Source organism: Zalophus californianus, chromosome 6, assembly GCF_009762305.2.
Source record: "Zalophus californianus isolate mZalCal1 chromosome 6, mZalCal1.pri.v2, whole genome shotgun sequence".
Classification (NCBI taxonomy): domain Eukaryota; kingdom Metazoa; phylum Chordata; class Mammalia; order Carnivora; family Otariidae; genus Zalophus; species Zalophus californianus.
In genome coordinates, this window is record NC_045600.1 from 88,007,470 (window position 1) to 88,079,558 (window position 72,089).

Genomic DNA, 72,089 nt, shown 5'->3' on the forward strand with positions numbered 1-72,089 from the left:
AAATTTCCCTCTATAAGCCTGTGAACATGCTTAAATCCTACTTTTATTACTTAACTGGTTTAGGCTTATTTATTTATTAAAACGCATGTTCCTGAGGAGACTAATCCATGAAAGTGTAATCCATCAAAGTAACATAGTGTGAACCAGCTCGTCAGCTCTCTTCCAAAGTGACAGTTGGGAAAGAACAGGTTCATTTTCTTATGCTGTTTTGGCAATGTCATTTTTCACATCCTTTCCCACTAACCAGATTAGAACCTCTGTGCAGTGGGGAGGGCTTTGGTTTTGGCTTTTATCTGATCATTTCATGCAGACTCATTTCTCATTGGTGGGGGGCCTCATTTACTTTTCTTGGAAACCAGCTTTTTAAGTTTGTACTGCTTAAATGCAAGGACTCAATACTGAAATTGTGATCCCAGATCAAAAATAATTTGAAGACACCAGACTCAGAAGCACTCTGAAATGTAGGCAAAATACCTCCCTTGGTTTATTACTTTATGTTCATAACTCATAGAACTGTTTTTAATTAAGTTTTGTATTTACTAAAGTAATTCATTTGATATATATACAAAGTAACACAATGTTTAAAAAATAAAGTCACTCTAAAAGTTTTCTGTAAGAGTAAACAATGGTGCTTTGGCTTCCAGTGCCCTGACCTTTTTTTCCATCTTAAAGGAAAAGCATTAGATATACTGTTACTTGTAGGTTTCGCACAGATACCCTTTATCAAACTGAGAAAACAGCCTTGTTTTCCTAGTTTAGACTTATTACAAATGTATGTTGAATTTTCTCAAATTATGTTCTCCAACAATTGAGATAATTATATACTTTCTGTTTTAGTCTGTTGATACAGTGGATTACATAAGATTAAATTAGCTAAATTATTAAATTAATAAAATTAAATATTAATAACTGACTTTATGACTATTCAACTCACCTTTCTTTCCTAAGATAAACCCCACTTGGTCATGATATATTATCTTATTTTATATTACTGGTTTTGATTTGCTACTATTCCAGTTCTCCAGATTTCTTTGAATCTATTGCTACATCCAAAGCTTCTCATAGGTCAGTACAATTTTCCACAAGATGAAAACTGTCTGATAATCTTCAGCTCAATTCTCCTCAGCAGCCTCATCCGAACAATTTGGACAATTATTATCCAGGCTCACTTTCCCTAAGCCATCATTCTGAGAATATCTTTCTTCTCTCATTAATTTTGATCCTGTGTTCTCTATATCCATGCTTTCCTTTGCTTAGTTAGCATTTATTTATTTATTTTTCATGAAGAATAGCCTTCATTACTTTCCTTTGAAAAGGTAGTTTTTTGAGATGCTTTTTTATATTTTGGAAAAACTTTTATTTTACCTTCATCCATGATTGTTATTTGCTGGGCATAAAAATTTACACTCAAACATTCTCGACTTAGAATGTTATACTTTATTTTCCATTCTGTTCTGAAAAAGTCCATAGCAATTTTGAATCTTGACCCTTTGATTTTTTTGAAAAATAGTTATGTGATTAGTTGGTTGGCCTCTCTGATCTTGAGTTCTGGGAAGCTGTCTGTCCTTCAGTTCTGGAAATTTCTCTACTGAAATTTATGTTGTTTTTGTGTCAAATGAGAATCTAAATTTATTTGGGGTTAAATTCTGAAGGAGAAGATGATGGAAATATATTTACAATTCTAAAGCCAGAAGTCTGCTACTTTCCTCAGTATATAACTTTAGTTTAGCAAACATTATGCCAGAGACAAGGGACCCAAAGATAAATTAGTCCCAGTAACTGTTCTTTAATTGTTTTTTATCTACTGAGAGATAGATACAGACATGAATTCTGATAATAGCACATTAGTGTGATAAGTAGTAGATGGGGTGAATAGAGGAGGGACACTGCTCAAGTGAGTTCAAGGAATATTCCCTGGAAGATATAATACATAAGCTAAAATTTTAAAAGGCATACGAATTGATCAAATGAAGAAGTAGGTAAAGGACATTCCTGATAGAGTAACTTTCATTCATTCATTTACTCATTAATTTCTTTACTTATTAACTTATTCAATAAGCATTTATAGAATATTACCTTATTCCAAACGTAATTCTAGACATGGGGATCTATAACACATAGTATAATCAAGGAAACGAAATCACAAAATAACGTACATGTTATATCTGTGTGTACTTGTGTATCCTAGAAGCATTTTAGAACTGTTCTGGAGTGTAATATATGACAGGAGGTGTGGTGGGAAAGACGTCTGGGGACAGGTATTTTCTTAAAGTGCCTGATACGGCATAGTTAAGTAGTTTGAATTTTTCTTGAAGGTTTTTGGATGCCATTCATAAGATGCTTTATTTTATTCTTATAATAGGATCATTTTATATGTGTTACTTCTTGTAGGTGTTCTTTTAGCTTACCACCAATCATCATTTATAGGTCAGAAATTATGAATCTCTTTTCTCCTCCAAAATAGGGTGATACCACTCATGTTGTCTTTACTTTAGAACAATTATCTTTATCTATACATCTGTACCTACCTAAATTTCCTCCACACATTTTTTACTCACCTCCTCCAGAAACTAACTCTCACTTTTCTCTGCTAAGATAAACTGACATGTCTAAACAAACTGGTGTGTATTATTTTGTAATTTTATCTGTGCCAAAATAATCATGTGTAAACATACACATTTCTTTCTATTTCAACATTCATCTCTAAATTTATCAACTCATTATCTGCTTCAAGTCTGTTTGGTCATTTGAAAAAATTAGATCCTATTGTACAATTTCTCAGCTAAACATCACAGAAATACTTTCAAGTTAACTCATATAGCTTTAATTAATTATTCTTAATGGCTGCAAATATTCCACCATGAGCATGTACCATAATTTATTCAGCCATTCTTCTGTTGATGGTTATTATCTTTGTTTTCAGTTTTACATCACATGAACAATGCTAAATAAACATCCTCGTACATATATCTTGGCACATTTTTGTTTTAATTTTATAAGATAGGTCCCAGATGCAGAATTACTGGGTTGAAAGGTATTTGTATTTTCAAATTTAATAGATTTTGTTGCTAAATTACTTTCCCAAAAGACTATGTCATATATCTACCAGCAAATTAAGAGAAAGTTGTTTTCCCCATATCCCAACTAATAGGTATTATTACGCTGTTCAATGTGTGCCAATTGGACTTCATAAAATATTTCATTGTTATTATACTTTTCATTTTTCTGACTACTGGTAGGTGTGGGGATATATTTATTGGCCACTTGGACTTGCCCTTCTGTGACTTTGCTTACTGTTCATTAGCTTTTCAAATGAATTTGTAAGTGGTTTTTGTTTTTAATAGTAATAGTTTGTCTGCCATCTACAATTCAAATGTGTATAATTTAATTAATGGCTTTATATAGTATTTTTTCACATGAAAGTTTAAAACCTTTTGTAGAAAGATATATTTATAGCCTTTATAGTTTCTGGATTTCCTATCTTTATGATAAAGGTCTTCCCCACTTTTTTATTATGCATAGAGTCTTTTACAGTTTCTACTAAGTTATTTTCTCCTTTCAATTTCTCAATCCATCTGAATCTTTTTTACTTATGGTGTGAGACAGGGGTCCAACTTTCTTTTCTTTGAGATATATAGCCGATGTGTGAACATACTGAAATGAAATACTACCCTTGTCACATATTAAATTTTCATATGATCTATGGTTTGTGTCTAGATTTTCACCTACAGCCTACTGATTTCTATTTCTATATCAAATCCCATTTTACGTTACAGAACATTTATGTTTTCAATATTTATTAATGTAAGTTCTTTTTCACTATTCTTGCTTTTGCTTTTATTGATTATTTTCAGAAATTATCCTTTCTCATTAAGTACTTTTGTCAATTCCAAAAATAATTTAAAACCCTAATCTGTATGAATATTTCAATTGGACTTGAAATACATTTATTAATATTGAGAAAATTGATGCTTTTATTCTAATAATTCTTACGATCTGAGAATATGATATGCTATTTCAATTTTGTTTCTGATTTTTTTTTATTTTATTCAATATGATATGCTATTTCAATTTTGTTTCTGATTTTTTTTTATTTTATTCAATCAGTTTATCCTTTCTGCACCTTTTTTGTTAGATTTATTCCTAAGTATTATATACTTTTTTGTTAGGGTTATTAAGGAAGTATTTTCACCATTTTCATTTCTTGATGCTTATTGCTAACACAGAAAAAAAACCACAGTAGTATTTTAAACAGTACTATGATCTAATAAACAATAATTTTAAATAGAAACCTGGTGATAGGGGCACCTGGCTGGCATAGTCAGTTAAGTGTCTGACTCTTGGTTTTGGCTCAGGCCATGATCTTAGGGTCGTGAGACAGAGCCCCACATCGGGCTCTGGGCTCTGCTCAGAGTCTAAAACTCTCCCTCCCTCTGCCTTTACCCACCCCTTCTCTCAAATAAATAAATCTTAAAAAAAGAAAAAAAAAGGAAAGAAAGAAACCTGGTGATAATATGGAGAACAGATTTTCAAGAAACAAAAATGGGGACAGACAGGTCCACTTAGGAGGCCACTGCTGGAGTTCAAGTGGGAGGAAATAAATGCTTGAAGTAAGGTGTGGCTGTCAAGGTGAAGTAGATAAGGAATAAATGAATAGGACTGAGATATAATTGGCAGAACTGGGATGTCGACTTAATAAGGGACATGTGGGTATGGAAGATGTTTAGATTACTTTCAGATTTCCGGCTATTTCCTGAAATGGCTGATAAAGGAGAATGAGCAGGAAATACCTGCACTCCCATGTTCGTTGTCGCACTACTCACAATGGCCAAGCTATGGAAACAACCCAAGTCTCCATCAACAGATAAATGGAATATACGTATTTATACGCTACACAAGGGAATATTAGTAAGCCTTAAAAAAGAGGGAAATCCTGCCATTTGTGACAACATGGATGGACCTGGAGGATATGATGCTAGGTGAAATAAGCCAGTCCCAGAAGGGCAAATACTGCATGATTCCACTTATGTGAGGTATTTAGAATAGTTGAACTCATAGAAGCAGAGAATACAGTTGTGGCTCCAGGTGCTGTGGGGTGTGCGGGGTGAGGGAATTGTGGAGTTGTTATTCTAAAAGTATGAAATTTCAATTATACCAGTCCTACACATCTGCTGTACAACATGTTACCTATATTAATGATATGGTGGTATTGTGCACTTCAAAATTTTCTAAGAGGATAGATCTCATATTAAGTGTTTTTATCACACACGGACATAAAGAAACTCTGGGAAGGGTTGGATATAGCTGTTACCTTGATTATGATGATAGTATCACAAGCGTTTACATATGTCCAAATGAATTAAATTATACAATATAAATTATAAAAAAGTATACTTGTCTCTTACTGATACTCCAATAAAGCTGTTAAAATATCAATCAATAAACAAAAAGACTGATGATGAAAATAAAAGGGGAGTGAGCAGGTTAAAAAATAAATCCACTATAAATCTTTAAATCTCAACTTTGTATCATAGACCTGTGTTTTTCAAAGTTTTGACAATCCTAACCCAATTATTGGATGACCAGTGAAATTATGGTTGACACATTTTAGTTAAATAAATTTAAAATAAATATTAAAAGCTTTTAAAATAATTACTATAAAACATCATCTTTACCATGGTATATATGTGGTTAGTGTGACCAAGTGGCCAAGTTCCACATGTAGTAGGTTCTATTAAGTTAAAACATTCTGAATTTCAATTATAGATTTTGAGGAAATAGGAGCAACTATTTATGGTTTTGTAGTTAGGGACATTTATCTCAAACATGGATTCAGAAATTACAAAACTACAACTCATCTTTTTTCATTAAAGGCTATTTTCAGGCTATATCAGATATAAAATAACTATATCACACTATTAATTGTTGACTATTTCCACTTGGACACCAGGAATAATCAATCAATTCTCTAATCTACTCTGGTTGTTTCGGGTGCCAGAAATTATTTCCAACTTTAGATGAGAAATAATATACTCAGTAATTTATTATCCAGTTCTACCTCCAATAAGTGAAAGCAAATATTAAGGAAAAAGTTAAACCGTTTGTGAGGAAGTTAGTCATATCACTGTTTGGTTTTCCAAAGAAATCCTGATACTTTATCATCCATTTTTTTTTTTTTTAAAAGAGAGAGAGAGAGAGAGACCACACAAGTGGTAGTGCGGGCGCAGAGAGAGAACCTCAAGCAGACTCCACACTCAGCGCGGAGCCTGATATGGGCCTCTATCACACGACCCTGAGGTTATGACCTGAGTCCAAATCAAGAGTCAGACAATTAAACTACTGAGCACCCAGGCACCCCCCTTTATCATCAGTTTAAAACTAATAATATTTTCCCTTGAATTTTTGGGGTCAGACTATTGAAGAGATTGTGTATATCTCTGAAATGCATTAGTTGAGTAAGCCACTTAAAATCATACAAACTCTATATTATCACTGTAATAAGGAAACAGTTTTGATTTTATTAACTCATGAACTCAAATCTTTCGCATGCTGAGAGGAAGGGAGCATGTGTGGAAAAGCAGTCTCTGACCTGCAGTTCGTTCCCTCGCATGGCGTAATGAAAAGATATTCTCACCATAGCTGTGATTTCATTACATTAATATATTTACTATTTCAGGGAAATGTGTTGTCCAGAACTGTAGCCACTAGATATATGTGGATATTTAAATTTAAATGAATTAAAGGTATGTAAATTTGGAATTTATTTTCAGTAAAGTTGGAATTTACTAGCCCCATTTCAAGTGTGCTCAGTAGACATGTGTCTAGGGGATACCATATTAAATAAAGCAAATAGAAAAAATTTTCATTATTGCAGAAAGTTCTTTTGGTCAGTGTTGTTCTAGAACAATGAATTAAAGTATATTATTGACCATAATCTATTCTCTTGAATGAATACTTTTTGGATTGATTTTCATAGACAGTTTCTTTGCCTGTGTGACACACATAGCCACACATAGCCAATGCTCTTTCATCAAGTTCTAAAGGCACCTTTTCTAAGCTATATTGCAACTCACAAATAATCACTACTCCAAAAACAAACAAAAAACTCTTTTCTGCATTCCCATGAGTTTGGTGAAAAAAGTAATGAAATGTGTGTTCACCTACAGGCACTATTCCTATGTCAAAGACTAATACCCCATACACTAGTAATTCTATCCAATTGTAATAAGAAATATTTCCTGGCACACATACACACAGACACAAACATACACACACACACTCCGCGCATACACCTCAATACACACACGTTTTAATCTCTCTTTTTTCTTATGTGCTTATGATATCATTGACATCTAATAGTATCATTTCATAGATAAATTTTATTAGCAACTTATTTTTCTGGCATAATATCTGTCACTAATTTGCAGTTGGTTTTACAACATCCTCAACAGTACTATAAGGGTCATTTGTATTTGCTTTTATTTTAAGAAATATAATTTTGTCTGTTTCTGTCATTTGTGTTCTTGTCTTTAGTAGCAAAAAAATATTTTTATATTATATTTATGGTATTTTTAAAATATATTTTTATATTACACTTAAATTATATATCTATGGTAAATACTTTTAATTTTTATATTTATTTTGTTTATGGTAAATTATTATTTTATATGTATACATTTATGGTATTATTTTTTATTATATTTATGGTAAATCTTGGAATTATCTGAAAATTATGAGAAGAGTCCAATGAGTTTATGTTGTCATTTGCTAAATTTTATCAATAACTCATTGTGGACTAAAAATATTGTTCAATGGGCCTAACGGAGTCCAATTTTTAAATAATTATATATTTTATAATTCTATTTTTATTTGGCTGATTTTGTGAAATCATTACACTTAAAAATTCAATTTCCTAGAACATTTGTGTCCACATTCTATACTGCCACCAGAGTCTCACTTATTATTTCTACTAACAAGGTTACTGAGAAGGATCAGTGTTTTGTGTTCCTGTTTCTATCAAGGTTTTATGCTTCAGTAAACAATTAACAGAGCTATTGATCCATTTTTGTCAATAGGAGGTATGACAAATCAATTTAATTAAAGCAAAAATGTAAATGTGATATGTATTAAAATATAAATAGTACACCTAATACATATAAATTGAATATATACTATGGGTATATATATATATGATGTGATATATTTACAGCTGTGATAAATTACACCCTCTTAAAAATGTGCACAACCTTTTAAGAAGATGAAAAATATTAAATAAAACTGAATCACAATTAATCTCAAATTTCTAATTCTTGAAATATCTATTAAAATTATTTTTTCCGTTACCTACCTACCTCATGCGACTCCCTTATTACATAATAGGACTCTGAGAATATTATTGGGGTGAACAAGAAGGCTACCAGTGTTTCTAATCTATGTATTTTCTTTTTCATTTTTACTTCTCAGAAAGTTGTATCTAAGTCATCAAGTGTGGGGAGTCAAAGATGCAGAAGATGCCTGCATGGGGTAGTCACAGGAATCTAGAATGAAAGCTACAACATCTATTTCTAGGATTGAGGTGGTAGGTGTCTCAGAAGTGAGATAAAGTTTACTAAAGATTTAACACAGTCCACTCAGGGATGGAAGCATGGAAGAGTATGCATGAATGTATGAGGGCACATAGTAGTCAACGTACTGACATGATGTACCAGGGAAACACAGGGCTAATCGCTAGAGGGGAATGACTCTCTCCAAGACAGAGTGAAAAGTTTTCGGACCATGGAAAGCTCTAGGCAATGCAGCTGGGGACATACACTCCATGATGTGCTAGCCCCCCACAGCCACCCACACTTACCCACTACCAACAGAGGTAAATAAATGCAGATCAGTGAGTTGTTATTTGCTCAGCTTAATTAGAGAGAATATAATTATAATGTATTCACACACCTAATATATACAGTAATCCTTCATTTTCTTGGCATTGTCACAGAGGGAAATATTTTATATAAAGAGACTTTACATGTAACTAATACAAGTACAAAATCCCTTTAAAATTTAAACATGTCATTAAAAATATCTCTGTGAAATTTATTCTGCACTCCTTGACTTCCTCAAATAGAATATGCTGAATATATTTCCCCCCCTCTAATGATATTACATGAAGAGTATCTATGATTTGGCTGTGCTTTAGAAAATTGATGCCTTTGGTGACTCTTGATGCATGAGAGACTCCTTCCCTCTCCACTAAGTGGCCACAAGTAAATTCTGTTTCTGCTTTTAAGTTTTTCTGGCTCGTCCTCTGTGGACAGGCTGGCTTCAGTTGAGACTTCTCACCAGAATGACCGCTTGAAGTACTGTCTGCCCACCCTTCTTTCTTTCCCTTTCTTTCCCGTCCACCATCTCTTTTAAATTAATGTTCCTAATTTGTTTGAGGCTGGCAAACAGGTATTCACAGATATAACAGAAGTGAGCGTGTGTTAAGAGTCCAGTGGTCTCTGGGTGATGGTCAGTGTCTTTCCTGGGGAGTACAGTAGCAGATTTAAGTAGTTGGTTCCATTATAGCTGTCCCCTGGACCTCTTCTCTCTTTTCTTTCTGTGTTCTCAGCTATATTTCAGAGGATGGAAGTCACCCAACACTTGATTTCTGGTTAGATGGTATAGTTTTATAGATTACGAAATACATATTTTTGTTACTATTATATCCTTTTGTAAAATAGTAAATATAACATGAGAAATTAACACTAAGAGAAAAAGCGCGAAGCACATGCCTTTAACCATATGATTTCTGGAATTAACAATTTTCTTGGCATTTGTTCCGGTTAATGTTTCCTGTTATTGGTGTCGAAAATATTTTACTTAAGAATGCTAGGTGAGGAAAATCCTATAGTGTAAAACTCTCCTCCTTGTATTTTTATTCACCATGTATAGTATTTTTTAAATTTGAGGCATCACTGCAGCAAGTTGTAACTGATGTATGGAGTGACAAGTCTTCCCTACTGCATAAAAAGAGAAATAGCACTGAGCAGTGACTGCTGCAATGCATTGTTTTTTTTGTAATATTTCGTTTATACAAAGCTTTGGAAACCCAGCAGGCTCTGAAGCTTCTACACAGTGAGACAAGACTCAGACCAAAATGCATTTAATGTGCTCATTTCTTTTTTCTTTCTTTTCAATACATTTCCAGTTGAAAATCGGTTTCGTGCCCCAGGGTGCACTGTAGGGCTACAGCCCTAGCAATCCAAAGTGCTGGGACCAGGATTGGATCAGGAGGTGGGAGTAGGAATTGCAGCCCCTCTGGTCCCTCTCCCCAAATCACTACCACCAGCAAGTAAATTCACTCACTGGATGTGTGTTGGGGAATGGAGGAAAGGTGCACGTGCGCATGTGCATGCATTTCAGTGGAAAGAACAGTAGTTGGTCTCAATCACAAGGCCAGCCTCATCATAGGTATCCAGTCTTCTGCTGGGCATGGAGGAAATGCTCATATCCTGGATCTTTGGGCCACTCACCATGATTCTACGCCTTCTGGAACATGCTTGGAACGGGACAGGGATATTAAACATAGACAAAGGTTTGAGAACAGACATATCTACTGGGAACTTCTCCTGAGAGTAAAAGGAAATTAGGGTTTTTGTTTGTTTTTTTAGAGGTCTATTGACTTCAAACTACCAAGGGCATTTCCTTAACTTAGATATACTTACACAACTGTCTGCATTACAATTCTTTTGTAGGAAATCCCCAGGTATGAAATTTCCTGGGATATAGTTGGTGAAAAATGTCTTTTGCCTTTACTTGGTACTATGAAGCCAAGGGACTCTTTCTTGGTAAGGAGGATCAAACACAGAAACATCATCAACTCACGTATGATCTAGCAACATCTTGGGTCAGCCTCTCACAGCCTACCTCAGGTAGCTTGGCTTGGAGCTATATGTTCTTTCCTGCAGTGTTTGCCTCTTGAGCTTTGCAGACAATTTTGGAGAGGGGTGAGGTTTGGGGCATAGCTGAAGGAAAAATAAAGTTTATGTACACGACATGCTCCCATCAGACAGGAGGAAGCATTGCATGTATAAACTAGTTTTATTTGAATTTTTCTGTTTTCTATAGCTTTACCTCTTTTCCTCCCATTTATCAATGACAGACCTATATAACAGTACGATTTGAGAACCAGTGAGTTGGTAGCCATTAGTATCTTTTACCTGTTGCTCAGAGACTTAGACTTCATGGATGCAATTCTTGTGAACAATACTAATGATCACCAAAGAAATATGTGGTCACTTAGGAGAAAGTGCTGGGCATTGGATTTCTTGGCCCAGGCAATTGGACCTAGGGTGTGTTTATGTGTGTGTAAACTTCTGATCTAAACTAGGACCCGGAAAACTTAATCTAGCCTCTAAACACGTTTGAATCCAGCCCATCTTCGGGCTTTCAGCTGTTCTTTCAGGATCCAAGAATTAAAGACATAGATCTATGTTAATTAATTAAGTAGAGCTATTCCCAAAAGTAATTCACTCACATAATAGTTTAGATCTGCAAACAAATGCCTCAAAGCTTATATGTTTTCCCAGGCCCTGTCCCTGCCATCCATTTAAGCTGCTAGAGATAAATGGTGCAACCTAAGTTATAACTTAAACTCTCTAGTGGAGTTAATTTCAAAAAATCAGATTAATAATTTTCCTCCACATTAACAATTTTCCTTATTTAAACTAAATATCCATAGTCAAATATCTAAACATAAAGCTGTTTAATAATTTTATTAATATTTTCATTAATTATATATCATGTAAATTATACATAATATAGTTAATAACTGTTAACTGATATTATTAATATTTATCTATACAATGGAGAATTTTATAAGGATTTTAAAAAGCAAAAATACATGAAGCTTTTAAATTAAATTTATATCCTAATAATAAATGTCATTTCATAATAATCTTCCCTTTTTTCCTCCATTATATCAAATCCTCTAATATTTCAAGTTTGAAAGATACCAAAATTCAAGTTAACATCACTTTTTTATCTCTCTCTGTAATAGAGTGCTTTTAGGCATTTTCTTATAATTCCAGGGAATATTTCAGGTTGACATTTTAGCATCACAAATCAGCTCTCTGAATGATCAGATTTCTGGTAGCTTTCTCTTCCATAATCAGAATCAATTAAATTAAGTTAACATTTAATGTGTCATAGATACATTACCCCTGCTCTTCCATGCCTATTGTGACTGCCTTTATAATCACACATTTTTTTCCTACCTCACTGCCTCTTATTTAATTGTTCAACTTTGGTAATTTTTCTCCTTTTCTTTAAATGATCACTGATTAAACATCTCTCAGTGAGGACTAAATACTTAGGCTATCACTAAATTGTCTTTCCTTGGTTTTAAAATTTTTAGTCAATGCAACAGAAATATTGACCCAAATTAAAAAAACAAAAACAAAAACTTTTATAGGTCCACAGCCCTAATTACAACATCTGTCACCTAGATCCTGAATCCTCATGAACTACCTCTGCCCTGAGGTAGTGATGATGATGATGATGACGATGATGATGATGACTGATAATAACAAATGTGCATCTAGAGCTTACCATGTGCCAGATGCTGTTCCAAGTGCTTTATATATATTAACTTATTTAATCCTCACGGCCATCCTTTGAGAGTAGATATATTGCTATCCACATTTTATAGATGAGGAAGCTGAAGCCCAAGAGGTTTAGGTTAGCTAACGCCATCACAGTATTAAAGCCTGGAAGAGCTTCAGACTTCCTGTCTTAGCCATGCCTTGTTAATCCAGCCGTGGAGTTTTTCTGAAGTTCTCCTGAAGAATTTGTCCACAAAAATTACTAGGGAGCAATGTAGACTTTTCTGACAGTTTTGAAAGGGAGACAAAGATGGGCTTACACTATGCACCAATAGCAAACAATCTAAAAATAAAAGTTGGGTATTTATAGTCTCTGAAATCCCTTCCTGGCAATCCTATTCCCTATAGGCATTTCTCTGCGTTGGTCTCACCCCAATGCAGCTCTCATTTCTGTCAATAATCGGCAACTTTTGAGTTTCCCTGCAAACTCTGGTGCTCTCCTCAATTGTACAGAACATTCAGGTCTTCTCAGTCTTTGTTACCCCATTAGCCTACAAAAAAAATCCATGTGCTCAGTACAACCTGCCTTCCCCAGAATAAATTCCATATTCTCAGAAAATAATAATGGTATATAGTGAGGAGAATTGTGCTTCTACTAGAATTTGTTTCTATGTCGTTACATAGCTTTTGTTAATTATCATTGTGATGGCTTATTAAGTTATCTCCCGCTGATGTTCTACAATTAATAAACCATTATTTTATTGTGGAATATTTTGGTAGTTTTTAGTAGGTTTTGTGGTTGTTGTTTGTTTCTGTTTTGTTTTATATAATAATGCAATAAACATTTTTATTCATCTGGACTTGGCCTCTGTTGAACTATTACTTTAGGAAAATTCCCAGAAGAAAGATTACTGGCTCAAAGGTCCAAGTATCTTTATGTTGCATTATTTTCCAAGTAGGTTGTATCAGTTAACAGAGCTCTCACTTGGGTGTAAGTTAAAAGTCATACCAAAACATTGTCAACATTATTACTATAACATTCCTACTATGCTGAAGGATGAAAATATTTTCCTCACATATTTGTTTTCTATTTGTATTTTTTCTAGTATAAGTGCTTTATCTACACACTTGGATCGTTGCTTATATGGTGAATTTTTTTCTTTGTTATTTGTTTTGTTTTTGGGTTTCAACACCATTTGCACACAAAGACCAACAACTTTTTGTCTGCTGTACTTGATACAAGCCTTTTAACTTGCTTTACTATTTTTCACTTTAGTGAAGTTTTGCATTCTGAGTATACTTCAAACAGACTTTGAATTGGCCAGTCTTCTCCTATGTGATTGTTCTTTTTGCTTCAGAGCTAAGAAATCCATCTCGTCTAGAAATCAGATAACAATTTTATTTTCTCCTTTAAGATAATAGTTCTAGGTTCATCTCTTTCATTGACTTGAATATATTTTGGAGTCTGTTGTTGATATTTGGTGTTGAAATAGGTTTTAGTTTTTCCAAATTCTCAAAATCACTGTTTTGTAGAGGGCAAATTTTTTTTTTTTTCATGACAGGAGAAACCTGAAGGATTTGGTGATGGGAAGTGTGTGAACACTCTGGTTTCTGGGAGGGATGGAACAAAGAGTGGTAAAAAGAACAGCACAAAAGGCTCTGCTGGAAATATGGAAGGCAAAGTATCTATTTTATGTTCTGACCTTTGGTAGTCCCTGTGCTGAACTTTTCAATTAGGGCATGAGACCTTGAGTTACTACCTGTGGTAACGGAACTAGATTGATGGGTTAAGCCACTTCAGGTAGCTTAGAAAAGTAGCCTAAGGATATTTTACTCCAGTATGAAGATTTTAGATCAAAATTTGTAAGGAAAGGAAACTATTTAAACCAGGTAATTGAGCATAATTAGAGGTTTAAAGAAGAAAAGAGAACCTGAGTTTTTTCTTCTATCAACTGCAGACATAAAAACAAACCAAAAGAAAAATACTTTGTTAAAATTAGAATAAAATAAATCTTTGTTATAAATAAAAGAGCCTCAGAGTGAATTTTCTCCTACCTTTCCCTAATGACAACTTTTAAAACAAGTGTGCTCGAGTCTCACTCCCCAACATCTGCTAGGGCACAGAGTGTTAAGTCTCATGAGGCCTCTGGTTCCTCCTAGACCCAAAGGTAAGCCAGCTAATACATAGTGTCTGTGCAGAACCAGGAGTTAAAGGGTCACAACAATCAGAAGATGATAATGGTCACAAGATAAGTAGCTCTGGATTTTCCTCTTTTCTTGCCCGCCCCCCTTTTTTTCTTATGTTAGCTTCATAAGAGTATCATGCTTGGTTTTACCTAAAGCCAGAATTCCTCTGCAAGGTAAAAAATACAGTTAAGTAACTGAAGGAAGCTAAGCTCTCTCTGAGAATTCAGGTATTTTATACAGCTGTTATCCTTTAACTTCCTCTATATATCCACAAATTCACAGCATATAAATACCGAGTTAAGGCACAAATATATTTCTTTAATAGCCTGACTCCTCAGTAAAAAAGGATCCTTCTCCAATCAAAGAGTTCTTCTTTCAAAGAATTATGTCTACAGCCAGAAAGTCAGATTAACAAGTATAGCTTTCTAGTACGTAAAGTAGCCTCTTTGGCTGGGGCGTGGCAAAGGGAAACAAAGGGGAGGGACAGGAGAGACATCAGCAATCTCCTTCCTGGGGCACCGGGGTGGCTCAGTCAGTTAAGCGTTCTGACTCTTGGTTTCAGCTCAGGTGGTGATCTCCCGGTCTTGGGATCAAGTCCTGCCTGGGGCTTGGCACTGAGCAGGAGTCGGCTTCAGATTCTCTGTCCCTCTGCCCTACCCCGCTCGTGCTCTCTCCCTCTCTTTCTCTCTCTCTAAAGCAAATAAATAAATAAATAAATAAAATTTAGAAAAAAATTCTACTTCCCAAGTGTCCTCTGTACCATCACTGATATCAGAAGAAAAGTTGTCCTTCCCCCTCTACCAAAGCTAACATCTTAACCCCGCGATCCCATCCACTCCTGACTTTTCTCCATTGGCCAACCCAATTTGTTTATATCACCTCACGCTTCTTCTTTTTGTATTAAACACATGTAATGGGGTGGGAGAAACAAAAAGTGATAATAATAAATAAAGAGAGAGAACTAAGATTTATTGAGTACATGTTTGGACTAAGCAATTTATGTACATTTCCTTCTTTCAGTGTCCTTCAAAATTATAAACCATCACATCAGTGCCATGAAATACCATTTCTAATTCATTTTGCAGATTAAAAACCAGAGAATCCAGGAGTTTAGGTAACTTGGACAAGGTTACACTGCTAATATGCTGCACTGTTGGTATTTATTATTTTTCAAAAGATTTTACTTATTTATTTGACAGAGAGAGACACAGCGAGAGAGGGAACACAAGCAGGGGGAGTGGGAGAGGGAGAAGCAGGCTTCCCGGGGAGGAGGGACCCTGATGCGGGGCTCGATTCCAGGACCCTGGGATCATGACCTGAGCCGAAGGCAGACGCTTAACAACTGAGCTACCCAGGTGACCCTGCACTGTTGGTATTTAAAGTCAAATCTATTTCACTCCAGAGACTGTGCTCTGTACTACTTAGTCTTGCCAAGCTGCAAATCTCCTCTGTCATGAAACAAAACCAAAAATCTTTGAACCTGCTACCCCTTCCAGCTTCTATCTGCTTAACCCAAATGTCATCTGACAAGTCCAGATTACCCACTAGCCAGCACAGGTCCCTGCCTTCTTGCCACACCTCTAGTTTTCTGTCTATAATTCTATTATGGCCATGATTGTGCAAGCCTGTCTCCTCTTCTGGGTTCTAGCAAAACAAAGTTTTTAAGATAATGAGTTCAGATGCTAGACTCTGAATTCATATTCAGTCTTGGGCTGACTAGCTGAATGAGCCTGATAATATTACTTTTCCTCTTTTGCATTTTATCCACTGTAAAAAGATGAAAAGTAAAAATATTTATCTCATAAACTGAAATAATCTCAACTGTCATATAGTAAGAGCTCAATAAACACTGATTACTCTTTTCAGCTGATAAACTACAGGGCAGTGATTGTGTGATATTTGTGCATCTATTGCAACTAAAGTTTTGTTATATTTATTTAATAAAATTTTGAATATATTAATATAGTTAAAAGGAATCTATACTCATTGCTTTTAACTTATTTTCTTTAAACCCTTGTAATGTGGCTTTTACTACCACCAATCCACTAAAATTGTTATTTTCTTTTTTTTTTAAGATTTTATTTATTTATTTGAGAGAGAGAATGAGAGAGAGAGAGAGCATGAGAGGGGGGAGGGTCAGAGGGAGAAGTAGACTCCCTGCTGAGCAGGGAGCCTGATGTGGGACTTGACCCCTGGACTCCAGGATCATGACCTAAGCTGAAGGCAGTCGCTCAACTGACTGAGCCACCCAGATGCCCTAAAATTTTTATTTTCAAAGCCATTAGTAACATCTTAACCAGAAAACCCAATAGTTCCCTGTCCTTAATTTGTTAAATATTGGAGAGTAGTGCCAGTGCCCTACTTCCTAAAAACTTCTCCTGCTCCTTACCAACAGAATAGTATCCAAATGAATATCTATACATCTATATCTCTCTTTCATTGCCAAAACTGTTGATTTAACCTATATATCCTTCATGACCAAATCTGTTGATCTTACCTCCTACAAAATCTCTGTAGTCTACTTTCCTCTACTCATATGCGCTGCTGTGCATCTAATCCTAGTTTTTATAACCTCATACCAAGACTACAGAAATGACTCCTAATTAGTTATCTTAGAGCCACTCTTTCCCCAATCTCATCCTTGTATTACACTTAGGCTAGAATTTTCTTTTCAAAATACAAATGTGATTATACCACTCAGGCCTGAAACCCACCAATGCCTTCCCTTTGCTCTTAGAATAAGGAATAACATCCCTAATGTGGCTGGCCTGGCCAAATACAATCTGACCCTTCCCTCACCACTCCTGCTTCATAGCCAGCAGGCTTCCTTTTGCTTTCTGAGCTCCAAGCACACCAGCTTTCTTTAGGTTCACTTATAATTCTATTCTCGCCAATGGCCCCAGGGTAAGTGGAGTCCCTCTGCACAACCCCTCCCTCCCCCCAGCCTTTTAGCCATGTTTGTTCCTATTTTATCTTCTTATATTTTCCAATTTACCTTCTTTTAGTTTCCCAGGATATTCTTCCCTGGGCTCCCTGATTAGATCATTTGCCTCCATTAAACACTTTAGACAATGCCATTCCTTTCCTTCAGAGAAATTACCACAGCTCTAACTTTATATATATTTGTCAGGTTATTTGATTAATATCTGCCTAAACTATAAATTCTGGGGCACCTGGGTGGCTCAGATGGCTAAGCCTCTGACTCGGTTTTGGCTCAGGTCAAGATCTCGGGGTCATGAGATGGAGCCCCACATCGTGCTCCACATTCAGGGTGGAGTCCCTCTACCTCTGTTTCTCCTCCATTCTCTCTCTCTCTCTTAAATAAATAAAATCTTAAAAAGAAAACCTGCAAAAGAACAGTCAACAAAACCAAAAGACAACCGACAGAATGGGAGAAGATATTTGCAAATGACATATCAGATAAAGGGCTAGTATCCAAAATCTATAAAGAACTTATTAAACTCAACACCAAAAAACAAATGATCCAATCAAGAAATGGGCAGAAGACATGAACAGACATTTTTCCAAAGAAGACATCCAAATGGCCCACAGACACATGAAAAACTGCGCAACACCGCTCACCATCAGGGAAATCCAAATCAAAACCTCAGTGAGATATCACCTCACACCAGTCAGAATGGCTAAAATTAACAATTCAGGAAATGACAGATGTTGGAGGGGATGCAGAGAAAGGGGAACCCTCTTACACTGTTGGTGGGAATGCAAGCTGGTACAGCCACTCTGGAAAACAATATGGAGGTTCCTCAAAAAGTTGAAAATAGAGCTACCATACGATCCAGCAATTGCACTACTGGGTATTTACCCCAAAGGTACAAATGTAGGGATCCGAAGGGGTACGTGCACCCCGGTGTTTATAGCAGCAATGTCCACAATAGCCAAACTGTGGAAAGAGCCAAGATGTCCATCGACAGATGAATGGATAAAGAAGGTGTGGTATATATACACAATGGAATATTATGCAGCCATCAAAAGGAATGAGATCTTGCCATTTACAACGATGTGGATGGAACTGAAGGGTGTTATGCTGAGTGAAATAAGTCAATCAGAGAAAGACATGTATCATATGACCTCACTGATATGAGGAATTCTTAATCTCAGGAAACAAACTGAGGGTTGCTGGAGTGGGGGTGGGGTGGGAGGGATGGGGTGGCTGGGTGATAGACATTGGGGAGGGTATGTGCTATGGTGAGCACTGTGAATTGTGTAAGACTGTTGAATCACAGATCTGTACCTCTAAAACAAATAATACATTATATGTTAAAAAAAAAAAAGAAGATAGTAGGAAGGGAAGAATGAAGGGGGGGAATCGGAGGGGGAGAAGAACCATGAGAGACTATGGACTCTGAGAAACAAACTGAGGGTCCTAGAGGGGAGAGGAGCGGGGTCGGGGATGGGTTAGCCTGGTGATGGGTATTAAAGAGGGCACGTACTGCATGGAGCACTGGGTGTTAAATGCCAACAATGAATCATGGAACACTACATGAAAAACTAATGATGTAATGTATGGTGATTAACATAACATAATAATAAAAAAACACACACAAAAAACCCTGTAAGTGCCATGAGAGTAGTGGGATGTCTATTTCACTTTTGTACACCTAGCATTCACACAGTGCTTGGCACATTGAATGAGCTCAAAATCTTTCATTAAATGACTGAATAATCAATCAATGAGTGTACAATTTGATGTCTCCACCTTTGGGCATTCCTTCTGTCATTTTGCTATCTTTCTTTTCCTCAACACACTCCCAAATACAGGTGTTCTCTAGATTGTTTACTCAGTCATTATTTTTTATCTTTTCATAATTTCTCCCTTAGTAATACCATCTTTTCCCATAGTTTTAACCACCACACCTGTGTGATTCAAAAGATAAATAGATTAGAATCAGTAATAGGTAAATGAAAGAAGTGAGTGCAACAAAACAAGGAATCCAAGTACCATCTAACAGCAATGAGGAGGACCTTATAACTTATGCACCCCTTTAATTCATCTAGGAGATTCTACATCTATCCAGGTGAGGCAGGTACCAGTCCCCACATGTAGCTTCAAGAGGGGAGGCAGATGGATATCAGACCATGCGTAGCAATACTGATGCGTGAAGAAGCAGAACTCCCAAAGGGCAACTCTTTCCAGGGGTCAGTCCCAAAGCCCCCCCACTCAGGATTATGTGTTTAATGGTAATCACAAAAACAGGCTGCTACCTGTTTTGCAGCTTTGTTTCAGTAGGCTCATTCTTTCTAATTTCCAGGCTGTGGAATTATCCATCTAAATCTTTTTCACATAAATGCTGCTTGATGAATAAAAGTACAGTGCAGATTATGTCCCTTAATGGTACTGCTAATCTTCTGTAATAATAGTGGGTGATGATTACTGTTTATGTTATTCAAGGTAAAAATGGATTTGTATGTGTGTGTGTGATTTTGATTTGGAAGGGGAAAAAATGAAATGGGACAGCTGAGTCAGAATGCTAGATTGAAGAAATGGATTAGCACTGATTATTTCTGATTATTTCAGTCCTCTACATGAGGTAAATGCATTAGAAAACCATGTGATTTTCATATTTTAATATTTGATTTCTGAATCGCTGCAAGTGATAAGTAAACCAAAGTGCAGCAGATGTTATTTTATGTTCTGTTTATGAAGTAGAGACAAATCCAGAAAGTACAGGGATTACTGGCATAAAAGCAGAGTGTTAAGTTCCATTTTGTCTCTTCAAGGCCTCTACCTCCCACATAACAGAAACAGAATTATCATCTTCAGACATTTCCAGCCATTATCTCTGTTTGCAAAACCTAACCGTGCCCACCTAATTCCCTGCCCACTTCTGTTTCTGTTAACTTGGCTGCCAATTATAAAATCATGTGGATAGGTGAAGTCTAAACAATGGATTAATAGTTTGTAGACCAAGAACCATTGCTGTTCTTTTTTTTTTTCTTTTCTTTTCTGTTCATAACCCAGCAACCCCTGGGAAGTAGGAGTGGGAAGGATTTCTTATCTGAAGGTTCTATCCTTAAGTCCATACTGCTAAATATTCTTCTCTATCATAGTTACCCAAGTGTGGCTCATGCCAGCAGCCATTTTAAAGTGGAATTTGCTTTCTCTTTAGTAAAAACTGAGGGGGAAAGTCCATGCAGAATAGATGCAATATATATATTTTTTTAAATTTTTATGTATTCATTTATTTAGTTAGTGTCTCAGTCAGATGAGCTCAGTTAAAATCCTTGTTTATCTGTCTTTTCAAGCCTTGATTACTAACATTTTTTCATAACGCTTTTTTCCCTAACATTTAGTGTTCTTGGTCACTTCTATTTGCTAACCTACCCAAACTGGGTTTTCTTTCTGTTCCTGTTACTATTGGTTTTACATTATGACTATTTCCCTTTAAGTCATTTAAAAAGAGCATCTCACCCAAGAGATTCTATATGCTTTCTGTTAAGGCAGATTTCAGTCCTCTGATGTATCTCAAAGAGTATATGAATGTGAGTCCACAGCTGACAAAAGTAGCAAATAAAGAAAGAGGAAGAGCAGCTTCTAAAAGGTACTTCCTCTCAAGAATTGGTCTCAAAGTCCTCCTATGTAGGTGGTATTGATGATAATGCAGGAGCATGTGTGGGTGGTAATCAGAGGCACAGGCTTCGCTGAACTCTATTCCCTGACACAACCTGATTGAGCAGCTGTCCTATTCTGGGCACATGGCTTGCTTACCTATAGCCTTATATGACTGCACCTCTCCAATTATGTCTTTTGGGGGTATTGTTTCTGAAATATACCAGGCTCTTCAGTCTCTGGTTTATAGGCTACTACTGCCCTTTCTTTTCTTTCTTTCTTTCTCTTTCTTTTTCTTTCTTTCTTTCTTTCTTTCTTTTTTTTCTTTCTTTCTTTCTTTCTTTCTTTCTTTCTTTCTTTCTTTCTTTCTTTCTTTCTTTCTTTCTTTCTTTCTTTCTTTCTTTCTTTCTTTCTTTCTTTCTTTCTTTCTTTCTTCCTTCCTTCCTTCCTTCCTTCCTTCCTTCCTTCCTTCCTTCCTTTCTTCTTTCTTTCTTTCTTTCTTTCTTTCTTTCTTTCTTTCTTTCTTTCTTTCTTTCTTTCTTTCTCTTTCTTTCTTTCTATTGTTTTGTTTGTTTTTACTTCAGCCCTTTTCATTGCATGTTGCAGAATTGAGCCTGATGAATTCAAGTACTCATTTCCATAAAGCTGATGGCTGACTTACCTACCTGTGGGTGTAGACTACACCAAAGAGATGATTTTAAATCATGAAAATCCTCCAGAAGGGGGTGAAAATGTCAAAAGCCTATCATAGTCACAGTTCTTTCTTTTTTCCCTACTCTTTATCTCACTCTCCACCAAATTCAGAATGAAGGAAATACTGAAAATCCAGATACTTTGCTGGGATTATAACTCCATGGGTCCCATATCTACACGTTTCTGATTTGAGGCTCCTTAGAAGCGTTGGGATGCATGAGATCATTATCTTGCTGAGTGAAACTATAAAGTAAACCTCTGGTTCAGTTGTGTGCAACAAAGACAGTATATGTTGGGGTTAGCCAGGAAGCTATATATTATGTAAATCCAGCTAATTACCAGGTTTCAAATTACCTCTGCAGCGCTATGGTTGTAATGACACTAAACCCCAACCTCGGCTGACATGAGGCCTTTATTGCTCATCTAGGCCAATGGATGGTATGCATGTGTGTGCTCGTGCATCACTTGTGAGTATGTGTGTGTGTGTGAGAGAGAGAGAGAGAGAGAAGAGAAGAGGGAGAAGGAAAAAGAGTAACAGAAAGCATTAGTGAGAATGGAAGGAATTTGAAAGGCAAAGTAAGTGTATTTATAAAATTGGAGACCTAAATGGGATTGAATCAGTGTTTCCATCTCTTTACCAGGGGTGCATGGCTATAGAAGTGTATTTTCCTAAGGTTCTCAATTTTCCTTGATTCACATGACTTACACAGACCTTAAAATGGATAATGATGGATCATAATTAGAGAGAGAAGGAGAGTCAGACAGGGAAGCTGCTGGAGATGAGAAGTGATGGAAGGGCACCAATCCTCAAAGTGCTGAGGCATTTTAATCACCTCAGACTTGGCCTCAAGTGCTAGCACCTTCAGAGACTAATAACTGTGATCCTTAGCAAAAGAAAATTGGGTTTGTGACATCTTGAATAGGGAAAAAATGACACTTCTTGTTTTTAGGTACAAATGAGACACGTAGACAGCCCAGAGCAAGATAGCCCTGTAGGAATCTCCTCAGGGGGTAGGTAATAGATCAGCTTACTCTAACACTGACTAGGTCCTAAAACTAGTCTCCTTTCCCACATAAAGAGCTCATGAAGAGAGTGGCACCTGAATATACTACTTGGGAGAACTGAAATGGAAGTATTCTGGCTAAAAATCATTTAAAAGATTTCCTTATAACCCTTTTAAATTTCAAATGTTAAAAGGAAGGAATCAGAAGATAACAACTGTTGATTCAGTGACACACACTATCTAAAACATTCACTTCCAACCTATGATCAAAGCCATTGATTCTACCCACTTTTGTTCTCCTCGTGTGAAAGAGAAAATCCAGTCAGAGAACAGCCTTCTGAGTTTTGTATCCATTTTCTTTCTCTGTCTCTGATCCCCTTGCTGAGTAACTGCCTCCTAGAAGATGTCTTACTTTGGCATTTGAGGCAAGTGTACATGTGAATGTTGTAAATTTACATGATTCTTCCAAGAAACATAATAGTGATACAAAAAGCATACTTAATCTCAACTTAATGTCTGAAAATTCTTTTCCTAGCTTTGTAACTTAGAACCTGGTGAACCAGTTGATCAAACAATCTCATGAATGAAATAAGTGCATTTTATACTTCCAGTTGCCCCAAATGTGTGGGTGTGTGTGTAATATGAAGCGAATGACTTAAAATGCACAACTGTGTAGCTGTCCAAAAGAGATAACTAAAAGTCTTTCATGCTGGGGATGCAAGGAATTAGGTGTCTAGGAGTTAGTAAATGAGGAGATAGAGGTTAATAGGCAAATTTTGGTGTGGTACTATTTCCTTGTTTCCACCATCTAACAACAGTCAACATTAATAGAGGAAAGCTTTCTGGGAGTGACTCTCTTAAGAGGAATGTTACTCCACCCCACCTCACCCATTTTACCGCTAGTATGGGTTTTTCTGCTAACCGATCACACCTTCACTTATCTACAGAAAATTGTCCTAGGATGATTACTCTATCTGCTTTACCCAGAGGCAGCCTCCCCAATGACTGAGTGGTATGAGTATGCGAGTAGGTGGGAGGTCCTGCTAACAAAATCTCCACCACCTTGTCACCACAAGGCAGGCAAACTCTACAATGCAACATTTATGTGGTATAAAGCTGAAGCTAGATATCACTTGAAATCATATCTTTACTTAGCTTCTCTCCTGCCCTGTCCTAATTTCCTCATTTTATTTGAGGCTTCTCCTAAGAGCACTTTCTAATAAGTCATTTACATAAGATTCATGTCTTAAGCTTTGCTTTTAAGGGAGCCAGACCTAAGACAAATAGTTATAAATGATGTTCAAAATGTCCTTAAATGCCATCTTGTGTTCTAAATGTAGACTTTTTGTTCATCAATCATTGAATGAACATTTAAGAATCTTATGGTGATGTTTACTGCCAGCCAGCAGTTAAACTTGGATATTAATACTACTGTTTTTGGTAGAGCAGGGTTTTTTGCAATTATTTGAATATTTTACTGCTTTTCCCCCCATATATTTTATGAGAATTAATAGGAAATTGAAAAATTAAAGTGCTCATAATAATGACCAAAGGTTGTGGTCTGAAACAACAACAACAACAACAAAACCCCCCCACAATAAAATTAAAGCCAAGATAAAAATCATTACAGCTCCACTGAAACGGTGAGTGTTTTAGCCTCATTCCGACTAAATAAACATGAAGTAGCAGAATATGATCAGTTGTGAAGGAAACAGACAAAAGTAAAGAATATCTACAGAAGGTTTGGAAATATAGCTTTGAGTATTTTGTCTAAAGGAAGAAAGGATTATAGTAAATCTCCTTTTTTAAAACGTTTTTTAACTTTTGTGTTTATTCAGGGTATGTTATATATGAATGTATACTCCACATAGGAGTAGGAAATTAAAATTTTAAGAATGGAAAAGTAAGAAATCCAGTGGAAAGGGAAGAGGAAAGAAGAGCCTGGCAGGCCTAGATGTACACCCAGACCTCTCTTCAAGTACCTGCTACTGAGACTACTGGAGGGCAGCCTCTCCCTCCTGCACCTTTGGCTCTACTGTAGCAATTGCACTGAGGCCATGCTTCTGCTGGGCTACTCCCTGTTAGAGACTGAGTACAGCAGACACAGCAGACTTGGGACATTTCTGCTCAACGCAGGGCTCTTTTAACACACAACCTTTGTTCTAGGTTTCCCCATCAGCCTAGTTGAGGCTTTCTCAGGAAAGCACTGTAGTCCTTGGGGTCTGGGTGGCTCAGGTGGTTAAGTGTCTGCCTTCGGCTCGGGTCGCAGTCCAGGGTCCTGGGATCGAGCCCCGCTGCATCAGGCTCCCTGCTCAGTGGGAAGCCTGCTTCTCCCTCTCCCTCTGCCTGCCGCTCCCCTGCTTGTGTGCATGTGCACGTGTTCTCTCTGTCAAATAAATAAATAAATCTTAAAAAAAGGAAAGCGTTGCAGTCCGAAGCTCCTCTTACCCAATATTTTTTCCTTTTCTCTCTCCTTTCACAGATGTCAGACCTGATGATTACACTGAAGTTTCTCCCAGCCTCCCATACCCCTTCTTTCTTTATCCTTTACAGTTGTTTCTTCCAATAACTCTCGTGTGCATCTAAATCTTTCTTGACAAATTCTTCTCTGAAAACCCAAACTGACACAAAGAGGTATAATTTAAGGAATAAAAATGTACATTATTCATTCACTGCATCTTCTCAAAGAAATACTTTCAAAGTAATTTTGCAAGGTATAGATAGTGGGCTTATAGTTTTTTGCCATCAACCTATAAGGCTAACAATTTAAGCAAATAGGACCAGCTGAATAATCAGTTTCTTAATTGGATATCTGGTTGTACATCTTCACAACTAGTTTAAATAGAACACAAAATCCAACCTTCAAGAATAGCCAGAATCCAGAGCACTGACAAAACTAAAATGCTGATGAGGATGTGGAGCAACAGGAACTCTCATTCATTGCCGATGGGGATGAAATGGTACAGCCACACTTTGGGAGACCGTTGGCAGCTTCTTACAAAACTAAACATACTCTTACCATACAGTCCAGCAATCCTGTTCCCTGGTATTTACCCAAAAGAGTTGAAAACGCATGTCCACAAAAGCCTGCACATGGATGTTATCAGCAGCTTTATTCCTGATTGCCAAAACTTGAAAGCAGCCAAGATGTCCTATAGTAGATGAATGGATAAATTGTGGCTTATCTAGACAAAGGAAGATTATTCAGCACTAAAAGAAATGAGCTACCAAACCAGGAAAAGACATGCAGGAAACTTACATGCACGTCACTAAGTGAAAGAAGCCCCATCCGTAAAGGACTATATACAATATTACTCCAATTATATGACATTTTGGAAAGGCAGAACTATGGAGACAGTAAAAAGATTGGTGGTTGCCAAAGGTTAGGAGGGAGAAAAAGGTGAATAGGTGGAGCACAGAGGCTTTCAGGACAGTGAAACCACTTTGTATGAAGTGATAATGGTGAATGAAATGATAAATTTGTCCAAATAAACAGAAGATACAACACTAAGAGTGAACCTTAAAGTGAACTTTGGACTTTGGGTGATTTTGATGTGTCCACACAGATCTATCAGTTATAACAAACGTACCACTCCGATGGGGCTGTTGATAATGATGGGGGTTACATGTACGTGTGGGCACAGGGCATACAGGAACTCTCTGTAACTTCTGCTCAATCTTCCTGTGAACTAAAACTTACCCAAAAAAAGTCTATTAAAAGTGAGAAGAAAAGAAAAAGTCAGCCTTTATACCACAAAAGAAAAAGTCCTCAGATGATAAGAACTCATTATGAATCACATGTGCTTTGGGAAGTCTATTTTATTCCACTGGGCTTTAATTTTCTTGCCTAGAAAATCAGACTTAATAGTCTTTATATCGAACACACAGAAAACATATTTTCCTGTGTTGCCATAACCAATGCTCATCTCCCTTATCTCTGAATCACAAAGAATTTGATTGCAATGTAAATATATATTGTATGTTTTCTTTCCAATTTTCAGACTTGGAAAGAGGAGAGACTACTAAAAAGAAAAAGATTCTACTTTAACCTATCAATGAAAAAGCAGGAACTATAAATTTGAATACTAATCCTCCCACAGATTTATCACATATCCTTAAGTTACTGAAGCCCCTAAATGTGGTAGAAAAGTGTCAATGACTCCTTGTAATATTCTCGGCTTAAATATTTTAAAAGGCAATGGCCCATGTAGTAGAGCCTCAGTGAACTGTGGAGACTTCACAGAGGAGACTGGAAGTCCTTTAGGCTGGGACACACAGGGAAGGAAATTAGAAAGGAGGTGGAAACTTTTAGAGCAGAAGAGATTAGAGGGTAAGAAACTGAAGACTTTTGGGGCCATGTTAATAAGCTGTGGAGGGCACCTGATTTTACCTCCAGCTGAAGCTTTCATTACCCAGTTGCTGGTACTGGTGGTGACGCACACCTCTCAGTTGAGATACTCCATTACTTGTCCTTAATTGAAGACGGCCACCTCACCCAGTATCAGGCCTTCTCTGCAAGGCTCAATACAGGATACCAAATGCTTGGCTCACTTGACTTTAGCTGAGACTTAAGCTGGGAAGGGCTAGTACCCCCGGCTTCAGACATCTCATAAGAATTGCTGAGGCCTTGGTCATATCTGCATTACAGTTCAACTTCTCCTGACAATTCCTGCTTCCAATACCGCCACAGAGGTATTGCTTTTCAGAGTGTCCCCCCAACAATTCAACAACTCTCTGCATGCAAATTCTGTCTTAGTCTCTGCCTCCAGGGAACCTAACCCAAGATCCCAGTCCTGTCAAAAAGCATCAAAAGATGGAGTGAATGAATTCAGTTGAGTGCCACAGTCATGACGGGCCCCAGGAATATGCGTAAGAAAGAACAGGTTTGGACAGATTTACTATGCAGAAGACAGCACCACTAGTACATTAGTATCTGAGCACCTATGAGCATGCGTATTTCGTGTTGAAGTTGAAATATATCCTGTGGCCTAGATAAAAACATATATATATATATATATATATATATATATATACTTTTCCTTAGATCAGTGGGCCTGCATAAAGAATTTACCTTAGCCTAAAAAGTGAATATAAGTAACAATCTGATGAATAAATAAACAAATAAATAAATGGAAAGTAATACAAAAACATACTTAAGGGTTGAATCCTAGACCCTGTCATGAAAGGCAGACTCAGTGCTTATTGGCCAGTCAACATTGGACAAAACCACCCTGACAATTGGAAATCATTGTTTATTCCAATTGCTTGCAATTGTCTAGAGTGATTTTTCTCATTTGTAAGTTTGCACATTATTTATCAACAACTCAGTTTTCTGGGCTGCAGATACAATGTATATGTTCTTCCTTCCTTATATTACCGTAAAACTCCATTTTATTCCCTCTGCAGTCCCTTCTCTGTTCCCCTCTATTAAAAACAATTTATTTTTTTCTTGTACAAAGCTAAATGATATAACATGGGGTCACTCACAGATGTAGGAAAGATGATTAAAGAATCTCCCACCCTATTAGAGGCCATCAGTCACCCACCCACATCCAGCCAACTTCTGAAAACATATGTATTTATTTTTTACTTTGGTTATATAAAGCATGCTTAAAATAAGGACGGAAAATGCCCCTTCAGATCTGGTCCTTTATTTTTTTTTTTTTTTGTTTTAGTTCTATTCTTTATAAAGTTTGTCAGTATTTTTCTAAGATTTTATTTATTTATTTGACAGAGAGGAGAGAGAGAGAGAGAGAGTACAAGTAGGTAGAGTGGCAGGCAGAGGGAGAGGGAGAAGCAGGCTCTCCGCTGAGCAGGGAGCCTGATGCGGGGCTCGATCCAGGGACCCCAGGATCATGACCTGAGCTGAAGGCAGCTGCTTAACCAACTGAGCCACCCAGGCGCCCCAAGTTTGTCAGTATTTCAATTCTAATGGAATGCCCATACTGTGACATAACAGGCCTAAAGCAATGAAAGTATGATATGTTAAAGACTTGCTGCCTTCTCTCCAAGAAAATCATAATAATTAGTAATCATGACTAAAACTGTGTACATCAGTAGTAGATGTGATACTCTATATTCTATGCCTATTTCTTTGAAATTCCAACTTCCTAAGTCTCAGTACAAATCTTGAGTCAGCCATGGTCTTCAGTTGATATTTATTGTTTCTCCATTTCTCTCATATTTGGCTAATGACACTCCTTACAGAATGGTCCTTTGGCTTATTGATGTCCATCATAACATTCCAAAACAAAAGGGATATCTGTTGAGCAAATATTACTTTTTTTCAAACTTCAAACTAATAAAAAATAGTACAAAAAAGCAAAAATGATGTTCAAGGGAGTGGAAGGAAGAGGAGCTAGAGAAAGGGATGTTACCAGTGTTAAAACTGTGTCATTATATGTCATCAAATTTTAAATCCAATTTTTTGCCACATATTGTATAATACATATTATGTATTTGGGGACAGAATATGGGCAGCTGAGGGTTGCCTGGGTGGCTCAGTCGGTTAAGCTTCCCCTTCAGGTAGGTCATGATCTCGGGGTCTTGGGATCGAGTCCTGCATCGGGCTCCCTGCTCAGCAGGGGAGTCTGCTTCTCCCTCTCCCTCTACCTTCTCCCTCTGCCTCTGCTCATGTGTGCTCTCTCTCATTCACTCTCTCTCTCAAATAAATAAATAAAATCTTTTTAAAAAAATTATGGGTAGCTGATATATAACTTATCTTCCAAAGGAATGCTGCTGAAAGTAAGTAAAAGAAATTTTGAAAAACTGCATCATTTGTAGGGATTAGTAGGCCGTCTCTGCAGCACTGGCTATAAAAGCAAATGTCTATACCTTGCCATTCAGAGCTAGGCCAACAGCTTCTTAAAAGAGACTTAGATGTTTTTAGACAGAGAGGAATTTCTTTAATAAGAAGAAACAACATCAGGCAGTGACTTTGGACTATAGGTGAGATAAGACTTTATTTACTTGGACAAAGGCTGCACATGTTTATATTTATTGAATACTTTTCAATATTAACTCATTTCATCCTCCTAATCACTCTCTGAGGAATATACCATTATCTTATTATATAAATGAGAAATCAGACACTTGGATGTATAATATAACCTGCCCAAAGTTCACAGTTGTTAATTGTCAGAGCTGACATTTGCACTCAGAATGTCCAATTCTAGAACCCATTCTTTTAAAAAAGAACATATTGCAGGGGTGCCTGGATGGCTCATTAAGCATCTGCCTTCGGCTCAGGTCCTGGGATCGAGCCCCACATCGGGCTCCCTGCTCAACAGGAAGCCTGCTTCTCCTTCTCCCACTCCCCCTGCTTGTGCTCCTGCTCTCGCTATCTCTCTCTCTGTCAAATAAATAAATAAAATCTTTAAAAAATATAACATATTGCAAAGGCAAAGTCAGAAGGGCAAAAACACATGCCCCATTAAACAGAAGGCCAGGAAGCAATCAGCATGTTCCACTAACCTGAGTTCTCATTTGTAATAAGAGAAAAATATCAATAGATATTGTTTTATAATCTAGTCTCTCACCTTGCCCAAAGATTGGTGAGCTCCATTAAACAAGAAATCTAGATGAGCTTTATCTCTAGTACCTGGACAGAGCTTGGAACATAAATACTCAATACACATATATCTGATAAATAAAGGAAGTTGATAAAAAAGAAATACCAGGATAAAACCCTGAAATTTTATCTTTCCCTCCATGCTTGTACTTTTGCTTACAACATTTGCCCTATTTTGTCAGTAGTATGTATTGTCTCAGGAACGATTTTTGACTATAAGCAGGAATGTCAAAAGAAGAAGCCAATGTTCATCTTACGACTTCCATATGAGACCCTTGAGACCCAAAACTAAAATGAGAGCCCTTGAGAGAAAAATATTTTTTAAGGCTCAAAAAATGAAGCATAACTGATTTTCCTGTAACACTGAGAGGCAATAAAATCTTGTTCAAGGTTGAGTTGTGGGGAAAATCTTCAGAACTAGGATAAGACAGAAAAAGAAGAAGAATATAAAAGTGAAGTTAAGATATACAGAGCGTCAGCTGGAAAGTTTCAATACATGTATAATTAGAATCCCAGCCTGAAAGAAAGGAAGAAGGAAGGAAGGAAGGAAGGAAGGAAGGAAGGAAGCAAGGAAGCAAGGAAGCAAGAAAGCAAGAAAGCAAGAAAGCAAGAAAGCAAGAAGCAAGAAAGCAAGAAAGCAAGAAAGAAAGAAAAGAAAGAAAGAAGAAAGAAAGAAAGAAAGAAAGAAAGAAAGAAAGGAAAGGAAAGGAAAGGGAAGGGAAGGGAAGGGAAGGGAAGGAAGGGAAGGGAAGGGAAGGGAAGGGAAGGGACGGGAAGGGAACGGAAGGGAAGGAAGACAGACAGATGGACATAAGGAAGGAAGGCAATATTCAAAGAGATGACGGTTGAGACATTTCCAATACATACATTCAAAAAGCCCCCTACAATCCCATGTATGATAAACTAAAACAAACAACAAATCCTCACTTAGATATATAATAGAGAAACTGAAGAACATGAAACACAGATGGGAAACTCCCATAAGCAGCCAATGTGAAACTATCAGTTATCTCTAGAGGAAAACTATCAAACTGACAGCTGAATCCCCACAGCAACATTGGAAGCCAGAAAAAAAAAAAAAAATGGTATCTTCAATATGTTAAGAGAAAATAAACTGTCAAGTTAGAATTCTAATTTGCCAAACTAATTTTCAACAAAGCCCAATGTTGCATTTTCTCTACCAGCAGACATTCAGAATATCCTTCAAGTAAAGTAAAATTTACACCATAATAAGGTATGGAAGGACAAGAAAATGGTAAACATGTAGGTTAATTTAAACACATCAGAACAGTACAAAAATTACAATTTGGGGTTCTTACTGTCAATCTGGAGCTTCAAAATTGTGTTTTTAATTCATTTGGTCTCATCATAGGTATATTAGTGTCTTATTACGGATGTTACAAATTGCCATGACTTAGCGGCTTAAAACAACACAAATTTATTATATTGCAGTTCTGTTGGTCTCAGTGAATCAGAGCGTGGGTAAGGCAGTGTTTCCACTGGAAGCTCTAGGACAGCTTTAGGAAATAATTAATTTCCTTGCTTTTTCTAGCTAAAAGTCTCCCTCTATGTCTAGAGGTTGCCTATCCTCCCTGGCTTGTAGCTACATTCTTTCACCTTCAAAACCAGCAGAGTTGGGGTGAATCTTTCTCATGCCATCTTTCTGGTTCTCCCTCTTCTGCCTCCCCTGTTCCACTTATAAGGACTCCTACGATGACATTGGTCCTAGGTGGATAATCCAGAAAAAAATCTCCCCATGGTCAGTCAGCTGATTAGCAACCTTAATTCCAACTGCAACCTGAATTTCTCTTTGTCATGTGACATATCATATTCATAGGTTCCAGGCATTAGGACGGGAACACCTTTAAGATGCCAGTATTCTTCCATTATATATACTTCTATTCTTTTACCAGTTTTTAATATGCAGTGATCCATGTCTAGTTATATAGAATTTTTGTATTAAGGTTAAACTTTTCTTATAAACTATTTTTTTAAAATCATAAATATATTAGTAACAAAGTAGCCAATAAATATAGAAAAGCAGAGAAAGAGGTTTGGAGACTATTTCATAGTTTCTTCCAAAGGCAAAAGTATTTTTACTCTATAGTTCAGCAATTCTACTCTTAGGCATTTCCCCAAGATAAATGAAAAGATATGTTCACAGAAAAGCTTGTATGTGAATATTCATAGCAGCTTTATTTACAATAGCCCAAAAGCTGGCAACAACCCAAATGTTCATGAGCAGCAATATAGGTAAACAAATCACGGTATATTCAGAAAAGGACTAAATTATTGATGTACTCAACAATATGGGTGAATCACAACTCTATTTTTGAATGAAAGAAGCCATATAAACAAATACAAATGAATACATACTGTATGATTCATTTACATGAAATTTGAGGACAGATCTAATAATACATGATAGAAGTCTGAAAGGTTTTGGCCCTAGCTGGAGGTGGGAAAGTGACTGGAAAGGGCAAAAGGGAATTTTTTTAGAGTGTGTGCATGGTGGTTACTCAGGAATATACAATTGTCAAATTCACTGAACTTAAGAACTATGCAATTCAATAATCTATCCAAGCTCCCTGGTAACTATCCCGAGAGCATCTGAGTAACTCCAAATTCTATCTGTTTTGCACAGAAAGTTTAATTCCTTTGCTATTAAATTTACTCTCATTCTTCCTCTTGTTAAAATTACTTCTAGGGAATCAGTAAGAAGCTCCATTTATTTCTGGATCTAAACAAGTAGCCAAACACATATATTGCCCCAATTTAAACATATATCCCATGCACATAACTATTTTCAGGGAATAAATGTCCTTGCCTCTCTCTCATGGGCTGATGCTTTATTTATTTCTCTTCCAAATTTATAATCCGCAATGACTGTACTCAGTGCCACAGGAGAAGAGTGCATTATTGCACGCTCATTACCTTTAAAAGGTGTATCTATTTCTCATTAATTAGAACGAAATAAGATCAAATAATACCCAATTCATGATAATTTCTGTTCTCGTAAATTGACATCATCAAACAAATGGAATTCAAGACAATGAATATTTCCAATTAGAATTTCTTCAACCTTATTTACATTCAATTTTCCCTTATAAAAATTTAAATTCAATCATTTTTATTTACTGGAAGTATAAGAAGCTCACACTAATTAGATCTGAAGTACAAAATTCAATTATATAAGGTAGGTCACGTTAAACTCATTTGTCAAAGTTCAAATTTTAAGTAACTTTTAGATAGTTTCTTGTTATGAACTTACACTTTTTGAGTCAAAATCTTTTGTGTAAGTAACTTTAAAAAAAAACTAAATGCTTTGAACTTCACATTTTCTTATCCTTATCAATCTATGGACATTATTTCACTTATTTTTCCAAAACTCAGGGTGATATGGCAGGTTTTTGTTTTGAAGTATAGCTGCAACACAATTTTACATTGGTTTCAAGTGTATAACATAATAAATTCGACAACTCTATATATACATTATTCCATGCATCACAAGTGTAGCTACCATCTGTCACTATTACAATACCAGTGATTATATTCCCTATGCTGTACCTTTCATCCTGCTGACTTATTGTGACATGTCAGTTATAATTATCTTTCCGCTAATTCCAAATATAGTACTTTTCTAAAAAAAAATCCCAAATAAATCCTAATTTTTCAAACTTTAACTTGTTTTTCTCTTTCATTTCATGTTTCTGAACATTTAGTAACATCTGGAGCCATATATTTAGTTTTCACCTTTGAAATTAATTTAGAAAAAACTATGGATCTCAATTTACCAATGAATCAGTAAAGAAATAGACACTTTTTTTTTCAGTTCAAATTTATCCTCATAAACATGTGCAAAATTAAACCAATTAAAGAGTGAGCACGTGCACATATTGACTAAATAGATGTTTTCTTGTTATGGGTCCATAACAAAAGTAAAAAAATAAGTAGTCTTAAAAAGACATACATTTATATGTGTCTATACTGTCTTACCACATAAAACATACTTTGTACAGAGCACTTCTGAGCTATGGAGACCGTTCGTGGGAGGAAGGAGCCTGGGAGTCAGCCCACTAGCGCGCCTGTGTCAGATCCCTCTGGCCCAGCCAGACCCAGTCTGGCCCGTTTAGGCTCAGTGGCCATGGGCCATGGTTCCCAATGGAAATTATATGACATAGAATATTTGGGGTGATATCTTCCTGAAAGATCTTCAAGAATAACAGAAGACAAAAAAACACCAGTGCCTTTGAGAAAGTGGTAAAGTTTGAGGGGAGTTGAAAAAACCCTGCTTTCCTGATCTGTAGCTTGGCTGGATGGTAGGATATCTGTGAACATGAATAGCCAGGGGCAATGAGGAGGACTATGACCCAAATTGTGAGGAAGAAGAGGATGAGGACCCTGGGAGACACAGAGGACTATTAAGTGGGAGCAACCTGCAATGTGGAGCAGCGGGAGGCTGAAGCCTTTGATCCTGGGGGACACAGAGGACTATTAAGTGGGAGTAACCTGCAATGTGGAGCAGCAGGAGGCTGAGCCTTTGATCTTGATGAGTACCTGTTCACCGCTTGATCTATAAAGAGTTCAAGGGTGGCCTCAATGAGCACACAACCAGCCTAGCCTCTGTCCAAAAGACCAGTGATGCTCACTGCCATTAGCACATCCTCCCTATGGCCCTGGTATCTCATTTAGTTGCTAAACAGTTAATTTCCACTGGCAAGTTGCAGAGATACTGGACAGACACAAGTCTGATTCTCCTCAGCTGCTCATTGAGGCTCAAGTTCAACCCCATCCCTCAAAACATGTCCCTACAGCCCACCCCCCTCACCACTGCACAGTGTGTATGCAGTTTGTGCAGAAGGAAAACCTACTTTCTCTGGCTTATCAGCAACAGTTTTGTTGTAGCTTCTGGGAGCAGCACCGTTCAGTACTTGGATGGCGTGGGTGTGGGAGTCTTCTTACATAGCTCAGGACTGTCCACTCCAAACACCAGAGAACTTCGTGTTTCCATCGCTGCCTGATGAAGAATTAACAGACAAATCCTGGGGCTACCTCTTCAGGGGCTATGTGGAGAGTCATTACCAGCTCCAGCTGTGCCCTATTGCAGACTGCCCCCTGGTTATTCAGGTATAGGAGCCCAGAGCTTGCTAAGTACAGTCCAATCAATGCAATGAGGTCTTCTGTTTCAAGTGTCGTCAAAGGTATCACGCCCCCACAGACTATGCCACAATCCGGAAATGACTCTCAAAATGTGCTGATAGCTCTGAAAGAGTCAACTACATAGATGCTCACACTAAAGACTGTTGCAAGTGCAATACCTGCCTTGAGAAGAACAAAAGCTGCAATCACATGTGATGCTCCAAACGTAACCATGACTTCTACTGGATATGTCTAGGAGGTTAGAAGACCCACAGCAACAAGTACTATGAGTACAGTTGGTACAAGTAGAACTCTGACACTGTCAACCAGAGCCAGGAAGCCCAGGCCAGGGAAGCCCTCAAGTAGTACTTGTTCTACTTTGAGAGGTGGAAAAAGCACAAGAGCTTGCAGCTGGAGGCACAGATATACCAGAGGATTCATGGGAAGATTCAGGAGAGGGGCATGAATAATCTGGGGACCTGGAATGACTGACAGCACCTACAGAATGCTGCCATGTTCTTGGCCAAGTGCTGATACACCCTGCAGTACACGTGCCCGTATATGTACTACATGGAGTCTGGACCCAGGAAGAAGCTGCTGGAATACGAGAAGGCTCAGCTGGAGGCTGAGATCAAAACCTGTCATGGAAAGTGGAGTGTGCAGACAGCTATGACAACAGGGGACTTAGAGAACAAGATGCACACAGCAGAGCAGTGGAGGAAAAGGCTGCTGAAGGATTTCCGTGACACCTAGGTTGGGACATGGACATGCTGAAGTGAGGAATATGTTGCTGCGAGGAATCCTTAGGAAGGATTCATCCTCCGGGTGACCTTTCATGACTCCAGGCAACAATTGGTGCCCCACTCTGGGAGACACTGGCCACACACACTTAGTCAATTTCTGTTTTCTTCTCATCTTTTCTCTTTTTGTTTCTACCAGGGTAGAGGCCATGTTGAACTGGCCTCTTTTTAAGACTTAATTTCCACTGGATGGTTGTGGAGAGGAAGGGAAAAGTTTTTTTCTGAATGACTATTAATAGGATTAGGTCTTTACAACTTTGTGATTTTCAAATATGTATAATTATACCAAAAAAAGGCAAACCATAGAATTACATAAAACCCTTTAAAAATAAATTGGCATTGGAGTGTTTAAAAAATACTTTGTACAGACTTTAATGATATTTGTTGAATTGAACTGAATTCACATTGCTATTTACACACACACATATTTTTTTATTGTTATGTTAATCACCATATATTACATCATTAGTTTTTGGTGCAGTGTTCCATGATTCATTGTTTGTTCATAACACCCAGTGCTCCATGCAGAACGTGCCCTCCTCAATACCCATCACCAGGCCAACCCATCCCCCTACCCCCCTCCCCTCTAGAACCCTCAGTTTGTTTTTCAGAGTCCATCATCTCTCATGGTTCGTCTCCCCTCCGACATACTCCCCTTTTCTTCCTCTCCTGCTATCTTCTTCTTTTTCTTTTTTCTTAAAATGTGTTGCGTTATTTGTTTCAGAAGTACAGATCTGTGATTCAACAGTCTTGCACAATTCACAGCGCTCACCGTAGCACATACCCTCCCCAATGTCTATCACCCAGCCACCCCATCCCTCCCACCCCCAACCACTCCAGTAACACTCAGTTTCTTTCCTGAGATTAAGAATTCCTCATATCAGTGAGGTCATGTGATACATGTCTTTCTCTGATTGACTTATTTCACTCAGCATAACACCCTCCAGTTCCATCCACGTCGTTGCAAATGGCAAGATCTCATTCCTTTTGATGGCTGCATAATATTCCATTGTGTATATATACCACTTCTTCTTTATCCATTCATTGTCAATGGACATCTGGGCTCTTTCCACAGTTTGGCTATTGTGGACATTGCTGCTATAAACATTGGGGTACACGTACCCCTTCGGGTCCTTACATTTGTATCTTTGGGGTAAATACCCAGTAGTGCAATTGCTGGATCGAACGGTAGCTCTAATTTCAACTGTTTGAGGAACCTCCATACTGTTTTCCAGAGTGGTTGCACCAGCTTGCATTCCCACCAACAGTGTAGGAGGGTTCCCCTTTCTCCACATCCCCGCAAACATCTGTCGTTCCCTGACTTGTTAATTTTAGCCATTCTGACGGGTGTGAGGTGGTATCTCATTGAGGTTTTGATTTGGATTTCCCTGATGCCGAGCGATGTTAAGCACTTTTTCATGTGCCTGTTGGCCATTTGGATGTCTTCTTTGGAGAAATATCTGTTCATGTCTTCTGCCCATTTCTTGATTGGATTATTTGTTCTTTGGGTTTTGAGTTTGATAAGTTCTTTATAGATTTTGGATACTAGCCCTTTATCTGATATGTCATTTGCAAATATTTTCTCCCATTCTGTCGGTTGTCTTTTGGTTTTGTGGACTGTTTCTTTTGCTGTGCAAAAGCTTTTTATCTTGATGGAATCCCAATAGTTCATTTTTGCCCTGGCTTCCCGTGCCTTTGGCGATGTTTCTAGGAAGAAGTTGCTGCAGCTAAGGTCGAAAAGGTTGCTACCTGTGTTCTCCTTTAGGATTTGGATGGACTCCTGTCTCACGTTTAGGTCTTTCAACCATTTGGAGTCTATTTTTGTGTGTGGTGTAAGGAAATGGTCCGGTTTCATTCTTCTGCATGTGGCTGTCCAATTTTCCCAACACCATTTGTTGAAGAGACTGTCTTATTGCCATTGGACATTCTTTCCTGCTTTGTCAAAAATAAGTTGACCATAGAGTTGAGGGTCCATTTCTGGGCTCTTGATTCTGTTCCATTGATCTATGTGTCTGTTTTTGTGCCAGTACCATACTGTCTTGATGATGACAGCTTTGTAATAGAGCTGGAAGTCCGGAATGGTGATGCCGCCAGCTTTGCTTTTCTTTTTCAGTATTCCTCTGGCTATTCTGGGTCTCTTCTGGTTCCATACAAATTTTAGGATTATTTGTTCCATTTCTTTGAAAAAAGTGGATGGTATTTTGATGGGGATTGCATTGAATGTGTAGATTGCTCTAGGTAGCATTGACATCTTCACAATGTTGATTCTCCCAATCCATGAGCATGGAACGTTTTTCCATTTCTTTGTGTCTTCAATTTCTTTCCTGAGTATTTTATAGTTTTCTGAGTACAGATACTTTGCCTCTTTGGTTAGATTTATTCCTAGGTATTTAATGGTTTTGGGTGCAATTGTAAATGGGATAGACTCCTTGATTTGCCTCTCTTCTGTCTTGTTGTTGGTGTATAGGAATGCCACTGATTTCTGTGCATTGATTTTATATCCTGCTACTTTACTGAATTCCTGTATGAGTTCTAGCAGTTTTGGGGTGGAGTCTTTTGGGTTTTCCACATACAGTATCATATCATCTGCAAAGAGTGAGAGTTTGACTTCCTCTTTGCCGATTTGGATGCCTTTGATTTCTTTTTGTTGTCTGATTGCTGTGGCTAGGACTTCTAATACTATGTTGAATAGCAGTGGTGAGAGTGGACATTCCTGCCGCGTTCCTGACCTTAGGGGAAAATCTCTCAGCTTTTCCCCATTGAGAATGATATTCGCTGTAGGTTTTTCATAGATGGCTTTTATGATATTGAGGTATGTACCCTCTATCCCTATACTCTGAAGAGTTTTGATCAAGAAAGGGTGTTGTACTTTGTCAAATGCTTTTTCTGCATCTATTGAGAGGATCATATGATTCTTGCTCTTTCTGTTGTTAATGTATTGTATCACGTTGATTGTTTTGCGGATGTTGAACCAGCCTTGCAGCCCAGGAATAAATCCCACTTGGTCATGGTGAATAATCCTTTTAATGTACTGTTGGATCCTATTGGCTAGTATTTTGGTGAGAATTTTTGCATCCATGTTCATCAAGGATATTGGTCTGTAATTCTCCTTTTTGATGGGGTCTTTGTCTGGTTTGGGATCAAGGTAATGGTGGCCTCATAAAATGAGTTTGGAAGTTTCCCTTCCATTTCTATTTTTTGGAACAGTTTCAGGAGAATAGGTATTAATTCTTCTTTAAATGTCTGATAGAATTCCCCTGGGAAGCCATCTGGCCCTGGGCTTTTGTTTCTTGGGAGATTTTTGATGGCTGCTTCAATTTCCTTAGTGGTTATAGGTCTGTTCAGGTTTTCTATTTCTTCCTGGTTCAATTTTGGTAGTTGATACATCTCTAGGAATGCACCCATTTCTTCCAGGTTATCTAATTTGCTGGCATAGAGTTGCTCCTAATATGTTCTTATAATTGTTTGTATTTATTTGGTGTTGGTTGTGCTCTCTCCTCTTTCATTCATGATTTTGTTGATTTGGGTCATTTCTCTTTTCTCTTTGATCAGTCTGGCCAGGGTTTATCAATCTTGTTAATTCTTTCAAAGAACCAGCTCCTAGTTTCGTTGATCTGTTCTTCTGTTCTTTTGGTTTCTAGTTCATTGATTTCTGCTCTGATCTTTATGATTTCTCTTCTCCTGCTGGGTTTAGGCTTTATTTGCTGTTCTTTCTCCAGCTCCTTTAGGTGTAGGGTTAGGTTGTGTATTTGAGACCTTTCTTGTTTCTTGAGAAAGGCTTGTATTGCTATATACTTTCCTCTCAGGACTGCCCTTGCTGTATCCCAAAGATTTTGAACAGTTGTGTTTTCATTTTCATTGGTTTCCATGAATTTTTTTAATTCTTCTTTAATTTCTTGGTTGGCCCATTCATTCTTTAGTAGGATGCTCTTTAGCCTCCATGTATTTGAGTTCTTTCCGACTTTCCTCTTGTGGTTGAGTTCTAGTTTCGAAGCATTGTGGTCTGAAAATATGCAGGGAATGATCCCAATCTTTTGGTACCGATTGAGACCTGATTTGTGACCTAGGATGTGATCAATTCTGGAGAATGTTTCATGGGCACTAGAGAAGAATGTGTATTCCATTGCTTTGGGATGGAACGTTCTGAATATGTCTGTGAAGTCCATTTGGTCCAGTGTGTCATTTAAAGTCTTTATTTCCTTGTTGATCTTTTGCTTAGATGATCTGGCCATTTCAGTCAGGGGGGTGTTAAAGTCCCCCACTATGATTGTATGGTTGTCAATGTGTTTCTTTGCTTTTCTTCTTAATTGCCTTATATAATTGGATGCTCCCATGTTCGGGGCATAGATATTTACAATTGTTAGATCTTCTTGTTGGATAGACCCTTTAAGTAGGATATAGTGTCCTTCTTCATCTCTTATTACAGTCTTTGTTTTAAAATCTAGTTTGTCTGATATAAGGATTGCCACCCCAGCTTTCTTTTGGTGTCCATTAGCATGGTAAATGGTTTTCCACCCCCTCACTTTCAATCTGGGGGTGTCTTTGGGTCTAAAATGAGTCTCTTGCAGACAGCATATTGATGGGTCTTGTTTTTTAATCCAATCTGATAGCCTGTGTCTTTTGATTGGGGCATTTAGCCCATTTACATTCAGGGTAACTATTGAAAGGTATGAATTTAGTGCCATTGTATTACCTGTAAGGTGACTGTTAACTGTCTGTTGTCTGTGTTCGTTTCTGCTCTTTGCTGCTTTTATGTTCTCTCTTTGCTTAGAGGACCCCTCTCAATATTTCTTGGAGGGCTGGTTTCATGTTTGCAAATTCCTTTAGTTTTTGTTTGTTCTGGAAGCTTTTTATCTCTCCTTCTATTTTCAATGATAGCCTAGCAGGATATAGTATTCTTGGCTGCATATTTTTCTCGTTTAGTGCTCTGAAGATATCTTGCCAGTCCTTTCTGGCCTGCCAGGTCGCTGTGGATAGGTCTGTTGCCAGTCTAATGTTTCTACCATTGTAGGTTACATATCTCTTCTCCCGAGCTGCTTTCAGGATTTTCTCTTTGTCTCTGAGACTCGTAAGTTTTACTATTAGATGTCGGGGTGTTGACCTATTATTATTGATTTTGAGAGGGGTTCTCTGTGCCTCCTGGATTTTAATGCCTGTTTCCTTCCTCACATTAGGGAAGTTCTCTGCTATAATTTGCTCCAATATACCTTCTGCCCCTCTCTCTCTCTCTTCTTCTTCTGGAATCCCAATTATTCTAATGTTGTTTCGTCTTATCGTATCACTTACCTCTCGAATTCTGCCCTCGTGATCCTGTAGTTGTTTCTCTCTCTTTTTCTCAGCCTCTTTATTTTCCATCATTTGGTCTTCTATATCACTGATTCTCTCTTCTGCCTCATTTATCCTAGCATTTAGTGCCCCCATTTTTGATTGCACCTCATCAATAGCCTTTTTGATTTTGATTTGGTTAGATTTTTGTTCTTTTATTTCTCCAGAAAGTGTTTCTCTAATAACTTCCACGCTTTTTTCAAGCCCAGCTAGTATCTTTAAAGTCATGATTCTGAACTCTAGGTCCGACATCGTACTAATGTCCGTATTGAGTAGGTCCCTGGCTGACGGTACTACCTCTTGTTCTTTTTGCTGAGGTGATTTCTTTCATCTTGTCATTTTGTCCAGAGGAGAATAGATGAATGAGAGAACAAAAGGCTAACAGGTTTACAACGTCCCCAGCAAATATACTGTATACAAATCAGAAAAGACCTGAAACCGGGGGAAAAGAAAGGGAAAGAAAGAAAAAAGAAAGAGAAAAAGAAAAAAAAAGAAGAAAAAAAAGATAAAAACAAAAACAAAACAATACAAAAAAAGCAGAATATGATCAAATATGATCAGGCTAGTGCATAGATCAGTGCCACACACTAGATTTTGGGCGTATTTTGGTCTGTTAGAAAAAAGTGCCTCCTAAAATTTTAAAGGAAGAAAGACATATATGTACAAAATAAGGGTTGATACAATGAAGCGATGGAAGATGACTGTAAAGATGAGAATTATAAAAGATTTTATAAAAGGACTTGGTAAGATAAGTTGTTTGAAAAAAGAAAGAAGATTTAAGAAAAAATAAAAGGGAAAAGGGAGAGAATGTGATCAGGCAGGAGACTAGAACAAAGCCATACACTAGTGATTTAGGGTATATTTTGATCTGTTAGAAGAAACTGTACCTCAAAATTTTAAAGAGAGAACAACTTATATATATATGCCAAAAATAAGGGTAACTACTATGAAGGGATAAAATATGACTCTAAAAATGAAAAATAAAAAATGTTTTTTTTTTTTTTTAAAAAGGGATTGATAAGATGTTGGTTGAAAAAGGGAAAAAGAAAAATTAAAAAAAAACAGTCAACAAAAATTAACTTTGATGAAATAATGAATCATGGTAAAAAAAAAAAAAAAGCCATGAATCTATGTGCAGTATTCCCCTAGCGCTGGAGTTCTCCCATTCTCCTTGGTCGATCAACTTGGTCTTGGCTTGCTGGCTGTTTGTGCTGATCTTCTGGGGGAGGGGCCTGTTGCTGTGGTTTCCAAATGTCTTTGCCGGAGGCGGAATTGCCCCGCCCTTGTCGGTCTGGGCTAAGGAAGCTGCTCCGGTTTGTTCTCAGGAGCTTTTGTTCCCTGCAAGCTCTCGGTACAGCTTTGGAGGACCAGGGCAGAAATGGTGGCCTCCCAATCTCCACCCGGAGGAGCTGAGAACTCGGGTCCCCGCTCCTCAATGTGCCCCCAGAGAAAAGCAGTCACTCCCGTTTCCCCGGTCTCCGGCTGCACTCCGTGCTCACCCGGCCTGTGATCGAGCGTTGCTATCTCTGGCACCCGACCCCGCGCGGAGTCTCCAAACCCAGCAGATCCCTGCAGTGCGTTCCTGCACCGCTCCTCCCCGGGAAGGAAGGGGAGTCTCCCCAGATCTGCTGCTTGTTGGGTCCCTGCTGGGGGAGCCGTGCCCCGACTGGGCCGCAGATCACAGTTTATGGCAACCCCGAGCTGAGAGCCCGCGACTCTGCTCCGTCTCTGCAGCCGGCTTTCCCGCTCTGATACCTGGGAGCTCTGGCACACTCAGGCACCCCTGGTCTCTCTGTGACCCCAAGGGTCCTGAGACCACACTGTCCCGGGAGGATTCCACCCCCGCTTAGCCACTGCAGTGACGTCCCTCATTGGAGCCGACTTCTAAAAGGTCCAATTTTGTGCTCCGCGGCTCTATCACTTGCCAGAAGTGGCCGGCGGAGGCCCCTCCCCCGCCGTCTATCCTCCCGAATATCGCCTCGGATTCACTTCTCCGCACGCCCTACCTTCCAGTAAGTGGTCGCTTCTCTGTTCAGAGAGTTGTTGCTACTCTCCTGTTCGATCTCCTGTTGAGTTCGTAGGTGTTCAGAATGGTTTGATCCCTATTCAGCTGAATTCCTGAGACCAGACGAAATCTAGGTCTCCTACTCCTCCGCCATCTTGCTCCGCCCCCTGTATCTTGTCTTCTTGGTAATATACATTCTTTCTTTTTTTTTTTTTAAGACTTATTTAGTACTTGAGAGACAGAGAGAAAGAGAGAGAAAAAAGATGGAGGGGCAGAAGGAGAGAGAGAATCTCAGGCAGACTCCCTGCTGAGCACAGAGCCCTACCTGTGGGGCTTGATCTCATGACCTTGAGATCATGACCTGAGCCAAAATCGAGTCCAGCAATTAACACACTGAACCACCCAGGTGCCCTGGTAATAGACATTCTGACAGATATGATATCTCCTCGTGATTAGTGATATTGTCTTCTTTAGAAAAATGCTGTTCAGATCATTTGCCCACTTTTAATTAGATTATTTGTTTGTTTTTGCTCTTGAGTTGTGTTTCTTATATATTTTGGATATTAACCTCTTATCAGATATATGGTCCGCAAATGTTTTCTCTCATTTCTCTCATTTCATTGGTTGCCTTTTCACTATGCTGTACAGAAGCTTTTTAGTTTGATGTAATCCCGCTCGTCTATTTTTGCTTTTGATGTCTCATTCAAAAAATCATCGCCAACACCAATGTCAAAAGCTTTTCCACTGTTTTTTTTCTAGTAGTTTTATGGTTTCAAGTATTACATTTAAGTGTTCAATCTACTTTGAGTCAATTTTTGTATATAATGGGAAATAAGAGTCCAAATTCATTCTTTTGCTTGTGGAGATTCAATTTTCCTAACATCATTTATTGAGAAGACCATCTTTTCCCCATTTCATGTTCTTGGGAACCTTGTCAATGATTAGTTGACTATAAATGCATGGACTTATTTCTTAAACAGTTCTCAAGAAATTCCTTTTTGATTGCTATTAAAGAGAAGTACTTGAAACTGGTGAACGCAGACAACAATTCCTGAAAGTATTTTAGTACTAGTAATGATTGGATTAAAAAAAAGAAAAACTTTAAGAGAATTACACCTAAATAAATTTTATTAATTACAGGTCTTCCACACATTATTTAAATTAATTTTCTGAAAAATATGCCAAAAAACCCTATTTTTTAACCTTTTTTTTAAACCGTCAGGTGAAATCTGTAAAGCTCAGATGCCATAGCTTTTTTTTAGAAGGATTCTAGAAATTTTCATACGGTTCCAACTGATGTCAAAAGCACTAAGTACCCCAAAAGAACCTTTTAAAATGATATTTTCCTCCCAATTTTTAATTCTTGAAGGATTTATGTGTTTCATATAGTCATTAGCACTTCTGAGTGCCAAAAACATTCTTAACAGTGACTAGAGTTGAAAATAGATTTGTTTTTACTGTTATTCTAATTTATATGCCTTTGAAATCAAAATATTTAATTTTTCTGTTTTTATTCTTTTTTTTCTATTACTAATTATCAAGCAAAATTTCAAAATGTATCAGAGGAATGTTGAAGAATACTTTTCATAGTTTACATTCCTCAGATGGTTCAAAAGAAATACATAATTCATGAGTAGGACTTTTGAAAATTAATCAATTCCATTTAATATATAAATTCAACAACCAAACTAGATCAATTAACCTGTATTAAAGGTAGGTTATTTTGTCTGAAATTTTCTTTCAGATATCATGTGCCTGACCATTTGGATTTTTCCATTACAGGATCAGCAATCCTTTGCAGGAAAAAATGAATCATAAAATTTAATGGCAGGTCATCATAAACTTATTAAAATACCAGGTTTTCCTGAGAAAAAGGTCATTTGAGTCCAATCCAAATTTTCACATTCAGAGGAAAAATATGAAAAAAAAGTAATAACACTTTTATTATAAGCGGTCTAATTGATGTGCTACTTTGAGTACATGGGAATTCTTTAGAATTGAGATATTCTCATTAATTCATCTCTCAGGTATTAAATGATTATTGAATGCCTCCTATGAACAAAACATCATGTATATGTACATGTTCTTTAACCCTTAGAGTAACAGTTCACAGCAGTGAGTTAGGTAAAAATTGTTCTTGTTTTTAATACAATATGGAATGCTATTATTCACCCCTATCAAACATGAATAATATTTACCCTATGGAGTATTACAAGTAAATATTCCTTGGTTTTAGAAGTCTAAATTCTGATAGACTATGCAGAAAATGAAGAAATGTATAGTTTCACTTCATTATACACTATATAGAAATGTGTATATTATCTTGATAGATGAGAGCTGGAGTGATGGTATTCAACATAGTTTCCCGTGTGCTTTAAATTGCAACATAAGGGAAATAAATATTGCACACAATTCTTTCGGGAAAAAAGATAAGGAAACTTGATTCCATAATACAGCATTTTTCTTGAAGCTAAATTTAAAAGACCTAAGGTAGACCAAAAGGGAGAGATGTGTAGGGAATATAAATGAGACAAACCTGGTTTTATAAATGATATTTAAGAGAGAAGGTACAGTGCCACGTCCACACATTCAAGCTAAGGAGCATCTCTGCACATTTCTGCCTTTCTTATTTTTTAAGGGAAAGGGTTCCATGCCAGAAAGCTGACAATAAGAGAAGTGTTTGGGAATTCAGTGTTTTTATCTTGAATACAACATCTAAGAGAAATGGAAAGGCTTCATTTTTTTTATCTGCACAAAAGCAAATTCAAAAGATTATTACTTGTTATCCTCTTGGTGATATTGCCATAGGCTTTAATTAAATAGTTCTCCCCTCCAACCTACCCTTTAAATTTGTGACCAAGAATGCTTTAGGGAAGAATGAAAGCTGAACAGTCCACTGGACAGTTCATGTTTTTAAAGTTCTGCTGACTCTTATTGATAAAGTGTTAAAAATGAAAAGCTGGAGAGGGAGTCTAATCTATGTAAAACCCATAATGCTCACTGCAAGGAAAAGGGGGATCCCAAAGTCAGCCATGATTGGCATCAGCATCACTATGCCTCAGAGAATAAAGTCACAATAAATATCATCTTTCCTTTATATTACAGCCTACAAACTTTAGGTTAGTTCTCCTATGAGATTTTGTTTTTTTTTTTTTTTAAGATTTTATTTATTTATTTGACAGAGACACAGCGTGAGAAGGAACATAAGCAAGGGGGGGGAGAGGGAGAAGTAGGCTTCCCGCGGAGTAGGGAGCCCAAAGTGGGGCTCGATCCCAGGACCCTGGGATCATGACCTGAGCTGAAGGCAGATGCTAACGCCACCCAGGTGCCCCTACTATGAGATTTTTTTTTAAAGATTTTATTTATTTATTTGAGAGAGAGAGAATGAGAGATAGAGAGCACGAGAGGGAAGAGGGTCAGAGAGAGAAGCAGACTCCCTGCTGAGCAGGGAGCCCGATCGATCCTGGGACTCCGGGATCATGACCTGAGCCGAAGGCAGTTGCCTAACCAACTGAGCCACCCAGGCGCCCCCTACTATGAGATTTTAAAAACAAACACCACTTGGCTAGAACACAAGTGGCTCACTAAAACAGTACAGTCTCCTTCAAGTATAGAGAAAGCTCACCAGTCTGCATTGTTTCAGCCTTTTGTCCACATCTGAGATCTTTGAAAACATTCAGTCTTAAAGGAGTCAAATTGCTCTCAAGTGTGTTCTCTTCACCTAGACATTGGTTTGTAAGTTGGAGTGTTTAAAGTTTTGAATGGAGGATTCTCCTACCATTTTTCCCCCTTCAATTCTGGTCACAATTATACCATGGGAAGAAGAGCTTTTATATCTAGACTCTTCTTGATTGAGACGTCTGTGGAGTGGAGTTAGCAAGACAGTCAGCGAGGCTGTGGTTAGGAACCTGCCTGTGTGTGGGCCCGCGCGCATGCGTGCGTGCCTGTGTGTGTGTGTGTGTGTGTGTGTGTGTGGTGTTTGGGGATGCTGATGAAGATGCTCTTTGTAGCAAAGTTATCTAATAAATCTAATATATACCATGTTTATTAGAATCAGTGTTTCACTCCATGACATTTGTAACCCCTCCTGTCTTCAGGTATTTCCTGACATCCTAGTGTGACTTCTATAATAATCACACCTGACAATAATGGCTAACAATTATTTATGACTTACTGAGTAGATACTGTTTTAAGTGCTTTACATTATTATCTCACTTAAGACCGATTAATACACCATGAGTTGAGTACTGCTATTTACATCCCAATTTTATAGATGAGGAAACTGAAGCCTAGAAAAGTTCAATGACTTGCTCTGGGTTGCAAAACATCATTATCAGATGAAGCCAATATTTAATCCCAGCCATGGTTTTAGATACTATACTGCTACTATACCATGGTTTATTTATTTTTTTTAAAGATTTTATTTATTTATTTGAGAGAGAGAGAGAATGAGAGATAGAGAGCATGAGAGGCAAGAGGTTCAGAGGGAGAAGCAGACTCCCTGCTCAGCAGGGAGCCCGATGTGGGACTCGATCCCGGGACTCCAGGATCATGACCTGAGCCGAAGGCAGTCACTTAACCAACTGAGCCACCCAGGCGCCCCTATACCATGGTTTAGATACTATACTACTATATCAAGAGATACTGCTCTTGATTCCTTCAATATCTCATATTTGTATCCTCAGTATTGTTCTCTAATTAGCACTTGTCTTTCTTTTTCTTCCTTTCTTCCTCTTTCCTTTCTTTTCTTCCTTCCTTCCTCCCTCTTCTCCCTTCTCTCCCTCCCTTCTTTCCTTAATTCCTTTCTCTCTTCTATTAATATATATATATATTTATTTATAAGCATGTGTATGTTAATATATTAATAAATGGTAAAAATTCTGTATAGGAAAAGATAAATTCTTCAGGTGTATATGGAGTTAGTTTGTAGGCATGTACAATACCTGGAAATGAGAAAACTGTTTTTCATTAGACAAGATAAGGAATTTTTAATTATCCTGAATTGTTTTGACATTAATAAAGAAGGGAAGGAAGGTGGAGGGGGAAAAGCGGCGTTGGGGGAAGTGAGCCAGTGAGACTGTGGACTACTCAAGTCCTACAATGAGAATGCCACCTCAAGTTCCCTCCAAAATGTTTAATAAAATTCTATAAAATTCTCAAATCAAGCTGATTTCTAGTGGAAACTGATGAAGGACCTCACCAGTGCATCCAAGGTTCTGTTCTAGAGGACGTTGAACAGGAACACTTGGAGCAAGAAGCCAGAGAAAAGTATGAGACATTACGTCTTTAAACGCATCAAAGTTTGCAGAGGGCTTTTGCTTTTTAAACGTCAACAGAGTGGGGTTTGGGCCAAGTTGAAATATATTGTCAAGGGTGGGGACTCAGACTCCACCCAGACCCAACATGGTAACATCTTGGTTTCCTTCTTTCATTCCCTTCCTTTCTGCCTTTTTTTTTTTTTTTTTGGTCATTCTCCTCCTCCCTATTCCCCCTGCTTTTCCTTTTTAAATTTTCTTTCTCCCTTCTTTCCTTCTCCTCCTCCTTCTCTCTTTTCTCTAATTTAACAAATAATTTCAATTGCTTTCAAAAATACACAAATTATAGCTAAAATTTGGACATTAAAAATAAAGTTGAGGAAACTCCAGATTATGTAGAAAACAAGACAAAGGGTAAGATATAGCCACAGATATGTAGGTTATAGGAAATGTTTTATACAGTTATGCTAAATTTGTGCTATAAGTTTTTTTTAAGATTTTATTTATTTATTTGAGAGAGCGAGAATGAGAGAGAGAGAGAGCACATGAGAGGGGAAAGGGTCAGAGGGAGAAGCAGACTCCCTGCTGAGCAGGGAGCCCGATGCGGGACTCATCATGACCCGAGCGGAAGGTAGTTGCTTAACTGACTGAGCCACCCAGGCGCCCCTGTGCTATAAATTTTAAGGTGAGCTCCCTTTTGGCTAAAATAATAAAAAAAAGGGATTAAGTGATTACAAGATTTATTTTGAACATAAGGAAACAGTGCATCATTTCTTGGAATAGATACTTTTTTTTCTGTTACTGTTCCTTACGGCTTTGGTAGATTGTGGAATGTTACAAATTCTTCTGTTTGGTCATGTGATATGGTATAACCCTAATGTTTTCCACATTTTAGGATGTTTTCCCATGTTGACCAAGGTAACTAGCCTCTTCCAGTTTTGAGAAAAATCTTCATCCCCATATGCATCCTAGCTCATCCTGGATTACAAGGCCAGGAAGGGCAGATATTCTGATTGGTGGAAAACTCTTTAAGACTTTGAAACAGTTAACACTGCTTAGCTTTTTTTCTTTTTTAAGATTTTATTTATTTACTTGTCAGAGAGAGAGAGAGAGAAAGCACAAGCAGGGGGAACTGCAAGCAGAGGGAGAAGCAGACTCCCCGCTGAGCAAGGAGCCCAAGGTGGGGCTCCATCTCAGGACCCCGGGATCATGACTTGAGCCAAAGACAGAAGCTTAACCCATTGAGCCACCCAGGTGCCCCTGTTTAGCTTTTTTTCTAAGAGTAGGTTACTACCATTTCATCTATCGAGTTTTTAGGATACAATGGGTGAAGAATCCATTAATTCCACTTGTAAATCCTTGATATATTTAAGCCATTTCCAGTGTTGAGATTCTTTATTAGGAAAGACTTCTCCCCATGTCGAAATTAGAATGGGAAGAGCAAATATCAGTTTTCTTTACAGTGACTATCTAGGTTCTTCATCTATAGTTGGAAAGAAAGAGTGTATTGTTTTAGATATTTAGAAGTAAACTAATCAGTGCACAGTGTGAAAATGCAGTAAGAAATGAATCCCATCGATATTTTTTACAAAAGAAACAAAACTTAGAATCTCACATGAGCTTTCTATAAAGCGATTACACTTGAGTGCTAGGTAATGCTGCCAGCACAGCACTTTTTGATGGTTTATGGGAATTCTCTACAATCTTAAATTCTTTCAACTTAAATTGCACTTCAAAGTTTCACTCATATCCAGTAAAAATGATATAGTTAAGTTTTCAACAGGGAATGAATTATTCATTAAAGCAGATACTGGTGTTAGGGCTCAACCAAGGAGCTATAACATTAGCATAAAGAATTCCCTATGCCACATTAATTGTTAAAATTGAAAATATACAATACAAAAGATACTGAGTCAGAGATTTTTTTTGTTAAATTAAATAAACTCAAGTCTTTTATGGTAACCTTTATATCAGATTTTTAATCATGCTACCTGGGGGTTTATAAACGATTTGATTTTACTTATTAATGATATTAGTGCAAGAAATACACTTTTATGCAGACTTAATGATAGTTTAGGGTGGTTTAGGTGGTTTTTTGGGGAGGTCTTCTACAAATTCCACAAACGGATTATTTGGAGAAAAAAAATAACCCGTGTGTGTATGTATCATTTTATTTATTTTCTCCCTGAAACATGCTGATTTCTAAGTGGTGGCTTACAAATGCTTTGATTGAATTTTATAAGAGAAACAACATCAAATCGTATTTTATTCAATAAAGGTATCCTGATTGAAGCATTCAAAATGTATCACTGATTCAAAAATCATGATGTAATACCTAAAATGTGCCAGATAAAACATTAGACAGTGTGAGAGACAGAGGTAAATATGACATGATTTATGCCCTTGAGAAAATAACTATTTATTTGAGGAGAATGACAAAAAGGAGAGGCAAATTTCAGGAGAATTGGCTTGCAAGCTTACTCACGTGGCTACTGGCAAGCCTCAGAGAAGAAGAGGGAAAAAGAAAGATCAAGAGAAAGAGAGAAAGCCAGCAGAGAGGGCTCCCAAGATGGAAGCCACAGTCTTTTTATAACTTAATATTAAAGGCAACATTCTATCCCTACTACAGTATTCTAACTGTGAGAGGTGAGTCAGGCCAGCCAATGATTATGAGGAAGGAATAACACAAAGATGTGAATACTCGGAGATAGGGATGGTTGGGGGCCATTTTAAAGGCTGCTGACCTCAGGTCTGTTATTGCATGACCCCTGCAAATGAGAGTAAAACATGGTAGAGTTCCCCAAATACCAACAGAAAATTAAACAGGAAGTAAATGTAGGTAACACAATAAACATAAAAGACTTGAAGTGTTTGGGAAAGTCCATTCTGATTAGCAACTTCAATTCAATCCAACAGAAGTTGTTTTTAACCACTGAAGGAGTGCAGTCCATCTTTGGGAACCAATATGATGCCACATTATTTTAATTTAGTGAAGCAAAGAATAAAGAGAAAAGTCATAGTTCTAAACTGTTGGGTTATAAGTCCACGTCCTTCTGAAGATTGTACTTCTACCTTGAGATTCTGGAGTTGTTTTTATTATGGAAAATTGCTTTTCCTTATAAGAAAGTTATTTGATAAAATAGAGCAGCAAATTTGGATTTAGAAAACCTGACTTCTAAATTTGGCTCTGCCTCCTACCAGCTATGTGACCTTGGATTGCTCACCTGTTATTTTTAAATCCAGTTTCCTCAAGTGTAAAATGAATGGAATAATGTAAAATGATTAAATGCTATGAGAGCAGTACATGCCAAAAGCTATGGGATCTGAGAGAGAGGAGGCAAGGATATTGACTACTAGCAAGGATCATAGGATGAGTAAGGGGTTCGAGAGTAGAAAAGGTTGATTCCAGGTCCTGGGGAATAGAGAGCTAACTGGGTAGAGGAGAGCAGAAATGATGCCCATGCTGAGGTTGGGTCATATGAGTTTACTCTAGAGCCAAAGGGAAGCCCTTCGCTGTGGCTTTTGGCAGCTTGTTCAATGAGCTGGAAGCAAGGGTACTCATTGTAAATGGTGAGGTTTGCCTAGAGTTGGGATTGCCAAGAATGGTACAACTGGAGATCCAGGAAGCATAATAATCTAGGGTATTAATGAATGGGAAAAGATAGTCCCCTAGGGTAAGCCTTTCCAATCGTTAAATTTTGAATAGATAGCATTCTAATGCTACTGTGAGACACTGGCTCACAGGGGCCTCTTATGTCAAAATAACATGGTCTGTGTGCCAAGACATCTGCTCTCTGTTCCCATTTATGGCTCTAACACATGGCAAATCACATAGATTATACTAATATAGACAATCTAAGTGGCTGAAAAAGCACTCGGCTAGCTATAGGCAAAATTGGTAATCTTATGTTTAAAGTATTATATATCCTCTGTACCTTACACTGTTTCATTGTAAGTCCCCAGGCTTTTGGACCACATGTAATGCTATCACAAGTCTCAAGGTGACCCTTTTTACTTGCCTAGGAAAAACAAGTCTGATTAAAAAAGGAAAAACAAAATAGGATCTTCAACTTATAAGTTCAATACTTTTTTTAAATGGTTTTTTAAAATTTTTTTATTGTTATGTTAATCACAATACATTACATCATTAGTTTTTGATGTAGTGTTCCATGATTCATTGTTTGTGCATAACACCCAGTGCTCCATGCAGAATGTGCCCTCTTTAATACCCATCACCAGGCTAACCCAGCCCCCCACCCCCCTCCCCACAAGAACCCTCAGTTAAGTTCAATACTTTTCATGTGTATCATCATAATACATGGAAATTTCCATGTTTTTCTATCCTACCAGAACTCTTGTAAATCATTTCTATGGAGCATCCACATACTCAGAAGTTAACCAGATAAAGGAACGAAGGCAATACAAATAGATTTGGAAGCTTATCAGATACAGAATACAGTTGATGGGAGAAACAGTCAAAATTAGTAACAGAAAAGACTGCTTTGTAGAATTTGTGAATATATTTTATTTTTCTTCTTGGTATTTTTGTGGACCCTGTTCTATATTCAAGTTATTAATCTTAAAGGATAAATTTGGAACTGTTGTTTTGTTAGTCTAAAATGTATTCTTAATTAATGTATACAGTATTCTTCTACTTTGGGACAATATTTCATTTACTGAATCAACCAACATTGATGAATCCTTAAGTCCAATTATATCCCAAGGTTTTGGGAGTGGGAGGTGGAAATGACTTAAGGGGGAAGGCATTAGGAAGAATAAAAAAAAAAAAATGTCTCCTGACCTGGAAAATTTATGTTCCTGTTTTGGTCTTTAGTTTTCTACCAATAAAATTGAAATGATACATCTCTGCTTTTAACTCCTGAATTAAAGAAAACAGAAGCCATGATGAGTATACATTATTCTATGTTTCAATGTCTTTGTATAAATTGTGTCATTCACCTAAATGCTGTTCCCCCCCTTACTTACCCATTAACTACTCACTGAAGCCATCCCTGATATATCAAGGAAAATTTAGTCAATAGTTTTTTTAAAATTTTATTTTATTATGTTAATCACCATACATTACATCATCAGTTTTTGATGTAGTGTTCCAAAATTCATTGTTTGTGTATAACACCCAGTGCTCCATTCAGTATGTGCCCTCTTTAATACCCATCACCAGGCTAACGCATCCCCCCACCCGCCTCCGCCCTAGAGCCCTCAGTTTGTTTCTCAGAGTCCATCGTCTCTCACGGTTCATCTCCCCCTCTGATTTCCCCCCCTTCATTTTTCCCTTCCTACTATCTTCTTCTTCTTCTTTTCTTTTTTTTTTAACATATAAGTATTATTTGTTTCAGAGGTACAGGTCTGTTAATAATCAGTCTTACACAATTCACGGCGCTCATCATAACACATACCCTCCCCAATGTCTGTCACCCAGCCACCCCATCCCTCCCACCCCCCACCACACCAGCAACCCTCAGTTTGTTTCCTGAGATTAAGAATTCCTCATATCAGTGAGGTCATATGATACATTAGACAAGTGATTCTTAAACTTTGCTAAAAATCTATCAGAAGTTTTTCATGGCACTTTTGATAAAGCCCAATTTTTTTTTTTTTTTGTGGGTTTTCTTTTTCTTTTTTTAAAATTTTATTATGTTAGTCACCATACAATACATCATTAGTTTTTTTTAAATTTTTTATTGTTATGTTAATCACCATATATTACATCATTAGTTTTTGATGTGGTGTTCCATGATTCATTGTTTTCGTATAACACCCAGTGCTCCATGTAGTACATGCCCTCCCTAATACCCATCACCGGTCTAACCCATCCCCCCTTCCTCCTCCCCTCTAGAACCCTGTTTGTCTCTCAGAGTCCATAGTCTCTCATGGTTCATCTCTCCCTCCGATTCCCCCCTTCATTTTTCCCTTCCTTCTCCTAATGTCCTCCCTGCTATTCCTTATGTTCCACAAATAAGGGAAACCATATGATAATTGACTTTCTCTGCTTGACTTATTTCACTGAGCATAACCTCTTCCAGTCCCATCCATGTTGATGTCAAAGTTGGGTATTCATCCTTTCTGATGGCCAAGTCATATTCCATTGTATACATGGACCGCATCTTCTTTATCCATTAGTCTGTTGAAGGGCATCTCGGCTCTTTCCACAGTTTGGCTATTGCGGACATGGCTGCTATGAACATTGGGGTGCACATGGCCCTGCTTTTCACTACATCTGTGTCTTTGGGGTAAATACCCAGGAATGCAATTGCTGGGTCATAGGGTAGCTCTCTTTTAAATGTTTTGAGGAACCTCCACCCTGTTTTCCAAAGTGGCTGTACCGACTTGCATTCCCACCAACAGTGTAAGAGGGTTCCCCTTTCTCCACAACCTCTCCAACATTTGTCGTTTCTTTCCCTGTCCATTTTAGCCCTTCTAACTGGTGTAAGGTGGTATCTCAATGTGGTTTTGATTTGAATTTCCCTGATGGCTAATGATGAATATTTTTTCATGTGTCTATTAGCCATTTGTATGTCTTCTTCAGAGAAGTGTCTTTTCATATCTTCTGCCCACTTTTTGACTGATTATTTGGTTTTTTGGGTGTTGAGTTTGAGAAGTTCTTTATAGATCTTGGATACCAGCCCTTTATCTGTAGTGTCATTTGCAAATATCTTCTCCCATTCTGTGGGTTGCCTCCTTGTTTTGTTGAATGTTTCCTTTGCTGTGCAGAAGCTTTTTATCTTGATGAAGTCCCAAAAGTTCATGTTTGGTTTTGTTTCACTAGCTTTTGAAGATGTATCTTGAAAGAAGTTGCTGTGGCCGATGTCAAAGAAGTTACTGCCTATGTTCTCCTCTAGGATTTTGATGGATTCCTGTTTCACATTGAGGTCTTTCATCTACTTTGAGTTTATCTTTGTGAATGGTGTTAGAGAATGGTTGAGTTTCATTCTTATGCATGTGGCTGTCCAATTTTCCCAGCACCATTTATTGAAGAGACTGTCTTTTTTCCATTGCATGTTTTTTCCTGCTTTGTCAAAGATTATTTGACCATAGAGTAGAGGGTCCATATCTGGGTTCTCTATTCTGTTCCATTGGTCTATATGTCTGTTTTTGTGCCGGTACCATGCTGTCTTGGTGATCACAGCTTTGTAATATAGCTTGAAATCGGGCAACGTGATGCCCCCAGCTTTGTTTTTCTTTTTCAACATTTCCTTGGTGATTTGGGGTCTTTTCTGATTCCATACAAATTTTAGGATTCTTTGTTCCAGCACTTTGAAAAATGTCATTGGAATTTTGATCGGGATGGCATTGAAGGTATAGATTGCTCTGGGTAGCATAGACATTTTAACAATGTTTATTCTTCCGATCCATGAGCATGGGGTATTTTTCCATCTTTTTGTGTCTTAAATTTCTTTCATGAGTGTTCTGTAGTTCCTAGAGTATAGATCCTTTACCTCTTTGGTTAGGTTTATTCCGAGGTATCTTATGGTTTTTGGTGCTATTGTAAATGGAATCATTTCTCTAATTTCTCTTTCTACAATTGCATTGTTAGTATATAAGAAAGCAACTGATGTCTGTGCATTGATTTTGTGTCCTGCCACATTACTGAATTGCTGTATGAGTTCTAGTAATTTGGGGGTGGAATCTTTTGGGTTTTCCACATAAAGTATCATGTTGTCTGCGAAAAGAGAGAGTTTGACTTCTTCTTTGCCAATTTGAATACCTTTTATTTCTTTTTGTTGTCTGATTGGTGTTGCTAGGACTTCTAGTACTATGTTGAACAATAGTGATGAGAGTGGGCATCCTTGACGTGTTCCTGATCTTAAGGGAAAGGCTCTCAGCTTTTCCCCATTGAGGATGATATTTGCTGTGGGTTTTTCATAGATGGATTTTATCAACTTGAGGAATGTTCCCTCTAGCCCTATACTCTGAAGAGTTTTAATCAGGAAAGGATGTTTGTATTTTGTCAAATGCTTTTTCTGCATCAATTGAGAGGACCATATGGTTCTTCTCCCTCCTCTTATTAATGTGTTCTATCACATTGATTGATTTGCGAATGTTGAACCACTCTTGCACCCTGGGGATGAATCCCACTTTGTCGTGGTGGATGATCCTTTTAATGTATTGTTGGATCCTGTTAGGTAGGATTTTGTTGAGGATTTTGGAATCCATATTCATCAGGGATATCGGTCTGAAATTCTCCTTTTTGATGGGGTCTTTGCCTGGTTTGGGGATTAACGTAATGCTGGCTTCATAGAATGGGTTTGAAAGTTTTCCTTCTGTTTCTATTTTTTGAAACAGCTTCAGTAGAATAGGTATTATTTCTTCTTTGAATGGTTGGTAGAATTCCCCAGGGAATCCATCAGGCCCTGGACTCTTGTTTTCTGGGAGGTTTTTGATCACTGCTTCAATCTCTTTAGGTTATTGGCCTATTCAGGTTGTCAATTTCTTCCTGTTTCAGTCTTGGCAGCTTATAGGTTTCCAGGAAGGCCTCCATTTCATCCAGATTGCTCAGTTTATTGGCATATGGTTGTTGATAATAATTTCTAATAATTGCTTCTATTTCCTTGGTGCTAGTCATGATCTCTCCCCTTTTGTTCATAATTTTATTAATTTGGGTCCTTTCTCTTTTCTTCTGGATAAGTCTGGACAGTGGTTTATCGATCCCATTAATTCTTTCAAAGAACCAACTTCTAGTTTCGTTGATCTGATCTACTGTGTTTCTGGTTTCTAATTCATTGATTTCTGCTCTAATTTAAGTTATTTCTCTTCTAATGCGTGGCTTAAGCATCACTTGTTGCTTTTTCTCTACTTCTTTAAGGTGTAGAGTTAGTTGGTGAATTTGGGATTTTTCTATTTTTTTTGAGTGAGGTTTGGATGGCTATGTATTTCCCCCTTAGGACCGCCTCTGCAGTATCCCATAGGTTTTGGCCCAATGTGTTTTCATTCTCATTGATATCCATGAATTGTTTAAGTTCTTCTTTGATTTCCTGGTTGACCCAAACATTCTTGAGCAGAGTGGTCTTTAGCTTCCAAGTGTTTGAATTTCTGCCAATTTTTTTCTTGTGATTAGTTCCAGTTTTAAAGCATTGTGGTCTGAGAATATGCAGGGAATAATCTCAATCTTTTGGTATTGGTGGAGACCTGATTTGTGACCCAGTATGTGGTCTATTCTGGAGAATGTTCCATGTGCGCTCGAGAAGAATGAGTATTCTGTTGTTTTAGGGTGGAATGTTCTGTAAATATCTATGAGGTCCATCTGGTCCAGTGTATCATTCAAGGCTCTTGTTTCCTTGTTGATTTGTGGCTTAGATGATCTGTCCATTGCTGAGAGTGGAGTATTGAGGTCTCCTACAATTAACGTATTGTTATCAATATGACTCTTTATTTTGGTTAACAGCTGGCCAATGTAGATGGCTGCTCCCATGTAGGGGGCAGAGATATTTACAATTGTTAGATCTTCTTGTTGGATAGACCCTTTAAGAATGATATAGTGTACTTCTGTGTCTCTTAATTACAGACTTTAGTTTAAAATCTAATTTGTCTGATATATGAATTGCTACCCCAGCTTTCTTTTGAGGTCTGTTGACATGGAAGATGGATCTCCATCCCTTCACTTTCAGTCTGGATGTATCTTTAGGGTCAAAATGAGTCTCTTGTTGGCAGCATATGGATGGGTCCTGTCTTTTTATCCAATCTACAACCCTGTGCTGTTTTATGGGAGCATTTAGGCCATTCACGTTGAGAGTGATTATTGAAAGATATGAATTAATTGTCATCATGTTGCCTGTGTAGATGTTGTTTTTATAGATTGTCCCTGTAAATTTCTGTTGCATATCACTCTTGGGGTCTTTCTCCTTTTATAGAACCCCCGTTAATATTTCTTGCATGGCCAGCTTAGTGGTCACATATTCCTTCAGTTTCTGCCGGTCGAGGAAGCTCTGCATCTCTCCATCCATTCTAAATGACAGCCGTGCTGGATAAAGTATTCTTGGCTGCATGTTCTTCTCATTTAGTACCCTGAATATGTCTTGCCAAGCTTTTCTGGCTTGCCAGGTCTCTGTGGATAGGTCTGACGTTATTCTGATGTTCTTCCCTTTGTACGTAAGGAATCTCTTCCCCCTAACTGCCCTTAAGATTGTTCCCTTGGTTCTAAGATTTGCAGGTTTTATTATTACATGCCGGGGTGTTGGCCTGTTTTCCTTGATCTTGGGAGGAGTCCTCTCTGCCTGTAGGACGCGAATGTTTGTTTCATTCCCCACATTAGGGAAGTTCTCAGCTACGATTTGCTCAAATACATCTTCTAGTTCTCTCTCTCCACTCCCTCCAGGATTCCAATTATTCTGACATTGGAACACTCCATGGTGTCACTTATTTCTCTGATTCTATTTTGTTTTTCCCTGGCCTCCTCTTTTCCCTTTTTATCTATTATATTGTCTTCCAGGTCCCTTATTCGTTCCTCTGCCTCAGTTACCCTAGCTGTTAGATTATCTAGATTGGATTGGTTCTCATTGATAGCATTTTTAAGTTCTGCCAATTCAGCTTTCATTTCTGCCTTTAGAGACTCTATGTTGCCATTAATTGATTTCTCCATTCTAGCCATTGTCTTCACAATTGCTAGCCTGAATTCCATCTCCGACATCTTGGTTATATCTGCATCCATTTGTAAATCTGCAGCATAAGTCATAATCTCTGAGTCTTTTCTATTTTGGGGGTTCCTCCTCCTAGTCATCTTTTGATGGGTGTTTGAGGGAATGTATAGAGTCCAAATTATTGACCAGAACCCAAGTATGATGCACCTGTTTTCTTGGGACCTTAGGGTTGCTGGCCTCTTGTTTTCCCAGCCTGTCTTCTGGGGCCCTGCCGCGCTGTTACTCAGGCAACCCTGTTTGGGCAGAGTTGCCCTGCCCCCCTGTGGTGGGGGATGAGCTCAGTAGGAATCAGTTTTTGGGGCTTTTGTTCTCTGGTGACTTTCTCTGGCAGCTTTCCCCATCTCTTCCACGAGTCAGAGCAGAAGAGACCATTTCCAGCCCTCTGTCTCAGAGCAAAGAGACCGCCATCTGTTCTTCAGTGAGCTCTCCAGGCCACATCATCTCTGTTTCTGTCTGTGCTGCTATAAATTGCAGCGGACTGGGTTGTGCGCCCCTCTGCTGTGCCCCCAGTCCTGACTCCAGGTAGGAGCACGTCTCTGCCCTTTGGGCTTCTAAAACCGCCAGCCACTCCCAGTCACACACGCGACCCCGCCGCTCCGGGTTTCCGCCCCGGGGGCTGCCCTAAAGTCCTTTCCCCACCGCTACCGGTCTGCGAGTCTGTGCCTCGTCCCCAGCGCGCGAGGCTGTCACTCACCAGCGGTGTAGGATCCCCATGGACAGGCACCCTCCCGCTGCATTTTATCCTTCGATATCTGCCCACGGAATCAGGGCTTCCCGCTTCATACCTCAAAACCAACCACCTGCGATATTCTGTTTGTAAAGATCCAGATCTTCTTACATCTCAGGCTGGTTTCATGGGTGCTCAGAGTGGTCTGATAGATATCCAGCTCAATTCCGGGGACCAGTTGAAATAGGGTCCCCTACTCCTCTGCCATCTTTCCTTCTCCCAATAGTTTTTTTTTTTAAATATTTTATTTGAGAGAGAGAGACGACGCACAACTAAGGGAGAGGGGCAGAGGAAGAGGGGACGCTGACTCCCAGCTGAGCAGGGAGCCTGACTCAGGGCTAGATCCCAGGACCCTGGGATCATGACCTGAGCTGAAGGCAGACGCTTAACTGACTGAGACACCCAGGCAGCTCTAGTCAATGCTTTTATATCTATTTGGTTTAGAGTAACAGACTCTGAAGCAAAGAGTTGCTTGCTCTGGGGAGTGACATCTATTAAAGTAAGGCAGGAGAAACTGACTCACAATGCAGTTGCAAAGAGGACCTGACTTTATTTGACGTGTTCTGAAGCTGGGATGTCCCTTCAGACCTGTTCCAAATTAAGGCAAGGGGCTGAATTATTTATATCACAGCAGGATACAGTCATTGGACCCAGGACACACCTTTAAAGGACATATAATATTGGGCAATGCAGTTCCTTCAGCTGAAGGCATTACCCAGTGAGGGACACAACTATAAGCAGCTATCAACAGCAGATAGCCCCAGCAGCTTAAATATGGGTGCACTGACTGGGAAGAAGAGCTCTTGACGATGCACCACAGTATCTATTATAGGTCTTATAGGTAAGCTATAATTCATTCATTTAAGCAATACTTACTTTATGTAAGGCACTTTTTCTAGGTGTTTAGAAACACTGTTGATAAAAACAGCCAAATACACTTGCCCTATGGAGCATATGTTCTAGTAAGGAAGATACACTGCCAATGCGAAACATAATAAAATAGAGAAAACTGTATTGAATGTTAGAAGGTAATATATACTATAGCAAGAAGGAGGTAGAACAGGAGTTTTAAATAGGTTAGCTAAATTTTATTATTATTTAATGTAATGTTCATACATTCCCTCCAGAAATCCAGTTTCTTGAAGACATTCTTTCCATCTCTCATGCCTAGAATGAAGTCAGTGTTCAATTTGTTACTGGAGTGAATGAGTGAGACAGAATCTGAGGATATTCCCTTTGACTTAGAAAGAAAAGCAGAAGGGAAGAATGGCCAGCTGCAGGGAGTTGTGTCCTTTAGGCTATAAACTGATCTGTTTGTACCTCATTGAACATTCTGTTCGTATTAACAACTAGGACAGTGAAATTTCCTCATTTCTTCTCTCTCTCTCTCTCTTTATGATCTTAATTGCTACCCACATATCATGAGCAGAGCTGCCTTTGTGTTTAGAGTAAGTGGTTGCCTCTGGGGTATGATTTGAAAGACTATATAAAACACCTTTCCCCACACAAATAGACTAAAGCATCTAGGTGGTCAAGTGTTAAAATTCCACTATTAAAGCTTACGATACGGAAAATTAGTAAGCATTGTCATCTCCCTACCCTAAAAGGAAGGGCTACCTTAGTGTGCTAAGTTACTGAATCACTGAGTGGATGTGTTTTCCTGACTGAGGGTCTCTGCTGTGGCCTGAAAGAGTGGAAAGTATGTGGTGGAATTCAAACCCATAAGGACTGATTTGGAGCAGAGGCCCTCGCTATCATAAAATAAGGAAAGGAAAAAGAAAGGCAGTGTTTGGGGAAGGAGGTAGAATTAAAAGATGTTTGTCTATGCTCCTGGGAAGTGATGGAGTGAGCTAGTTTGAGTTCTCCCTGGGAGTTCAACTGGTTTTCAGACTCTCATACAATTTCCCTGGGGTATCTTATGCAATGTCTCCTCCTACATGGCTTCAGAAAAGAAACCAGTCCACCTTGAAATTTTAGGACTAGGCAACAGCTATGTTTTAGAAATGACTGAAATATTGTGACGAAGGATATGAAAATTGTGTCGCACTTCTCTTCTCATTTTTCTTTCACACAATGATAGATAAGCCTACAGGAAGGGGTGGAAGACTTTGCTCTCTTAGGAGTCATTGATTAGTAGGAATAAAAAAGATAATTGGCATATACATCTATAAAAGTTGACTCTATTTCTTATATTTTGTTTATAGAGAAAATAAAAAATACATATCTTAAAATGATGACAGGAAATTATAATTGAATCCAATAATTATTACATATGATAAAACTAAAATATATTTATAAATAATTTTGACTCACAAGGGAAGTGAGAGGCGAAGAAAGGGAAACAGGAAGGAAAAGAATAGGGAGAAGGGAGAGGGGGTTAAGGTTTCTTTAAATTAAGAGGGGTAGCCAGAGACAGAGGTAAGACAAGAAGAAGAGCTGAATACCAATAACATACAAAGGAAAATGATGGACACAGAGAAAGGAGAGTAAGATAGAAACTAGCAAGTGGAGACAGGGTATTTGGGAAAAAGAAAGAGAGAAGACAAACAACTGTGGACAAAATGATGTATGCAATGGCGGGTAAATGCTTTTTGTCCCACAGCTGGTATCCATTGGTTTTTGAGCATTAAGTTATCACTATTGTACCCATACTTCTAGCATTTCCCACTGGCTGAAACAGTTAATGCAACACTGCAAAATAGGTTTGCCATCAAATTTACATTAAAACATGATTTTGGAATAAAGTTTTTTTTAATTTAAATTTTAGATAGTTAAATATAAATTTTATTTTATTTTTTTTATTTTTTTTTAAAGATTTTATTTATTTATTCATCAGAGACAGAGAGAGAGAGAGAGAGAGAGAGAGGCAGAGGGAGAAGCAGGCTCCCAAGGAGCAGGGAGTCCAATGCGGGACTCGATCCCAGGACCCCGGGATCATGACCTGAGCCGAAGGCAGACGCTTAACCGTCTGAGCCACCCAGGCGCCCTTAAATATAAATTTTAGATAGATATAGTGCAACGTTGGTTTCCGGAGTGGAATTCAGTGGTTCATCACTTACATACAACACCCAGGGCTCATCACAAGTGCCCTTCTTAATACACTTCACCCCTCCTAATACATGCCACCCACTTCCCTCCATCAATCCTTAGTTTGTTCTCTATTGTTAAGAGTCTCTTATGGCTTATTTTCCTCTCTCCTTTTTTTCTTTCCCCTCTTCCCATATGTTCATCTGTTTTCTTTCTTAAATTCCACATGTGAGTGAGATCATATGGTATTTGTCTTTCTCTGACTGACTTATTTTACTTAGCATAATACACTCTAGCTCCAGTCATGTCTTTGCAAATGGCAAGATTTCATTCTTTTTGATGGCTGAGTAGAAGTTTTGTTTTCTTATGGAATTCAGTAAATTTTACATATGTGTGAAGAAAATACACCTTACTTCTATGGGTCCAATGATTTATTACCAGTTGGCCAAAGTCTCTATGATATTAAAAACGGAATTGTCTCATTCCAAAATACCTGCAAGCAGCATTTTACAACCACCACTTACTCCATTGATTTTACCTTTTATTTCTTTTCAAATTAAATTTGCTTTTAGTTTAATTAATCTAAGGATATTAAAAAATATGCAGTAAAAATTGTTTAGAAATATTCCTTATTTATTCTAAGTTCATACCTCTTAAATTGTGCTTGTAAGAGACTACAAGTGTAAAAACATGTGAAACAACTCTGGGCATTGTTTGTTTTTTTGAAATAGTTCTCTGTGGTAGAAGCTGTAATATATGACCTAGATTCTAAAATGAAGAGTTTAGTACCTTGTCTTCTGGGAATGCTGCCAGAGGAAAGCCTTCTGCTGTCAGCCCTTTATGCTGTGATGGTTACTTTAGATGAGGAGAACCACCTCTCACAAGGTCAGGTCTTTTCCCAGGGCTACTGCTCAAATGACTAAGATCAATACTGCCCTTAATCCCAGGAAAGTGGGGCCTCTACCATCACTGTGGCTCAGGGGCTCCTGTCCTTTGTAGTGCCTTCCTCCAAATATTCTAAGTCCTCCAGTGCCTGGGACCGGCTGGGGCCAACTGTGCCATCTGGGTGGAACTCCATGATCCCAGAGCTAGATGTAGATCCAGTCATAGATTTCCTATTCAGGGTACTCATCAATCTTATACCAATCCATCCCAGCCCTGCACAGGGCAGTCTTCTTACCCAAAGGAGTTCCAGGACTTATATCTCTGGGTCATCCTGAGGCTCCACAAGCATAGCTTCCATCAGAAGAAGGTGGCTAGAAAACAATTTCTTTCACAGTATCATGAGAGATTTGGTCACCAGAATAGGGCTGGGGTGCTGATTTGGGATGACTTTCACAATGGACATAGAATGAGTTTAGGACTTTAGGTTACCAACAGTTTGCCATCAGTTCTTGAGTTTGAACTGCCTTATAGGCCCTTGTTGGCTTTTACCTGTTCTTAGTTGTACAGCACTTGTCTGTACCCAAGAGAAATAGGGATGGCAATAGGCATGCTTTAGCCTGTGAATCTCCTGCTGCTAGTACCCAGGGTGATACTTTAGCTTCTCCACAAGCTCTATGCCACAAGTTGTACAGTCCATCAGGTACGGCCACAACTATCTCCTTCAAAGGTTTTCAATATCATTAATTGACAATACCAATGGGCCCTTCCAATCAATGTCCTCCTCTTGCCTCAAGTTTCTTCTTAGATTTATTTATTTATTTGAGAAAGAGAGAGAGAGAGCAAGAGAGAGCATATGAGTGGGAGGGGCAGAGGGAGAGGGAGAGGGAGAATCTTAAGCAGACTCCCCATTGAGCACAGAGCCTGACATGGGACTCGATCTCATAACCATGAGATCACGACCTGAGCTGAAACCAAGAGTCAGATGCTTAACCCACTGAGCCACCCAGATGTCCCTTGCCTCAAGCTTTCTTATGTCACTTTTAAACTGTGTCAGATGAGGGATGAATATTACTTGCAAAAAAGTGAGTACTCTTCTTGCTTATCCCACAGGCTCCTCACCTATTCTTCCATTACGTATAAAACATATGCAGTTAACTCTGAAAGAGTTCACATTCTGGATTCAGAAGGATTATATCCTAAATAGTTCAAGAGAAGACAAGATTAGAAGCTACTCTGTTCTATATTTATGTTATAAAATTCTGAGCAGTAAATATAACATGAACATAGAATGAATTTACCATTCAGATTTTCTAGTGTACCCTGGGTAAGACTTACAATTATGGTCATCATCAATGAAGCAAAATAACAACCTATGAAAGGGTCACTGGAAGCCAGTATTCATTTCAACTTTACAATAACTCTTTGTTTTATGAGGCCAGAATAATCTTCATGTCAAAACTTCTAAATATAAGATACTATAAAAATTATAAGCTAAATTTGTTGTTGGACATAAATATGAAAATATCTTTTAAAAAATTAGACTGAATCCAGAAATTATCAAAAAATTAACTCATAGTAACTAAGTTGCATTTATTACAGAAATGTAAGATTAAATTAACAACTAAAAGCCAATTAATGTAATCCACACTAATTAACAGAAAAAAGAAATATATATGACCATCTTAATGGGTGGAGAAATATATGTGATAAAATTCAATCTCTATTCACAATAAGAGACCTGAAAACTAGAAATAGAAAGGGTGTATAACAACACTCATGGAAAATACAGATTTTAATGGTATGTCATTTAACCTTTTCTTCTGAGATCAAGGACACAAGGATGTCATTATCACTATTTCTACTCTACATTATACAATAGATCAAGGCAAGGTATCAGAATTGGAAAAGAAGGAAAAAACTGTCATTATTCACGTATAGAATGATTATGCAGAAAACACAAAGAAACTATAATAGCATTATTAAAATTGATAAATAACCTTAATAAAGTTGCTGGATATGAGGCAAATATAAAATAGAAATCAATCACGTTTCCCTCCACCATAAGTTAATTAAAATCAAGCATTTTAAATAGATTACTTTTCCAGTAATGTCAAAAATATAAAACAATATATCCGCTTTAGAAAACTGCTTGGCAACGTTTACCAAAAGTAAATATATGCATACTCTAGGATGAATACTCAGCAATGCCACTTTCAAGTATATAACCAAAAATTTTTTTACATATATTTATAATAGCACTATTCATAGTAGCCCCAAACTGGAAATCTCCCAAATGCCCATCAATAGTAGAATGGATAAAATGATTGATGCGTTTACAAAATGTAATATATTTGGTAATGAGAATGAATGAGTAAAATATATGTGAAGTTATGAGTAAATTTCATAAATCTAATATTGGTTTAAAAGGGTACAAAGCAGAGACTTCTAGAGTGTTGGTAATGTTCTAGTTCTTGATCTGGTGCTAGTTACAAGAGTAGTTTTACCTTGTAAAAATGTATTAAACTGTTCACTGATAACTTCTGCGCTTATTCTGATGTTATATCCAAATATAATAGTTATAATAGTAAATGTGTAAAATTTAGTTCAGAAACTAAAAAAACTGGGTTGAAAAAAGTCAGTGTCACAAAGATACCAGTCCTCTGAAATATACAGATTGAATACAGTCTCAATTTTATGCAAATTGACAAGTGATTCTAAAATTTATGAAGTGCAAGGGGCCAACAATAAAAAAAGACAATCTTGAAGAAGAGAATATGGTATAAGGACTTTCTCTACTGGATGTCAAGACTCACAATGCTTTAGTAATTAAATAGGTAAGGTACTTGGTTTTGGATGGACAAACAAATAGAATAAAATAGAATAGAGACCAAGAAACATAATCATGTTGATACTGCAGAATTATGGGAAAATCATGTTCTTATTAAAAAATATTGCTGGAAAAATAAAATATTCATTTGGGAAAAACTAAAATTAAAATGAATTCTAGGTGAATTTTAGAACTAAATATGAAATAAAACCAATAAAATTACAGAAAATAATATAGGATACATACATAATCTAATATATAGAATAATCTCTTAAACAGTGGCATAAAAATTAATAGTAAAATATTTTAAATTGGATTTTATTAAAATTCAAAATATTAATAAAATTATAAATAGAAATAAAAATTTTATTAATCTAATAGTGCAAAGAAAAAATATGGAAGAAGACAACTGCAACACATAACACTAACAAAGGGATCCTATTTGGAATACATAAAGAGGTCCTACAGATCAAAAACAAACTACTAGACAACTCAATAGAAAAATGGGTAAAATACTTGAATATGCATTTCACAGAAAAGAATATCTAAGTGACCACAGTTCACTCAATATTTTGATCAATCAATAAATAAAAATTAAAACAATAGTGGGATATCATTTAACACTCAAGGGAATGGCTACATATGTTGGCAAGGATGTGGACAACTGGGAACTTTCAGACACTGCTTGTAGGAGCATAAATTAATCATTTTGGAAAACTATTAAGCATTATCAATTAAATCCGAAGATTTTCTTATCCTATCATTCAGCAATTTTACTCCAAAAGAAAGTATACCCCAAAAGAAAGGCATTTCCATGTACAGCAAAGAGATATGGACAAGAATGTACATAACCACAAAATTCATGATCGCTCCAAAATGGAAGTAACTCAATTTCTGTCAGTATTAGAAAGGATTAATAAATGAGGTGTGATTGAACAGGGAAACAGTATGCAGCAACGAAACTAAGTGAAAAATAGGTACATGGGACAACATGAATCAATCTCACAAACATAATATTGTTTAAAAGAGGTTCGCCACAGAAGAATTTTATTTACATAACAGGACACAAGAAAAATACAGTGTTTATAAAAATGCATACTTGTTAAAACTATAAAGAAATGCAAGGACACAATAATCAAAAATATTGGGAGAGTAGTTATCTTTGGTAGGCAGAAAAATTAGGGACTAAGGTACTACTAAGAGATTTTTCCCTATTTTAAACAATCGCAGTTAAAGATATGTTACCTAGAATACAGGGCTGCCACATGCTGTACAGTCAATACCTAACTGTAAGGTACTCTTCATACAAGCTGCAATGTGCAGGATAACTTCCGATGTTATGCTCAAAAATGACCCTGCCAGAAAGTCCAAATAAACAAAATAGTCTTTTGTCTCTTGCATTCTCTCCCAGGGTTCTCTTTTATCATAGTCTTGGCATGAATAAAATGTTTGTGAGGGCTCAAATTACTTGAGTAGCAATAGGTCTCTTAATAAGATGCCATTCACTGTATTTATTTTCTATCCTGGGAAAAACATTTGTGAGGTTTTAATCCAGTAGTCAGTCAAATAAATAAGATGATTCAAAATTTATGTGGCTAATTTTGTGTTTTTATGACAATTTTATGACGTTTCTTACCATGTCTCATGCAGATTTTGCTATACAGTACATTTGAACCTTGAGCAGAAGTTTATTCCCCATGACCAAACTAGTCTTCTGATTTGCACTTATTTACTTCTTTCCTCTAACATTTTTTAAGGAAATTTTAAAACACACAGCTAAGTTGAAACAATTTTATATTGAACATTCATGTACCCACCTACTATACTCTACCATTAACATTTTATGTAACTTGCTCTATCACATAGCTATCTACTTATCCATCCCTACACTGTAGAAAGCTGCCCGGTCTATAATGTCCAGGCTTTCCAAATGCCAGGTACATGGGAAATGTCAGCTCCCTGAGGGTTTCTTGACTAATACAATATGGAATGAAATAGGAAAATAAGAATGAGAAAAAAGTCCAGGGAATAAGAAATATATTTGTTTAGTAAAACAGAATTCAGATCAGAGAGAGATTTAAAAAGAGGACTGGTATAATATTAGTTATTTGATTTTTTAATTAAAAATATTCCACAGACCACAAATAAACTGTAGATGGACTCTAATAACATTGCTCTGTTGATCCAGGTCTCTTTAATTCTCCTTAAAAAGGAAACTATAGGCTAGATATGTTTATTAATTTTTATTCATGTAGGAGTCATAGATTATTGTTTTCATTTTGTATATTGTGATATAATTATGTACACACAATTTATAATGTCCTTTCGGAAAATACAATGAAGCAGGCAAAGAAAAGGATCTGTTGAATTCTTTCAATTTGAAATGATTGTTTTATTTTTCTTTATTTGTTTATAATGAACTGGGTCATTCAGAATAAGAGTCCAGGGTGAGTGAGAAGTAAAGATCAGAGATCAATGAGGCAGAAAATGAAAATACAAGGCAGAACAAGAGCCTTGCCAATGGTAAACGATATGGCCAAGTGTGAAGATGGAGAATTCTCTCTATACATTGGAGAATAAACCTCCCTTCCATACTGAGCCATCCAAATCAGCACTCTTTCAGTCATTTAGACCCAGTGTCATTTTGCTATTCCTGGGACTCATTAAGATACATACCATTGTACAGGCTAGCAAAGAATAGTAACAAACCTGAGTAAGTCAATAAACAAACTGGAATAATAGAATACTAGACTTTTGCAAATAGTAAAGTTCTAAACAGAGATAAATGCAGGCTTACATGCAACCTGACTAGTGTCTCTAAATATATACTACCTTACCCTCATGCCAACTACGTTCTTTTCTGCTCTTCACGGGGAGCATGTCTTTTCAACTCCAATTCAAAGTGATTCTTCCATGAAGTATCACTTAGAAATTTGTTCTACATTTGTCTTCTAAACTCAGCACTGATAGCCATGTGAACTTGGGGTAAATGATTTATCCTCTTAAGCCTTATTTGCTTATCTGGAAAATGTACCTAATGTTTGTCCCAGAAGCACAGACTTGTGGAGATTAAATCATGTCTGTGAAGTGCTTTGCTTGGTACCTGAAAGAGTAAGTGCCCAATTAATGATATTATACTGCTAGCATTTGTTCAATTGAGCTCCATACCAGAAATTGTATTTCCTTTTCTCTTCTCCATATGCATTAAACCTAGTTAACTTCCTCATGTTGTTCTTACCAGGCACTTTCATAAATAACTTTAGTCTTTTTCTTCTCCCATAACAGCAGTGATCTCTTGAGCTCTTTCCACTCACCTTCTGTATTTTACAATCTCTGCCCTTGAATTGGCCCTGGTGTCTCAGTTCCTTCCCTCCTTCTAATTCCCTTCAATCAAAGTCTAGTCCTCAAGCACTGTGTGTAAGAGGGATTCAAGAATTATGGCAGATTCTTTTCAAAGTGCCAGAAAACTAGCCATGCACCCTGCAGTCCTTGTACTCCGTTTTTGGGCAGGAGAAACTAAAAGACTAGCAATGAGGCTCTGGAAAGTCCTGAGAGGTTTCCACACAAGAACTGTAAAGGCCTATTCCTCTGCACTGACATCAGTAGTTGTCAGCTCTCACAATCACCAATGCCACACCATCACTCCTCAGAAAGTGTCTTTTTCTTAAATTCTGGTAACAGATCAAAGAAATCTGTAAAGCACAAATGAGCATCTTACAATGCGTTCAAAAATAGATTCAGTGTCAAACATAAATACTGGTACTATTTATGTAGTACTGCTTTCCTAGGGAATTTCCCAGGCTTCAATGCTTAATCATCGCCATATTAAAGATGCAGATTCCTAATTCATTTGGTCTGAAAATAATCTCAAGTGAATTTAACGTGGGTGTTCATGTAACCACTTTGAGAAATGCTGCCTACAAAATGGAGAGTCGAAGTTTACACCTTAAGACAGAAAGCAAAAACCTAAAGATGCACTTCTATGTGAAAAACAGAACATAGCATATAATCAACTTACATATTTATAACAACAAAACAACTTTTGCTTGTACCTTAAACAATTTCACTCTGTATCATGAGCAGTAATTTTCATTTAGGCAAGGTAAAATAAAGCACTCCCTGCTTAACTCAAGGAATGAATTCTTGCAGCACCCACAATGAAAGCGCTGCAAGTAGAAGTCAATTCCCTGTGAGAAATGCTATAAAAATCTGAGGATTGCACACCCTTTTTTATGAATTACAATAATGGTGGCTTTGCTCTTATTATCCTTAGGAAATGGTTTGCTTTTGCCAAGATTTTCAGAGAAAACTCTGAGAGATCGATTCTCAAGACATCAGAAGAAAATATCATTAACCACTCAGAAACTTCAGGCAATAGGCAAAGTCCACTAAATGGGAAAAGTTTTCCCTAGGAAGAACCTCATTATAGTGTTTCATGTGAGTGCTTCAAGGAAGAAACTGCTAGGTGAAAAAATGATTCTGGTATTATGGAAGTTCATTTAAAAAGGATTCTGTCTGTAATGAGATGGGGGTGCATGACCCATGGAAGGACTAGAAGCAGGAGCTGAAGCATAGGTGATGGCAGAGAGAGAGAGAGAGAAAGCAAAACTGGGATGATAACCTTAGCAATCAGTAACGTCTCCTGAAATTGAGAGAACGAGACTATCAGGAAAAATGAGAAAAAGATACAACAAAGCATATAAATTTTGGTTTTATTTAACTTAGTGCTCTCTCTCTCTCTTTCTCTTACACACACACACACACGCACGCACACACGCACCAGAATAAACCATCTTTTCATTTAAGGAATTAGTCATTTGTTTAGATGCACAATCTCATTTTATAGT

At 37.6% G+C, this 72,089-nt stretch overlaps 1 pseudogene; it reads left to right on the plus strand.

The window, feature by feature from the left end:
• The first annotated feature begins 35,238 nt into the window (after window positions 1-35,238).
• LOC113910266 lies at window positions 35,239-36,489 on the plus strand (annotated as a pseudogene).
• Window positions 36,490-72,089: the final 35,600 nt, after the last annotated feature.